The 72,089-nt window shown below is 38.0% G+C and overlaps 1 protein-coding gene across 1 annotated transcript; it reads left to right on the top strand.

Annotated features, from left to right (window-relative positions):
- Positions 1–23,346: 23,346 nt before the first annotated feature.
- LOC147166334 (BMP/retinoic acid-inducible neural-specific protein 3-like) lies at positions 23,347–63,540 on the top strand. The gene is made up of 8 exons (XM_086088985.1): positions 23,347–23,830; positions 25,290–25,606; positions 40,923–41,113; positions 43,349–43,533; positions 54,473–54,578; positions 54,971–55,207; positions 58,908–59,130; positions 60,987–63,540. The coding sequence occupies exons 2-8, from the start codon at positions 25,344–25,346 to the stop codon at positions 62,101–62,103; spliced, it is 2,322 nt and encodes a 773-aa protein (XP_085945111.1). The 5' UTR covers positions 23,347–23,830; positions 25,290–25,343; the 3' UTR covers positions 62,104–63,540.
- Positions 63,541–72,089: the final 8,549 nt, after the last annotated feature.

Below are 72,089 nucleotides of genomic sequence, written 5' to 3'. Positions count from 1 at the left end.
GTAGTTATGTTGTTGTGATAAAGTATCGGTGAACATTACCACCATAGACCCAATAGACCCTTGCGGAAGGAACAGTATATTTTGATTTATTCCAATGGAATACATTTAGAGAAAAATGCATTCAACTCGCGTACCTCCAGTGTCCACAATTGTGTTGTAAATTGAGCGCACCTTGCAGCTCACTACAGAATTAAGGGATAAATGCAGCAACTGTGCTCTCGCACCCCGACTTTAAGGCTTGTGACTATGCCTCTCTTTGTTTGGATGTTGGATTTAAAAGTCTCTGGAGAAGCAGCACAGTGGGAGAGTAAGAAGAGTTTTTATGTCACACCATAAGCTTCCACTCAAGACATTTTCTATTCCTTTAGATTTCTTGTTATTTGGTCTCGGGATGTACGTGGATTGCGCTTTGAAACGGCTCGCACGGCGTGCGGAGTTGGAATTGATGTGCAACAAATGAGCAATTGAAGCAGTTGCAGTGCATCACACTTTGACAAGCAATTACAGCTTGATGGAAAAAAACGAGACAAAATATAAATGGTTCTTTTTTAACTGCTTATAGCCAGTAACAGTTGCGGACGGTTTTGTGTGTAAAACAGTTTAAGCAAGGAGTCAGGTTTTAACATCCAATGTCATTTTCCCGTTCCAGCACAATTGTCATCGTTTATCTTGGATCTGCGGTGCACTCTGAGCGGTACTGAGCTGGAGAGTGAAGACGAGGGACATGCAAGAGGCCACGGCCACCCCATATAACCCTCCTGTCCTTCAGCAAATGGAGTTAACCCGTTGTGCTGACAAGCGTAGCAGCCCGATGTGGCCTTGCTGGAAATTGTGTGCCATGTATTTACTTGAGAGGATTAAGCAAAGTCCCGCAGATTGCAAAGTTTATTTTTGCTTTAATCCCTGCTTTTCAGCTAGACTGTTACTGTCCATCTGGTTAACGTGGGCGCAATCTATGTGGACAACACCATTTTCTTTTCCGTGTGTGTTTGCTGACAGTAAATTACAGATATGACCCTTTGTTGTCCCAGGGTAATAGTAATCATAATTGAAAAATGTGACCTCTTTTACTATTGCAGTTCTATTTTTGATGTTCAGATTCCCTTGTGTGTCTGCTTCCTTCTTTTTTGGGCGAAAATCTCTCTGACCCTCCACATCCTGGTCACCACCTCTACCAGCTTCTTTCCTCATGGGTCACTCTCAAACTATGCACTCTGAAACCGGCAGGCAATCAAATAGCTTCTTCCCTCTTGCCATTTACTCCCTAAACAGTTGACTCGTAATTCCATAATGGTGTTTTGCTAATTTTGTTAATTTTGTAACAAACAAACTTTATTAAACATATTAACTAGGGATAGACCGATAATCCAGGCCGATTATCTGCACTAATATTGGGCATTTTGACGAATATTTAAAAAAAAATCGTATGTTACGAATTCGTTTTTTAGATAGATAATGCATTGTTATTCTATTAGGTGCATAACTCAATACATTTGCATTGCTTCTCTCTTTTCCTGAAACTAAAGTAGTTATATTGGATATCCTTGCAGGTACGAGCATCGCAGAGCTTATTATGCAAAAACTCTCCATGGGAGCAACCTCGGATCATTATTAATGAGTCAATAGCTCTTCATTAAAACAGGCGCCCCAACTAGAAGCTGTTACTTGTGCATGATTTTTATTCGCCACAAGAAGGTAGCTAATATTTTAAACAAACAAATAGACCTCCGCTTGACTTGAATAAATTCAAGCAGATGTCTAAATCACAAAAATAGTCATAGGCACACAACATCCTGTTCAAAATAAAGCAATACCAAGCAAATGATTCCTTTCCCACTTTGAAGATTAAAATGATGAGGAAAATGTTTGACATTTGAGCATGCATGATGGATATTCACATGAATTACTCTGAGGGCAGCAGGATCTAGTTTAGGGCATCAGATAAAAAATAATTTGATCCATTTTATTGGAGTGTATCTAAACTGCAAATGTGGATCAGAGGTGAGCTGAGGCCATCTTTGTTTTGAAGCACTCAATGTGAACTTGAGGTCATTAGGTTGCATGCAATCACTATGGACAGCAAAATGATGTTGAAGCAGCACCGATCCCACGGATTCATGTCTGTCTCGTTTTGGGTGTGTGAGGGTTGGGGGGGGCCTTGTTGTGGTGGAGTGTCGGTGCTTTCCTCTGTTATCCGGCCTGCAGAAGAACATTTACATTTTCAAGAGTCCAGTCATTTCAGCCCATCCCTGCTCTCTTACGTACTGCCAGGTTTGATTGTGTTGACCCCGTATTACTACGCCTGACTACGTTTCTCAACCACATTTTGACTTCTGCAACAAAGTTTTTGACAGTTTCTAATTCTGATGAAGTGATTAACAAGTAAAAAAAAAAAAAAAAAAGCTTAATAAATTGCTTGTTTCACTTTTATTTTGAAGTTAACCCTCACGGTGTGTTGCATAGAAGTCTATGCAAACCGTTGTGGCGGCTAACATGACTAGCTAATATGTACAGTATACATTTGCAATGAGTTGGCCAAATGTGTGCAGAAGAGCTGCACGGCTATGACGGTTTTATTTTCGTGTCGCTGTGCCGCAGATTTGACAAGCCCAAAATATGACCTTACGCTAATCACAGCATACCGCAAGTCAGAGGTGGGCAATTGCTTTTTTTGAATGGGCCGTTCAATTCACTTGTGATAAATATAAATGTAATATATATTTATAGCTGCCATTGGGTATTCCCGGTATAAGCATGTTGTTGAAAAATGTTCCGTTAGTCTTTAAGTTCAGCCTTGAGGTAGTGCAACCCTGAACATAAGGCAAGCAGTATCAAACATGGATGGATGCGTACATGTTTATTATGTAGTGCATGAGTGTGCAGTGTTCGGACTGCTCCACTATTTGTTCTTCTTTTATGTCTTACCAAAGCTTTTTGGAAATAAAAGTATGCAAAAACATTTTTGAAATATGTCTGGTGATGTTATTAAAGAGATCTCCCTGCTAGATAAATACAGTCCTTCAACGGCTCTTTTCAAAGTCATCAGTTATTTTACAGGCTCGCCGAAGTCAATTAGTTTTTTTTTTCCCCAATTTGAATGGCTCAGGTGAAATGGACTGCAATCCTCACATTGTACGGCCGATATCTGCATGCGCAATCCCTTTTGCTCCTCTGTGGATGGGTTTGACTTCAACAATCTCCTTCAAATACTGATAAGAATGTGAGAAGGTCATCTGTATTGCAGCAGTTAACATTCGCTTGTGGTCACTGTTAGCATGCAGTTCATTTTTAGGTGGGACATAGTATATATAGTAGGCGAAATACGGACCATCATTTCTCAGTGTTTTCCAGCTTCCATAAAAATATAAATCTGCTCCATTTATCTAGAGCTGAGTTGACAACTTACCAGACTACGGACTAAACTCCAACGAGGTGACGCGCGTTTTAAATTCATTGTATAAATTATTCAGTCTCCTTCAGCAACTGAGTGATTATACATGTTGCAACGGTGTTTTGTTTATTTATTCACTGAACTTCTTTTAAATGTCAGTTATTATTCTTGAGGGCTGTTTGGAGCCACCAGGCACGTTTCACAAGCGCATGTTACGCATAAATATCTTTCTGTGTGTGTTTCGGTATGAACCAAGAGTCAAAATGTTCCACACCGTTACTTGTTACTTTAATCCTTAGACGGAAATATTCCAAAGACAGAAACGCTGCTCAGAATACAATGCCTCCTTTGCTTACACTGCATTTGTAGTTAAAATCGTTCATAAACCCCGCAGATATATTAATCTCAACATAGTGGCCAACCTCCCCAAGTCCCTTCTGCACACTTTGTTTTTTCCCCCTGTGGTGACTGTTATGCAGAATTCTGGTCTCACTTGTCTAAATTACTTTGTTCTGTATACTGCATTATAAAGAGGCAGACGAAAAACCCGAGATGTCCACACATCAATTTGCTGCACATTACCCATTACTCTAGAAATTTTATTGGGGTAGCGTATGCAGGATGTAATTCAGCAGGGATTGTACAAGGTCTTAACTATATACAGCAAATATTGACTGTATGTGGTTAGTTATTTTTTTCATTTATTTATTTTATTGTGCTACAAAAAGGGGACATATATACTGTATATATATGTATGTGTGTGTGTTTAATGTGTAATATATATATATATATATATATATATATGTGTGTAATGTGTAATATTCCGAGAAAAAAACTCACAAATTTGCCTCTTTATAAAGATTTGCAAGAAAAAAGCTCGGAAATTTGCGAGTTTATAAAGGGGCAAATTTGTGAATTCATAAAGTGGCAGATTTGTGAGAAAAAAACTCAGAAACTTACGAAAAATACATTACTAATGCACTACTCTGACGTTTGTGCCAATACTTTTCGGTCGGGTTTTCAAATAAGGAGATAGTAATTGCTTTAGCAGCGATTAACCATATCATGTTAAGCATTTGCACTTGCGTTGGGAACTGCCAGCGTCGCACTGCCAGCGACAAAGACGCCTCACTTTGCTAAAGTCCACACCCCGAGGATCAAGCATTTAAGTTAATTTGTTAAAATGTATACTTACTTGTACATTCATGTTTCCAGAATTATTATTTACACATTCATAAAAAAAAAAAAATTGGGGTACAAGTAGCTAAGTTGATGTGTCAAATCTGCTGCTCTCCGTCATTCACTTGCATTTACCTAAAGCATGCTAGCTTCTGATTGGTTAGCGTTCGTCAGGGGATGTTGTCGCTCTAGCTGCCGCGTACGATGAGTAAAGTTTAAATTAAGAAGAAATCCATCTCCATCCTGCTTTTTTTTTTTTTATAAAGAGTGTTCCATTCACCACCAACGAATCCTTATATGTTAGCTTCTGTTAGACAAAAGCCAGCACTTCGACCAGACTATACCTACGCTACGTGTATTTCTCAGAAGTTTTTTCTCGCAAATCTGCGACTATATAGTGGCAAAAAAAAATTATCTGACTATTACCCCCCCTCTAAAAAACTATATTTATACGTGGCCATAATATGCCGCCATTTTTTTGCGCCGTTATGGGAGTGAACACAACTTCCCAACCAATGGAAGCAGTTCCTCTCATTCCCTTTAAATTAATCTCAGGAGAGGCATATACAGACTTTAATATTGCAGCAGCTGAAGTCCATGCACGGGATCGATGCCCACAAAGTATGTTTAAAAGCAACTACAAGAAAATTTCCTCTTCGGGATGATATGGAGTTGACAAGGGCGGATCACTTAGCACACTGTGAAGCGAATGCAAAGTTGTCGTGGGGATTTTTGTGTTTGGTGATTTATCTGCTTCATTCACTGCCCAAATTGATAAGTGTCATTTGGAAGGTTGGAAATGAAGGGCTACCATCACATAAATCCCGATAAATCCCGATAAATCCCAATATTGGTTTCAACGCCAGTCTCAACTGGTAGTCACATTCCAAGTTCTCTTCAAAGCCATACTCTGCATTGGTCATATTTTTAACACACCTGTTTTGAAGAACTATATATTAATAATGACCAAAACAACAAATTATTTGCCTCCTATAAAGCAAACATTGTTTGAATGACAATATTTGCATATTGTGGAGTGGATATACAATGACTGCAATGCATATTCTTTTTTTTTTTTCCTATGTGCAAATAGTATTTATGCATGACTTGATGCAGTTCTGTGCACCATCAAACAGCTTTCTGAGGATCCAGCTTGGATGTAAAGATTTTTTAATGAGCTTCATTCAGTTACTAAATTTAGCAACATTTGATTGATGCATCGCACACGTTCTTCATCCACATGATTTTGTCAACCTGACTGAGTGAGTCAACTAACCTGCCATGCATGTCTTTTGAATGTGGGAGGAATCTGAAGTACCCGGAGAAAACCCATGCAGGCACGGGGAGAACATGCAAACTGCACCCAAGAAGGCCGAAGCCCGGACTCGATCTTACGTTCTCTGCACTGAGAGGCGAACTAGTCAACCACCGTGCCGCCCCAAAGGAAATATGAAAATGCAAAATTTCATATTCATCCCGTCAGCCCTTTTTCTTTTCGGATGTTTGTCCGAAAGGAAAAATGAATGAATAAAAAAAACAAAAAAACAAGCTAAAGCTGATTTATTAAATCTAAGGACCCCGTTCAGCTTGTTCCCGCAGATGGCCAGCGCCATTTCTGCCATGTAAAGTGAATAAGCGTTTGTTGCTGCAAGCCAGTGTCACCATTCTCGGAGCCATGCGCTTTAAAAGGTCATTTACTCCCTTTGGAATTCACCATTATCCGCCAGAAAACCTGCAAGCTTTTTGTCTGGGGGACAAAGAGGGTACGAATGAGATAGCTGTAGCCTTTCTTTGTTATTGATAACTTTCAGAGACAAACAGCAGATCATTACTCGCAGGTTGGGTGATACGCAGGAAGGGGTGGGCATGTAAAGGTTTTTAATATCTACACACTATTGTAGAATTGAATTGCTTTTGATGTGTAATACGGATTTGTACAATTGGGAGTAATGAAAGCAATACACGTGGAGAAAAGAAGGCTATTACCTCACAGACGTCCCTTTTAAAAGGTTTACCTCAGTAGCTTTTCTTCCATAATAAGCAATTTACAGCCACTCGTCGACAAAGGCTAAATTGCAGTAAAATGGGTCCAAAATACTCTAGATAATCACAAAGCAAACGGTGGCAACCTCTTGGACTTCACGGGGACCCGTTTTGTCGTTTTAATTAGCTATTTAACCCCCAGGCCATGAGATAATAGGCAAGTGTCGACATAACAAATGTTGTTTGTAACCGCATTCCTGCCCAAAGGTAAACAAAAGCAGTTAATCTTTAATGCTTCAAAGTCAAGTGGGAGGAAGTCTTGTTCATAAGGTAAACTTGTTTCACCCTTTAGTAAGCATCCCGTTGACACTAAAATAATCAAATGTAAGCAAACTATCACATGAAACTAAACTATTGTGACTTTAACAATGCAAATGATGAATAGCATTTTGGTGCTGTGGCTGGAAAAAAAAGAAAACTAAAATGATGAGGGCGAAATGGTTCAACAAATTGCAAGAAACGTGCAGCAGGCACCTGTGCTTCAGCATAAAAATCGTCAAGTCTAGTCCTTTTTGTGCCGGGGAAAGTCTAGTTTAGCGTGTTTGAACATCTCGCTATTTGGTGACAAAAAGTAGACTTGATTTTAGACTTTCAGACACCAGGTCTAAGTGTTGGCAGAGGTGTTGTAACACGATTTTGGTTTTGGCGCTCCGCAGGCGTGGGGAGGATATCATTGTTTTTCATTCATAAATATAACAACAGTGTGATTCATTGTAGAAATCAATTCATTTGAACAAATTATTAGCCTGATGATCTTAAAATTATTTTGATAGCCTTCCTAATGACAATGCATAACAACTGGGAGAGTGGGGAGGTCATAGATAGCTATCTAGATAGATAGATAGATAGATAGATAGATAGATAGATAGATAGATAGATAGATAGATAGATAGATAGATAGATAGATAGATAGATAGATAGATAGATAGATAGATAGATAGATAGATAGATAGATAGATAGATAGATAGATAGATAGATAGATAGATAGATGGATAGATCAGAGATGCAATTCATGTCACAATTACATCTTGCGGGTACAAACGCACTTTGCACCAATCTCATACACATACCCCATCGAGTCAATTCCTACTTCTGTCAAGCACTATGATTTGGGAATGAAGGGGAGCCACTTTGATTGGTCGGGAGTCAGCTGCGTTCCATCCCACGCCCTATTCTATCCGCGCTTATCGAGCAAAATACCAAAAGAAAGAAAACTCCACCTATGCGCACAGTTAGCACTTTGCGCTAGGCTTGCGCTGGGAATGAATACAGGGCCCCATCAAAGCGTGTTCATAATTCTTTCATCACCGCTAATCCGTTTGCTCCTTTGTCGTGCTGATTTAGTCCACGGCGGAATAAGGTCTCCAAATACAGAACTTTGATTCTTCCCCTCGCAGTCGCCAGCCAGCAAACATCTTAATATGTTGCACAAGAAAAATGAAATGTTTATCTACACCCTGTCAGTGTGAGAACGACGCCGTCATTACATATGCTGCTGCCAATGCTGCCAGGAGCTCGGCGACACAAGCCAAACGCCGGCGGTTTCCATGGAGGTAATCTGCAGTGGCAGAGCCAGGCGAGATTATGGATAGAAGATGAGACTGTGGGCTGGCCACAGGCATCCCCCTCAAGCTTTTGTCTGTCACGCTGTTTCACTCAAGTGTAGGGCATCACTTTGCGGGATGAAAGGATCTATGTGTCTGTAACGGAGCTTGCTGAGAGGATGAAATGGATTTGACTGAAGATGGCAAGGGTGAAACATTTAAAAATCTGCGCTAGACTTGGGTTGGAACGCAGATACGCCGAGAAAGATCTTTTGGCTGGAAACGTGCCTCCGGAGAGCCTCGAAAAAACAGCTGCAAGGAGACGCACGGGGCTCACGCTGTGCTTTCATTTTGCAGTTGAAAAAGTAGTGTGTATATCACAAACGTTCATGCTAGCTATAGCCCGAACTAAAGATGTTCACTCTATGGCCCGGGAGCCATTTGTGGCCCATCGTCCATTCTTAAATGGCCCACAGCAGGTACTAAAAATTATATTTGGTCTTAAAAATGTTTTTTTTATATGTATTAAGGATGTCAAAATTAGTGCATTAATTATGATTTAATTTAAAGTTCCTTTAACATCACACTTTTTTTTAATGCACAATTAATGACCACCCCTTACTTGGAAAGCCTGTACAAATTTTGCAGTAATTAGTTTAATAATAATGCATATATTTGTGAAGACTGGGGTCAAGTTGCAGAATTTCGCAAGTTACTTCATGCTAAAGATTAGTTGGCTTTTCATATGAAAAGAAAAATGCACTGAGCTGTCACCAGCATCTTACAAATGCAATTATGCCATCTAGAGGCAGAAAAATGATCTTTCCACAAATCAATACCACATTACATTACAGTACGTCTTTTCAATTTTAACTCAATTTTATGAATTATTATGAAATTACTGTATCAATAACTAAAAGATGTAGCCATATTTCTATTAGTTTAACATTTTTTCCACTTTTATGTTAACAAGAGTATGAAAACATTTTATTGTACATTTATAACAGATATAAAATTTGCGATTAATCGTGAGTTAACTATTGAAGCCGTGCGATTAATTACGGTTAAAAAATGTAATCGCCTATTTTATATCCTGTAGAGCTTTTTTAATTCTTCAAATATGCAAATTAACTATGTGACATACACCCGTGTATAATACGCACCCCCAAAATCACCCTTAAAACGCAAAAAAAATTGAAAAAAAAATCTTTACTATATGTAGCCCTATGGAGGAAAAAGGTTGGACACCCCTGGCGAGAGAGAGAGAGAGAGAGAGAGAGAGAGAGAGAGAGAGAGAGAGAGAGAGAGAGAGATCCTCATATTGGCTGACAGCGGAGGGGGTGCAAAAACCCATGCTCCATGTATTGCCATCATTTCATTGAAACATTGAAGAATAACTTTCATAAAACATTCATAAAACATTCAAGGACTCATGAAAGGTCTGTAATAAGATGTGCACAATATACAATAAAATGTATTTCTGTATTCAGTTCAAATGTGAGGTATAGCTGAAGGAAATGTGTGCTGAGACAAAAGACCACGTTTGTAGAAATATTTATTATTGAGGCCTGGTGTGGAGAATGTCAACCCACTGGAGGATTTCGTGTTTGGGGCCGGGTCCGATAGCTTCTTGCCGGTGGGGAGGAAGCGTGCGAGGTTAAAAGTGTATGTGCTCTTAGTAGGAATTTAGCGACAAGCTCAAGTAGCATTCCATTCACTAGGTTTTTAGGAATGTCTATTTCCTCCAACGCGTTTCTTTTAAAAAGTATATTTTAGAAAACCTGAAACGATTTGATGCAAAATATTGGAGAAAAAATTCTCCATCTTGTATTGCGCATGTCGTCTTTAAGGACACGGGGTTGAGAAGGTGCCTATCCCAGTTGACTTTGGATGGAAGGCAGGACAGAGAACGAGAAGAATGATTTACATATGTAATTCTAAATTATTTTGTCTATTGTCATGGCAAATGTTATTAATATAGTTTCATGTATTATTTGCATTATTTTATTATATTCGAATGTACGGGTTAGTTTGCAGCCATCTGGCTTCCTGCCTTGTTGATAGGCTGCATCGTAAGATGATGTATATCCGAGAGTGGCATACAGCAATTTATATATCTTCCGGTCTCCTGATAATTAGGGAAAATGGTTTGCTAATAACTAATTAAAATGATTATATTATCCAATTATTTGCAGTCTATTCAATTCAGTTATTCCTGTTTTTTTTTGTTACATATGTACACACACACATTTCAATAAGCTAGCATGCTATCTGTCTAACTGAAAACATGTTCCGGTTTTTGGGGTTGATCTCAATTCATTTCTAACACAAAAGTGATTTGAGTTAGCAGTATGGTAGCGGAAAGAAAACAAGCTTGTAAGTCAAAGTACCTCTGTGTAATGTTGTCCATCAACTTCTGCAGATAGAAAGATGCAAAATTCATGAATATAAACCAAAAATATACTGAATTAACTGAATTGTAATTACGTTCATCCATCAATACTGCAGGCACTCATTAGGGCTTTATGAGCCTATCTACATCTTACAGTGTAACTAAAAATTTGTATCTGTAAATAATTCAAATTGTAGAGTTATTGCTTGCACTGTTAGCTATTTTCCCTGCGTTGAGCATGAGTTTTACCCTCATTATTTACCGCCGTACACTGATATGGCAATAATTGCCTTGGAAAAATAAATAACAATGAATAATGAGTGTGTTTTCATCGTGAGAGTACACGGAAGTTCCATTTAGAAAACAACCACAAACTCATTGTCCGCCGGGGATTACGGAGTGCTTTTTGAATGCCTGCGGAATCGGCACCAAAAGGCAAAACCGCTTTCAAAAGCAACAAAAAATGAGGCATTACATGAGATTTGAAACTTGAGGAAGGCAAAGAGCTCGTTAAGATCATTCTTTCAAATGTTACGCCTCAAATGCGCCATGATGACATTCCCCAGTTAGTGTCGGGGTCAATTGCATCTCAGCATGACAGGAACAGGAATTTTGTATTTATATTTATTTATTTGCCCTGTGATTGGTTTACCAGAAATCTGCGGGGCTGTGATTAGGGCTGGCCTGGCCATCTGGCATAGTAGGCAAATTATGTATTTTGGGGTAGATGCCGTGCTATTTAATTATTATCTTACTCCATTGTTTGCCCCTTTGCCAACATTTTCACACCATAAGCAGGCAAGCAAATAGCTGAGAAGTCATTATTTATCATACAATCCACAGTCATAGTTTAATGCAATAAAATGCACACATATCCAGAACCTTGCTGGACACATTCGTAATACAAGCAGGAATAATCGCGTAAAAACGGCATTTAGAAATGTGAAGAATTAAGAGGTTTTTTTGTGTCATTATAATTTTTTAGGTATGATTTAAATGAATGCGCCATTAATTGCAGTATGCAAAACGCTGTTGGTTGTGATTAGCTGTTAGCTAGCAAATGCAGGAGGCAGGAGTACACTTTATGTAAATCAATAAAATGGGCATTCTCCACAAAAAAAATTCTTAGATATGATCCTGCTTTTTTTTTTTTCTTAGATATGATCCTGCTTGTATTATGAGTGTGTTGAGCAAGGTTATGGATATGTTTATTATCACAGTAAATCAAATAAAAAATTATATATATATATATGTATATTGTGTCAAATTATTATTATTATTATTTTTAATTAAATTTTGTATTACATTATTATATATTTATTGTATTATTATAACAGGTTCTATATTTCTTTCTATGAATTTATGAATCTGAAGGCAATGAAAAAATGGTTTCATAAAAAAAAAACTTTCAGTCACATTACACCGAGTTAGTTGGGCACTTTGCAGATTATTCACAGGCTGTAATTTTGTACAACACATGCTGCGCAAATGACTTATTTGACATTATGCAGAGGCTTTAACTGAATCCATGCCTTCCATTTTATTCTCCTTCCTTCACTTTCCAAGAGCCTTCAAAGACACACAAGTTGGCACATGGTTCTTAAGCCAAGCAGGGAGCCGCCGCTTGATAGAAACGCTGATGGAAACCGTGCGGCTTGTTGGCCGTTCGCCTGTTGTGCTCTGCTGGACGGTCATTTCCCGGCAATTTCACGTGTGGCATTTTGTCATCAAGCAAGGACGTCCTGTTACAGGAAGAGTAGATTATGCGCCTAATGTCAAGGAGGGATTTTCTCTCCCCTGCCTACTTATGGGATGCTGAAAGCTCAGAGACAGCCATTTATTCTCTCCCCCACGGTTTTTAGCCAAATAACACTTGAGATAATGACATTAAAGTTGGATGTAGAATGTCTCCATGCGAGCAAAGCTGGATTAAAAAATAAATTATGAGCCAAGGTAGAAGGTGATGTAAAGGATTCAAATGAAATAAAGTCACATTTTCAAGCATTACGAACAAATTGAGGCTGTGTACTCTTGAAATATTAATATTAAACCTTTGGAACGTATTTTGACTGTCCTCCACTGCGCATTCATATTTGTTACGAAGGCATTTAATGCCCATACATTTTGGTTATACATTCAGATGTGTTACTCTCATTTTGCCTGGTGTGTTATTATACAGCGAGTATTGAACAGTGTGGTGGACAATTAATTAAACGGCATGCTTCTTAAATGATGTAAACAAAATAACTATTACAAAAAAAAAAGGCTACCATAAACTACAGCTGTCAAAATTAACCGATTAATCGACAAATAATTGATTATCAAATTAATCGAACTATTTTAATAATCAAGTAAGTGTTTAGGGCCATTTTTTTTATTCAAAATTGTCCAAATCCGCTGATTTCAGACATTTGTGAACATCTGTTTTGACTTTGGAAAAACAATGACTGAATCGTAACATAGTAAAAAAAATAAATTTTTTAGCACAAAACGAATACAAAGTATGAAATAAACACCAATCACTGGTTAATAAATAGTAATTAGGGGGGAAATGCTTTTGTAATACACTTTAATGCAAAATTAAAATGAATCTTGTTCGTCGATTAATCGATTGTATAGTTGATAGATTAATCAATTCTAAAAACGTTCAATAGCGACATTAATTCATATTCAGAGTCACACGTGCATGAATGTAATATTGCAATGTTATTTCTACGTGTCACATCTATGGTACTGCGATTGGTTGACAACCAGTCCAGGGTGTATCCCACGTCATAGTACAGTTCATATTCTTCAAAAGTCACACGTGGTGAAGCTTTCTCTATGAGTGTGTGTGTGTTAGTGTTATACAAAAGATTGCCGTCTCCTGCCAAGTCGCCCAGCCAGTTGACTTAGTAGTCCACTCACACTGAAACAGCCCTCTTCTGTGGACAAGTCCTGCAGTCTCTTCTGTGATGGATGTGGAGCTAAAACATTTCTAAATACGGACATTGTATAAAAGGTCAATAAAAACAGAATGTGATGTTTTGCAAATACTTTTCAACGCATATTCAATTGAATACACTTCAAAGACAAGATGTTTAATATTCAAACTGATCAATTTGATTATTTCTTTGGGCATAGGGGTGTCAAAATTAGTGCGTTAAGTTTGACCTAATTTAAAGTTCCTTTAACGCAATTTAAAAAAATTAACACGCGATAAATGACCGTCCCTTACTTGGAAAGCCTGTACTGGGGGAATTCCAGATGTGCAGAATTTCACAAGTTACTTCATGTTTAAGATTAGATGGCTCTTAATATGAAAAGAAAAATGTACTGAGCTGTCACCAACGTCTTACAAATGCAATTATGCCATCTAGTGGCGGAAAAATTACCTCAACACAAATCAATATGACATGGCATGATTTTTTTACAGTACAATACATGTTCTTATTAATTGTAACTAAATTGTATGAATTATTATTAAATTACTATATCAATGACTAAAGCATGCAGCCATATTTCCATTAGTTAAACATTTGTTTCCCTTTTATGTTAACAAGAGTATGAAAACTTTATTGTACATTTTATTGTACATTTAGAACAGATATGAATAAATACATTTGTGATTAATTGTGAGTTAACTGTTGAAGTCATGTGATTAATTACAATTAAAAAATGTCATCGCCAGTCACCCCTAGTATATACACTCTCATTTTGATTGATGCCTACAAGAAGCTGATACAGCGGCCGGCATGTTTACCGCTACATCACCGTTTGTTGGGTCATGTGCGCTTACTTTACGCCAATGGCAATCAGGATGGTCCTGGATTTCCAAAAACATTTTAAAATGTGGACTCGTCAGACCACAGTGCACTTTTCAACTTTGCATAGAGAAGCTGACATCAAGTATTGATTTTTGTCTTTGTTGGTAACGTGCAGAGATTTCTCCAGATTCTCCGAATCTTTGAAAGCTATTATGGACTAGCTGACGAAATCATTGAATTCCTTCCAATTGTACATTTAAAAAGGTCAAAGGTTACTCATAAGCGGTTGTACAATTTGCTCACACTGTTGTTCAGAAAGTGGTGAACCTTGTCCCAGCCTTTCTTGTGAACAAGTAAACTTTTGGGGGGGGGATGCTCCTTTTATACCCAATCATGACACTCACCTGTTTCCAATTAACCCGATCACCTGTGGAATTTTCCAAACAGATGTTATTGGAGCATTCCTCAACTTTCCAACAATTTTTTGTTGTTGCTGTTTCAGCTTTTTTGGAAATGTGGTTCAGGCATCAAATGATACACTAAAGTAACGCGTACACATTTCGACTTCTTCCCAATCACGCTCATCAATATATAATTGTATTTGTGCTTGTACTCCTCCAGTGACGGAGATATTTTGTCAAGAAGAGTTAGTTCAGCCACAAACCGACGAAGAGGAGAGAGAAGACCTCAGGGCTGAGCAGTTTGAAGCCTCTTTAGGGAGAAGAGAATAATAGCAGCAGACAGCTACGAGTCTGAAAGGTACTGAAGGGTGTCAATAAAGTGTAAAATTGAATTAAAGTGTAATTAGGGAAATCATTACCTGACACTTATGCAGAGGGGGATTTTGTTAATTTACTGAACAATGCTTGAGTGAATGGACTGTATCTTTTTCTATGTCAAGGGTGGCTGAATGTATGGGATGGGATGAGGGTGAATTCATAATGTTCTTCTTAATAATACTATGCAGATCCGAGCCTTCGAGGTTTTTTTTTTTATAGGGTAAAAGACGACAAAGATTTCGCAGACAAAAGGATTTCTTTTGAGACGCAAAAGCAATAAATGTGGCGTTAATGCCGCTCTCTCAAATCCACTTTTTCATACATTTGCCTATAAGAAAAAATATTATGGCGTGATGGTTCAGAAGACAAAATCCCTCCTTGTTGCAAAGTTTTATCCAAATGTTGCTAAGTTCTTACTTTTGGCTTAAACATTCCAGACAACCATTAACCACAATGTTGTTCAGGGAGGCAATTTGTGAGTTGTCCACAAATGGATGTCTTTGTATTTATGCTTGACGTTAAGATTTAGAGAATCTACTCTCAAATATGTACGAACACACTCGCAAATACGTTCACACATTCTTGTAGGCCTAATGCTACAAATATAGCATATTTTCCCATAATGCCACGGGATATTACTTGTGCATTATACGTTCAAAAATGAAGTGAAGAAACATTGTTTATTCATAAATTTTATGATTTATTATGTCTGCAGTGCATGATTTAGGTTTGACATTTTTCCCATAATCCAACAGTGTATTGACTCGCGCATGCGTTACTGGCGTTATGTAAAAATATGCTTTGTTTTGATAGCATTTAACTTACAAGTCCGGTCAAACATATTTGTGAGCATGTTCGAGCGCATTTGTGAGTATGTTCGAATGTTCGAATGGCAATTCCGCGCGTCCGTATTTGGAAGATTTCAAATTTAAATTCAAATCCTTGAAACCAAGGCTGACTTTTTTTTTAACGACGGTAAAGCATGATGGCTAGAATGGTAACTGTCAACTGGGACAAAATCAGGGTTCGTTGCGTGAATTATTAATCCGCCTGATGAATTTTGTTTTCTTCTCCCATACCTAATTTCATTGGGATCCCCACACTAGCTGCTCCATTAGCAGCCGTATCCTCACATCCCAACATTACATGATTTAGTGTTTGTGAAGTGGAAAGGTTTTTCCCTCCACTATCCCAGTGATTATGACGGCAGTGTTGAGGTCCTGAAAAACGTCCCCCAAAACAGCATCTGGCCCCGGCTTATAGCCACAAAAAGCATGCAAGTATGCACCGCACACAAGTACACATGTATGCACACATGCATTTGCATTTGTACAGTATCATTACTCTTCTGTTATAACTGTAATCCTAAAACACTATATATATATATATATATATATATATCTGTAACACTGTGGTGTTTCCAATTTACACGACAAGTTCATTTTTGCTTTCCAAGGTCTTTCAAATCACCGTACACAACTCTGAACTTAAATTCTCCCGCTAAGCTGCCACTTTGACACCCCACGGGTGTAAATCCATTGGGGGCCGTAACAGAGGTAAAGTGAGGAGCAGCCTGAGGGATTGTTTGCTCTCCAATCTGCACCGTATGATACACTGTACGACATGCATACTGAATTTATGCATGTAAAAAATGCTACAGTGCAAAAGGCTTGGAGAATTGAAATCAAATATTGAAACATAAATATAGTTTTCCTTTTTCCCATATGACAAAATATGTATGCGAAATCATACATATGTTGATGTTTTACTGTATTATTCATACATTGTCAATGTTTACTACCCAGTTTTCATCCAGGCTTCCACAATCATCTCTGGCACTTCTCCAACGGTGTCTGCAGTATGATATTTATTTTGATAAAAATGGTACATTTCCTTTTTGTTCTAATGTATGGAAGTGGGGACCTCCATTGTTCAAGTCCTTTCAATGTATTTAAACTTTCAATGAAGGTAAAGTAATTTGAACGTATTGATTAAGTCATTCAAACATATTGGAGTCCTACGAATATTTTGGTAAAGTTGTTCGAACATTTTGGCAAAGTCGTTCAAATGTACTGCAAAGTCATTTGAATGTTACGATAGGGTTGTTTGAAGGTCTTGGTAAAGTTGTTCGAACGTATTGGTAGGACGAAGGATAAATGGAAAAAAAAAAGGTAAATATTTTCCCACAATGCCATGGGGTAGTAACTTTGTGCTTGTGCAATTGCGGCATTACAATGTGGCACTGTGGGGGGAAGTGCTATGTTTTTAGCATTTTTAGCATTTTAGCATTAGCATCCAAAAACTTTATCAACACGTTCGGATGACATAGCACAGTCAAAACCGTTTAGTCCACATTAGACTCGTCACGCTTCCGTACAATGACAATTTGAAAAAAAAATATATACAGGTATATTTATAATACACTTTACATCAAGCTAGGAACTGAGGTGCATTTAAAGGAAGCTAGACAATACAAAAGAAACAATGCAGTACCCACAAGGAAGAATTCTAATTAAAAGCTTTTCGAAAAAGACGTGTTGCTTATTAATTGGCAATAGTTGCAAAAGGAACATCGTATGTGCTGATTATCTGACTTCTTATACGTCTAGGAATTCATCAAGTAAACGTTTCCTAATTATAGTCAACGCTTTTAGCACTTAACCCTCCACAAATAAAAGCATCTTCAGGCTCAGAAGAGAAAAGGGTAGAGGCTAATTTAATCGCTTTGAAGGTTCATTCAAGTGGCTTACCCCAAAATTAAATTCAACCTCCCTGCATGGAGGAAATTTGCATGTCATTAACACGTTAGCTACGTGTCTTATCCCTAATGCAGTGGTGACTCATTACAAAGCAATTTGGCATCCAATACATGCAAACATAATTGCAATACAATTATTAGTCGTCCAATATTTGTCTAATTATTTTCTTCACTTTACTTAGACCCATTGTTGTTATTAGCCCCGCTGGATCGGTTCCATTCTTAGTCAAGTCATTTCTTAGAATCACGTTGAATGTACCATATTTTACTGACTTTCCATCCGTCCCCCCATTTTCTAGACGTCAACATTTTTTTTCTCCTGGCAATAAACTTAACAGTCTAAAAAAGAAGTGAAACATTTCCCTGTCTTGGAAGTGTATATTACATTCAAATGTGATACCTAATCATATCATTTACACACAAATGACGTGTGTGTGTGTGGGGGGGTGTGTGTGTGGGGGTGTGTGTGTGTGTCTCCTTACGCTCCACAGAATACACACTGCATGTCAAAATCATTCAGTGTGAAGGGGGACAACATGCAGTGAAAAGCCTCTTGGGACCGATATGCAGACACATCAGTAGACTGCAAAATTTAATTTCAATTTTCTATTGAGAGGTTTCAAATATATATCTATATGTTAATAGGTTTACAGTCCTGCTCACCATTATTGGCACCCATGAAGGTAAAGTACATAATGTGGAATATCTTCTGAAAAAATGAATCAAGTAAATCCTTTTATTTTTTACACCGAACTTGTGTTTTATCCTAAAGAAAAAATTATTAAAAACTATTTAAAACAATGAACAATGGTAGACAAAAAAACAATATATATATATATATATGGTATGCCGTTTAGAACCGTATATACACGTATATGGTATACCGTATATGATGGTATATACCGTATCAAATTTGAAATGAGTCGTTCCACTTTGAAATATGTTGAGATCTGTATTGAAGTCCTGACAAGGTCATTCAAATGTATGTAAAATATATATAGCAATAGCAAGAAAGGGTTTCAGCATGTATCCGGGTGTCGTGCATATTTATTTTCTTTTATTCTTTTCACAGTTGTCTAACGAAACAGCTGTTTCTGTCTGTGTTGACTGACAAGTGAGAATAGGCTGTACAAAATTTTCGCAGAACAGGAAAAATAATCAACACAATTTTTACAACTTAGACATATGACATTTCACACATTGCCATTACTTGTAACGTTTCCTATTCAGGTTTAATTTATTTAAACATTTTGACCAACGTTAATGTTCTCTCATGACCCCTATCACTGATGATGTCACCATTTAACCAAATTAGCGATACAAATAGAAGCATGAAGACTGACAGATATGATACAAATTTCCATTAATGTTTGTATGCTGGTACGTACTTTTATTAAAGGATCTACTCACACATCAATGAATGCTCATGCTCTTGATCAACAGTAAGTATACTGCAGCTTCGTTGGTCTCCTGTATTTTTAATCACCACGCAATGTCCATGTGTCAGACATCTATAAACAGATTCTTTTGTGTGTGTTTTCCCACAACTAATTGGTAGCATTTTTCATTTGAGATATACAGAGGCAGTTCATTTCCAGCATTCAATCCGCCCAAGTGCTTCTCGTCCAAACACAATAAAGGTCATCAGCGAGATAAACACATCTTGACAGTGTAAGGCGAGGACGGCAGTTCACAAAGAGGTGCCACCAACAAACAGTGCCGTGTCAAAGCGCGGAGAAAGGCTGACAGGTTTTCAAGCTAATTAAAACCCTTAGCTTCACTCACTTCCCTGATCACTCCTCACAGAGACCCATGAGTGGCATCAATGAGCACGCGCAGGCTTAAGTGAATGTTGACTTCCCCTAATGACTATCTGCCTCAGCGTTGAGGAGATGCAACTGCCAAAGTCCTCTCTGCCTCTCGTTGACTCGTCTCACATTGACGAGGTACCTCGGCCCCGGGATTTTCGGTCCAGCTGTTTGTCGAAGCTTGATCATTTCTGGCCATTATTATTTTGCGGTGTGTAATGATTATTCGGTCGTGTGAGGCCTTGGAGGCACACAGAGTTTGTCAATAGCCGGATGATAACGAGTGTGCTTCGACAACGTGTTCCTCTTTATTTGCAGCTGTGTCATTTTCTGACAGAAAACATTTTGTATTTTTGCTACTGTCGAGGTCAGACACTCGGATAAATTGGAACAATTTTCAAGTGTTTGTCTGCTGTAGTGAGTATTTGCTAAAGATGCCAGTTTCTGTCACAGACATTATATACCCACCTGTGAGTAGTAGGTTAGCTGATGCTAATAATGTTACCTTGTGATAGCTGGATGTACCAAGCTAGCTGTGGTACGTTGATGTAAGCTGGAGCTGCTAAGATTATCTGATCATCATATTTAGCAGATGCTCACTATTTGAACAGAAGTCAGGCTGCACCTTTAAGTTACACCTGCTTTGATGAAGCAAATGATGTTTAAATACTTTTTCCATGGACTGCGAAATTTCAGTGGTGCCAAGACAATGCAGAGACACAGCCTCTGATTGTGCATTTCCGGTGGGTTGAGCGCCAGATGCATGGATGCATATATATGTGTATATATACACACTATATATATATATATATATACACATTTTCGCCATGTAAAAAAATTACATTAAAACACCAAGAGGAAAACAATGAAGTTGGGCTCCTTTAGCGAGTGGCAACGTATGATGGCCGCCGCACAAGTTGCTTACTTGCAAATAGAACATGCGCAGACCACAAACCAAAGTTCTGTTCAAAAGAGGAACCCGATCGCGTTTATTTGACCAAATATTCCGGTTAGAAAATTGTTAAGCCAGGATTCTTATTCAGGTTTTTGCATGTGTTGACATGGCCTTTCAAAACCCGAATATTGCCAATATCCTGGTTTTAAAAAGGTGATTGGCTGCATGTAAACCTAGTCAAAGGAGCCACATGATTTGTGTATTGTTTTGAACCGAGTTAGTGAAAGTGGGTCAGTAGTGTAATTGTCCTTCACAAGTCCTTCTGGATGTGGAGGTGCAAAAGAAAAGACACCCAATCCCAAGACATGATGATGAAACTGTGACAAATCAACTCTTTCTCTCACTCCACTTTCTGCTCGTCGCTGTGCCGTGGGATTCCAGCTTCTCTTTGACTTTGGGAGTCAGTGAATCTCATGGCTCAGTGGTGTTCATTTCTATAATCCAATCTCTGTATAAAACCTTCCTTTGAACATCTACAGAAAGGCTGAAAGACGGCACAGCTCCCTCCCTTCCTTCCATCCATCGGCTCTCCGCTACTCTGATCCACACAGTGTCCAACGCGCAAGCACCGTAATAAAGCTGGGATGAAGCAGATCTAATTAACTTTACGTATGCTGAGAGTGATGATTATTGTTCACGAGAAGGGGGCAAAGATGATGACGAGATTGACTTCAAGGTTTTCTACGGGGCCCTCGTCATGATCATCATCAGGATCCCAACACTTGTCATTAAGACTGGCACTCCCCAAATAATCTAAAATGTATTTCGGATTCATTTAGCCTAATGATCTGATCCATTTGAGATGTACATTTTGTTGATTAAATCATTAGGATTGACTTGGACACAGACAATGTTTTCATTGCTGTTTGTTAGTTAGCGAGCATACAAAACTACTTTGCTGCTGGATAATTGTGTACAGTGCTTGTGTTTGTGTGTCTGTATGTGGGGTGGGTTGGGGTGCGGTGTTCGGAGGTTTATTGGGGCCAGCGATCCAGTGTGCCTTGGCAGAACCACGTGGGCTAGTTTTATGCACTCCCAGATACTATATTAGTGCCCTGGGGGCTTGTCTAGCTTGGGGACAAGATGGACTGAGCATGGGTGAGGTTATCCGCATGATTGTAGCCCAATACATTAATGACGACTGCATCTCTCTCTTTCTCTCTCTCTCTCTCTCTCTCTCTCTCTATATATATATATATAAATATATATATATATATATATAGTATGCCGTATATACGGTATATACGGTTATATACGGCATACCATATATATATATATATATATATATATATACATATATATATATATATATATATATATATGGTATGCCGTTTATAACTGTATATGCACGTGTATATATATATATATATATATACGGGTATATACGGTTATATATGGTATGCCGTATATAACCGTATATACACATATATATATATATGGTATGCCGTATATACGGTATATACGGTTATATACGGTATACCATATACGTCTATATATATATATATATATATATATATATATATATGTATATATATATATATATATATATATGGTATGCCGTATATAACCGTATATACATGTATATATATATATATATATATATATAAATATATATATATATATATATATATATGGTATGCCGTATATACAGTATATACGGTTATATACGGTATACCATATACGTCTATATATATATATATATCTGTATATATATATATATATATGGTATGCCGTATATAACTGTATATACATGTATATGATATACCGTATCAAATTGAAATGAATCGTTCCACTTTGAAATATGTTGAGATATGTATTGAAATCCTGACAAGGTCATTCAAATGTACGTAAAATGACAACAAACAGTCATTGCAAACAAAAAGTTGAATTGAGCCATTCTGTATGGAATCAAATCGTTAACCAAATTGAATTGCTCTACTTTCAAAGAGAACAATTTTTGGAAATTGTTTCCCGAATCGGAAACCGTACCAAATCATTTTTGGTGGAGAGCTGCACACCCATATACATCGACACACAAATACAAATGTTTGCTATGGATTTAAATTAAAGTACATTTTCCTGAAATTTTCACGAGTAACCTGTGAGAGTCTGTTCCAAAAATAGTTTACCAGTGATTTGGCATTGTGATTTTCTAGAAATGTTGTATAAATAAGTGATCATTTGAAAATGTAAACAGTAGAAAAGATTTATCGACAAAAAGGGTTGAATATTTTGTATTAATGTTACCTTATCGTGAGAAATCATGATCTGTGTTTTCACATTAATAAATGTCATTAATTATTAATAATAAGTAGCAGTAGATTTTTTTGTGTCAATCAATCGTGTATATTCAAACTGGTAGCCCTTTGCACTATTCAGCAGCAAAGGAGAATTATCTGTTTCAAAAAGGCTGGTGATCCCCTGTAAAGATGGACACTTTCTATATGCAATGGAAAAGTGCAAAAGCAAGGGGTTTGATAGAAATGAGTGTTGATTTATTGAGTTAAGTGCTTATTGAACATCATAACTACTCCTAGAAAATAAGACTTGACTCCAGCATAAGCTCCTGCTCTTTGACCACCGCCTACTTGCGAACACCTCCCACTCGCACTCCTGCCATTACACGTTGCAGCCAACCGGGAGTTCTCTCGCTGCTGGAATAAATTAAAAAAAATGAGGCTGTGTGTGCGTTTGCGTTAAAGACAGGAGGGAGGGAGGGAGGGAGGGAGAAAGCGCCGGTGATGCTTTCCACACAGGCAGTCAGTCAGTACGCGGTCAGGTCAGCGTACCGTTTGCGCCTCAAGGTGTTTTGGAGAGCTTCCTTGTAACTTCCTCTTGAATTTTTTTTTTACCAAAAGTGCGATTTGATTTCGACCTGGAATGTGTGAGCTTTGCGCACTCTTGGATCATCCGCGCCTCGTTCCGTGGGATTGAATCCACGATGGCTCGATTTCTCGCCACATCATTTCAACTGGATTAAAAAAAAAAGAACAAAAAAAAAAAAAAGAAGGAGGAACGAGGGGAGAAAGACCAGAAATGCAACGACAAGGTCGGGCAGCCTTCTCATGAACTCTTTCAAAGACGCGTTTGTTGAAATGTTGAAGATCCAACAGCGCTAAAAAAAAAAGAAGTACTTTTCGAATGCGTCCAAGCATCTACAACTTCGCTCGCCCGTCACATGATTTTATGGAGAACAATTTGGTCAAGTTACGCACCGGAGAGCTTCCCGATAAGGTAACATAAATTCCTTTAAGTCAATAAATGGCAAATGTGTAGCATCAAATCTGATTTTGGTGGAGTGCATTACATTACTGTTTGATTTTAACGAGGAAAAAAAATAAATAAAAAATCACAAACAATTCCTTTATTTTGTTTCATAGAACAAAACGTGTTACATACCACTTGGCTATTATTTATTTATCTATTTATTTATTTATTTTGCTGGACTATTGACTCAATAGCACCCAAGGAGAGCTTAGTGAAGTAAATCAATGCAGTCCAAACATCTACTGTATATTTTGGTCCATGGTGGGTATTCAAATGTGCCACTCTTAAGTCCAAAACTCTTACCTTTGTACTCATATGCAAAATACAGTAAATTGAACATATTTGTCTACTGCTGTAGTAGCTACTCATTCCTGAGGTTAAGAATAGTAAAATGGTGGGTGGAAAGGAGCAGTCGAAATTAATCATTAATCAACGAGTAATCAATTATCAAATTAATCTACGACTATTATTATAATCGAGTAATCGTTTGGACAGTAATTTTTCACTGATTCCTGTGGTCCTTTATGAAAGCAGACTGATTATCTTTTGTGTTTAATCAAAATAAGACACTTGCAAAGAACGTTTTTTCTTTGAAAAACAATGACGAACTGGTAACTGAACTATCATTTGTTAATCAGCAGTAATTAGGGGGAAATGCTTTTGTAATACTTAATGCAAATAAACTGTGATTATTGATTAACTGATTTAATATTCAATAGAATAAACAATTCTAAACATATTCAATAGTGACTGTCTCAAACGTGTCACTCTGAAGTCTCAACTCATACACAATGCTGTACATGGAGTAAAATCCGACATACAAAAACAAAGACAGTTAAAACAAATTACGAACATTAAAAACTACAATGTCAAATCACATGCTTCGTCAAAAGCCATAGAATAAAACTGTGTGTAAAAATTCTAATTTTTATGTGTGCCATGCTCCATGTGTCTGCGAAAATACCAAAACACAGTCTTACCCGCCCCTGCGCAGATATCTCAACTCAATGCACAGTATTTAATTTCACACAAACTTAAGGAAAAATGGTATGTTGGCATATATAGGTCTTGGGGAAATGTTATGTATCAAAAATATATGAGTGGTATTGGTACCTGTTATCGGTATGGGTGACTGGTATCGGTCTGAAAAAAGTGGTATCGAAAATTCTTTCTAAATACTGTAGCACTCATTCCTTAGGTCAGTATGAGTAAAATGAGGGATCTCAAATTTAAAATATCCACACATGCAGCATACAGTAAATTTAAGATATTATAACAGGTCTAAATATTGTAGTACTGAGTCAGTAATAGTTAAATAAAAAAGAAAAAAAGAAAAAGCATCTCAATCATGTTTTCCCCACACTCTTACCAAATCTTTTATTTGTCTCCGTTCTCCAACGGTGCTCTCGTGCGTGATTTCCTCCAGGACTCATCGGAAGCGCAAGGAGAATGAGGAGTCACCGGGGACGGTGGAAGCAGCATGAGCGGCCCCTGCATCTCTCTTAGACTGACGGCCCTCATGTTTCCATGGAAGTGGATAACACTAAGCCTGCTCGTGAGCTGCATGTCGGTGGGGGCCCAGGCTGCTGCTGCTGCTGAGCCCGCGCTGGCCGGCTTCGCTGGCTCCGCCGGGCCCCTGGGCTGGCTGCTGACAGCCAAGGGTCCTTTCCACCACTCACAGGACTTTATTGATTTCACAGAGCGATACCAGCAAGGATTCACCACCAAGTATAAAATTTACAGGTAAGACTTCATGACACCTAAATGGGAATACGTTTCTTCTATGTGGTAAACAGCAAAGTACTTAATTGTGAGAATACTGAAAGATTGTACTTTGCAAATGAGATGCATATATATCATCATGAAATGGATTACTTAATCACATAAATGTGTATTAAATAGGGGTGTCAAAATGAATCTATTAAATTTGAGTTAATTTTGAATTCCTTAAACACTACTCATTGTTTTAACGTGTGATTAATGACCGCCCTTATAAAGCCTATATTTGGGAATTCCATTTGCAGCTCAGCAGACATGTCCATGTCAAGATTTAACAGCAACAAATGTAATAATAATAAGAATAATATTGATAATAAATGTAACAATAAATAATGTATTCGCGGAGACTGGGGTCAAGTTGTATTTTGCAATTTTAAAAATGTGCAGAACATCATGTTAAAGATTAGATAGATCTTAATTTGAAAATAAAAATGCACTGTGCTGTCACCAACAAATCTTACATGTCTTACAAATGCAGTTATGCAATCTCGTGGCAGAAAAAATGACCTCACCACAAATCAATATCTCGCTCGTTTTTTACAGCACAGTACACCTTTTTATTTTTAACTCACTTTTATGAATTATCATGAAATGACTGTATCAATGAGTAAAAGATACAGCCATATTTTTATTCATAATTTTTTTCCACTTTTATATTAACACGAGTATGGAAACTTACAAACAAATATTTTATTGTACATTTTATTGTACATTTAGAACAGCTATAACATTTGCACTTAATCGTGAGTTTAATGCGATTATTATTATTCTATTATTTTTTTCAATAGAATAATGATATGCATGTAACTATATCATAAATTGCAGTGCTCCCTCGCTATAACGTGGTTCACTTTTCGCGGCCTCACTGTTTGTTTGCTGTTTTGCATGCTTTTTATTTTTTTACAGTAATGTACCTATTTTATCAAATTTATGAAGGTTTGAATATTGAGAATGGTTACACAAGAGAGAAATGTGAGAAAATGTAAATGCCTCGATGAGAAAAGTGTAGAAACTGTGTGGTGAGGGGTTTTAGAGCCTTAAAACATTTATACTAAATATAAAATATGCAACTATTTTGCGGATTTCATTTGTTGCGGGTATTTTTTTTTTAACCTACCCCAGCGAAAAACGAGGGAACACTGTACTTAATCACATACAGTAAATGTGAATCAAATTAATAAAATACGCATTCATCTTCAACAAGAGCTTTCAGTATTATTCCACAACATTCAAGTTTTTCTTAGGAGTTACAGCACTTATTGTGTGTGGGAAACCAAGGTTCAAATCCTGGTTTGAGCAGATTTTAGTCCAATTCATTATCATATACCATAATAATCATTGTCCAATTATAATAATGCATCAGATTTATGTGGCACTTTTCTTGACACTCAAAGACACTTTACAATGGATACATTATTCATGCACTCACACATTCACAATCTGGTGGTGGTATACTATATATGTAGCTAAAAGCTGATGGAAGCGTGGCTGCCAGTGTGCGCCTACGGCCCCTCCCACCACCACTGAACATTCGCACCATTCACACAACATGTGAGTGGCAATTATTTAACATCCATTACATTCGATGCCATTTCACATTATTAAATGAAATATATCTATATTTTTTTATTTTACTTTTTTGTAAACAAATGAAAGCTAAGCGTGTTTTTATTTTGTGTAAATGTGCCCATCCATCTCCTTCATTTCAGAATCATACTGTTTAAGGCTGCAGACTGCATATCAGTAAAAAGTGAAGATAGCACAGACGCGTTTGAGCAAAGCAGATATCTGACTGAGCCAGCTGATGTGTGACAGATTACCGAATGTCTTCAGAGGTGTGTGCTATGAAGCACAGTGGGTGAGTGCATATAGAAGCCACGGGCTATTGTTGGAAAGCTACTTTCTGATATTTCTTCAGGATGCGAGGGTAAAATCAGGGCTAAAAATCAGCGTTTCCAAACCCCCCCCCCCCCCCCCCCTTTAATGAATGCACACTACGATACACATGATTGGCTCTGCACAGTGTGAGTCACGTTTGAAAGTCAAATTCTTAGAAATAACATTCCATCTGAAAATGGTCACATGGAGCTGGGTGGTAACAATGCTCACCTTCTTCATCTTTAGGAAGCAAATGCAGGTGTTGCTTGTTCTGCTATTTCGCTCTTGAGTTGAATTCTGGGCAGAATACAAATATCGTTGAATTGAACTGGCTCGCATTGAGACGGCAAGCACACGTAGTTGAGACAAATACCGTATATGTGTGTATATAAGTGTCTTCCTTTCAAGGTGTAAGCATTTCTAAGATTGAGTAGTGACTGTGAAAGTGGATGATTTCTGGAAATAGCAACACTGTCAAAGCATCCAATACGTATGCGTTAGTTGAGGAGCTGGTAGAACGAGCTTTGACTGATGCTGGCATTTAGTCAGTGACAGAGGTGACAATATAGAGAATGAAACACTGTCACATGGCAGAGGTGCCCAAAACGAACACACAGATTTTTTTTCAATGTAAAAATACATGTAGTATTATCTAGTTATGAACATTCAACTTGTGAACGTTTCGCAGATACAAACAAAGGCTGACTGATGCCCATAAATGCCGTATTTCGCTCTTGAGTTAATATTTTTAAGTGGGCGCCACATCATACATTATGGTACCGTACTGTACTGTAGTTCCCCTCTCTGCCACAACCCCGCCGAGCAGCACCGCGCCATCTGCGCAATTCAACTACCTCACTGTCCTGTGATGCACGGCACAGGAGCCAAGTCGCAGACACTCTTCTTACACCAAATATTATAAAAAAAAATAAAAAATAAAAAAATAATATTATTAAAACATAACAATAATAAAATATATTTTTGTATTTAATGTATGCACTTTGTAGTCAGTATGTACTGTATATAATGTGTTTAATTTTTTTTTTCAACATTTTTATTATTAATTTTTTTTTTTTATCATAAAATTTAACTTCACATTTAATGTGATTCGGCTTACATACAAATTCGACTTACAAACCACCTCTCGGAAGCCATTGTGTTCAAAAGTTGAGCACTACCTGTAATGTGTTGTTTTTCTCAAAACAACATACATTTAAAGGTTAAAAACAGCTTTGTCCTTGTATTGGCAAATCCGCAGTGGTTTATTTCCATGAGACAGGACCGACTGCCTAAAACCTGCTGGTACAGTATGTCTTCATCCTTGGGGTATTTAATGCATGTATGTCAACTCAGAAATAATGCATGATTATGACAGAACAAACCAATGGACAGATGGAGATCATTAGCCTCAAACAAAGCCAGGTCAATTAACTGAGGTTTCAAAGCAAACATGGTGAAGCAGCATTTAGCTGTTATGCCGCATGCAAATGGAATACATTGCCAACAGAAGTGAAGTCAGCCCCAACTATAAATGCTTTTAGGATTTTAGGTGTTTTGCTTTAGGTTTTGTGAAGCACATTGACTTGACGATACAAATAAAGTTTACTAAATAACATTGTTAACTCTTGCTAACCTAGTTGCGTTTATCACCATTAGGCGCTATTTTTGTTCCATTTAAGTCCTTAACCCCCTTTCCTTGACTCCCTTGTCAAATGATGTCAGACTAATTTCCTTTTTTGGCTGATAAGTACTCTATGGAGATCAGTTGGGCCGATGCCGTCACTGTGGCGTGGAAGTCAGGGATGAGATGAAAGGCTGAGGGAGATGGCTGCAACTTGCGGGCAGAAAAAAAATCTTATCCCCCCCTGCTGGCAGGTCATTTCCAACCACCAGAACAATTTGCAGAAAAGTTGTGCCAGCAGTTTGAGCTCATATGAATGGAACACATTTCCGATTCAGTCTGTTCTGAAATTGCATCGATCATCGATCCATGCAAAGTAAAATACGACATCCAACGGTTGGCCCAAAGAGAAAATAATTATGAAAAATGTGGACATTTTAAACATGCAAGAGAGTCATATAAAATAACTTCCTTTTGGCACGGTGTCATTTGCTGCTTAGGTACATTAATGGCCTCCTTAAAAAGTGAGTGGCGAACAGCAGTTATGAAAGAACTTGTAGGAAGCAATTTCACCGCAATGCACGCAGAAAATGTCAGGCAATTAACGGCAGCCCTTCACCGACTATTCTTCCTTCAAACACTGACAGAATGAGTTTGACATGATTTATTTATTTTTTTTGCATCAGAGGTGGGAATTGGCGGAAAGATGAGCAAAATGCATGTTTGCAATGTGGTATTGAGAACGAGTTTCTGGCTCATATAGTGTACTTTCCTGAGAATCAGCGTATTAGTCAAAATGTCAGCTCCTCCTTTATCCTCGTCATGGACCATAACTTAGATATCACGCCTCATCTGACATGTTTTATCCTCTCATTTCTCTTGTTTCTTCACAGTGTTTTAAAGCTATGCTCCCTTGTAATTATTCCACAAGTACTAGAGATGCCTGACTTATTGCACTTTAAGACAATTCAGAATCCTTTTAATTTACTGTTTTTTTTATGACCATACGGCGCATATTAAAAGGCACAGTCTTAGTTACGGGTGCTATTTCTGTATTTAACACACACATAAGGCGCACCGCACTATTAGGCGCAGGCACGGTTAAACATATGCTAGCTCAAAACATATGGTAGCATGCTTTCACGCTAAAATATACACTAGCATGCATGCTAGCCTGTATGCTAACATATGTTTTTAAAAAGGCAGCGGAGCAAAACTGAGTTCGGTTGTACTTTATTGAAATATTTAACAATGGTTGTACTTGAAGTATTTAACAACATACTTATGTTACTATTGATCAATCCTCATCCATCATGTGATGAATAAGGAGCTGAGTCAACAGGCGAAGCTCTTGATTTACCGTTCCTACCCTCACCTACAGTCACGACCTGTGGGTCGGAGAGGTGTTCCGGGCATGTCCCACCGGTGGGAGGCCCCGGGGACGACCCAGGACACGCTGGAGAGACTATGTCTCTCAGCTGGCCCGGGAATGCCTTGGAATCCTGCCGCAGGAGCTGGTTGAAGTGGCTGGGGAGAGGGAAGTGTGGGCTTCCCTCCTAAAGCTGTTGCCCCCGTGTCCCGACCCCAAATAAGTGGTAGTAAATGGATGGATGATGTTCCACAATTAATCAATGGAAGTGAATTGAATCAAATCAGAAAAAATCTAAATTGAATCAAACTGAACTCTTGTGAATCGAAATTGAATCGGTTGAGGAAATTAGAATGAGTCGGGTTTCCATCCACCCATTTTTATTCAAACTTTCAAGAAATGTGAAAATAAAACTGAATGGAAAGATAGAACTAAAAATGTTTAAAAAGGGCCCAAAATTCGCTAAAAAAGTTTACGCTTGGAGGGGGTGGATTTTGAAGCGTATCGAAAAAAAGGAAAATGCTAATTTTGGCTATGGAAACAGGTTTTGCGAATGAACGCTGACAAGACCGGCTACACGTTGCACGTTTTGACCGGATATTACGTCACACGTACGTTTGTAGTCACAAAGCACTGGCGGACGATAAAGTAAGGTATGCTTGAGGGGACGACGAATCAGAAATCTTTTTGGGATTAATTAAAGAAGTGAATATTAATGCACACGTCGTCATTGCACAGCTTCCTGTTCTTTGTCTTTTAAAATACTGGTGGATCACATCTCTATGGTCCGTTTTCAATATTCGCAAAAAAAGAACAGATGGAAACGGGCATAAGTCACATGACCGTTTTGCGCATTTTCAGTAAATTTTCTTAAAAAATTCCAAACACTTGGATGGAAACCCGCACTAATGATAACTAGCCCTCTCAAATATGCTCCGTCACATCCGCGAATCTTGCGACGATAAGCAGTATAGGAAATATGTGGACCAATTAAGTTATTTGTAAGCTTTGCACATAAATGCCCGTATGGCTTGCCCAACGGGTCAGTCAACCTTTTGTCCTCCAGTCATATGTTGACCGTGTCTCGAGGAAAACAAGTCCTTCCCCTGACTCCCAGCAGCAATGGCAATGACGAGGACGTCAGCCAGCATCGAGCTCATAACTTGTGACAGGTGTGTGATGGAGGAATGACCCGAGCCAGAGATTCATGAAAGTACCCAACCCCTAACCCCCCCGCCCCCGCGCCCGTGCCCATCCCCTACTATAAAGCATTACGTCTGTGTGTGAAATGAACATTTTGAAGCAACTGCGAAATAATTGGTGAAATATGTGTAAATATTCTGGTACGGCTGTTTTACATATTTATATATTCATATTTTCTTGACACTAGATTAAACAGCCTAGATAATAATTTTGTGATTTATTTGTACACAGCTACGCAACGTTACTGTTATTGCAATTTATATTTTAAGTTTGAGCTTTAAATCGCTACGGCGTACCCCTAGAGAGAGCAGCTGTATCGTAAAGAGCAACATTATTGTTGTTGATTGCCCCTCCGGCTTCTGCTGTTTGTGTTTTGTGAGGTTTGTGGATGTTTGCACATTATGTATTAACACAAGTTCACGCTCCATTATGTATCATACAACTGGCTGCATTTCTTGTTTGTGCGTGAACACACATCACTTGTCAAAGGTGCGATGACAAATTGCAATACAAAAGGGATCAGTAGGTTGGCTGTCAGCACGCCGACGCGGACTTGTGTTGTTTTCTATTGTCGGAGGTGCAGTGGCATTCATGGAAGCAACAAATCAATACGGCAATTTCCTTGTTTAATAAAACTCTCATCCTGCAGTTTGGTGCTATCGTCACGCTATGTGGGACTTAACTGTAATATGGCTAAATTGGCTTGTTATATCTGCAAATAGATCAAACAAGGTCAAGACAGCTTTTATCTCTATTGTATCGTATTTGTTAGTGTATTGAAAACAACATGAATGCCACAATACATCTAATTCCACTCGTGCTTTTCAGTTGTTAAACTTGATATATTCATTTGAATTAATCCCCAAAAAATTCTTGGATCAATATATTCACTTGAATTATTAACGTCATCCAAAGATAAATTTTGGATTAAGTTAATTAAAATGAATCTATTAAGTTAAGTAATTAATTAAACTTAATATATTCAATTTGGATTAATTTAATTCAATTGTGTGTTACCAATTGAAGCAATTTTATTAAATTAAATAGAGTGAATAGAGGCACAGTTTAAAGTAAGATTTTAACATTAATTGCCATACAAGTAGTTTTGAGAAAATTACTTTCAAAATTACTTAATTATAATTATTAATTACTTTCTCAAAAGGTAAAAATACTCCATAAATGTAAGTAGTTACCAGGGAAGGTAATTATCGCCGTTTCACTGGCCAGTTACAGAGTAGAACAGCACAATCATATATTTCGTTTACTAAGTATTTAATGGACTTTCAACCACAACTGGTAGACATACTATAGGTTTTAGCTTTTTGCTTTTTTTACCCCAATGTCGTATAAAAAAAAACAAAAAAAACAGATTACAGATAAGTGGTTCAAAATGTGCTTCCAATTATTTTCTACAAAATATTCCCCATTGCAGTTAAGTAAAGTGCTTTAAACTCTTTCTTCCATGAGATCCAAGTTACTCACGTTGTCTTCGTTGGTGACCCCTGGAATAATCAAACAGACATAGAAACAGTGTACACAAATATGAAGCATTTGTTATGTCCCTGTGGGATAAGCCACCAATCAAAAGCTGGTGCTTTGAGTCCGACTCACAATGGTCAACGGCGGCATGTCCTCCACCTGAGACGCCGCTGCCAGTTTTTGGGGCAGAAAAATCAAGCTTTGTTTTGTCTGCATGCCGCTGGCTTTCGCTCCATTCACTGCTCCAGTTAAAGGCTGCTTCACCTGTAGATTTAATTGGGCTTGCCATTCCTATTGTTTATTGTTTCCTCACTTCTCACAACTCACTACTTGAGTTGGATTGTTGTGCGTACGTCTGTGCAACATTCTTACAATGAAATTTGACTCTACCTCAGCCAATCATCACTTATTCGGTTGTAGGCCTATCGTGTCCCATCGCAAAGAAGAACCGTTAAAAAAAAAAACACACACACACACACAGCTCGTCTGATAAAAACAGCTTCAGTGGTCTAATTAAAGTAATTCAGTCCAGGTTTTGGGCAATAACGGTAATGGCGTTGTCACGATTCACAAAGTAATGAATTAGATTACTGGGGAAAAAAGTTTGTATCACCATGTATTTATAACACCTTTAAAACTTATAAGTATAGGGAATGTTTAACTGTTGTAAATTCAAATATGATTATTATAAGCACCTCACACATTTCTTTCTTTCTTTCTTTTTTTTTTTAAGTGTTTTTGTTTTAGTTCTTAACTGTAATAGTAATTCGGCATGTTTTGCAGGGGTTACATTCCAAAAACTGCCACCCACAAAAAGCGAAAATCCATAAATACCGGCTCGCCTCCCAAACTGAAAAAGGGGTTAAAGCCCGAAATGATCAATACAAGCGCTTCAAAAACATTCTAGACACACACTAAAATAAATAGATGTACTCAAACTAATTTTAAAATCAGTATACTTACCAGTGGAGATGCAAAACTTCAGTGCAGGTTATTTAAGGTTTAACATATTTTCGCATCTTGTGCATGCAATGAAATGATACCAAACGGATGCTTATCAACAGTGTTGCCACAATGACCTTGAAAAAATAACTTAGTTACTTTATGAATGTTCAAAATTTCTTTGTGACAAGAAAAACTCTTTCTGACGAGGGGTGTGCCCAAAAATGGATTCTCATAAGAATCACGATTCTCATTTAGTACGATTCAGAATCGATTTTATATGTCCCAAAATCGATTTTATCTAAATTATAGTTATACGGTCTTGCCTTTGTCTGTGTGTGCCTTTATTTGGAGCGCTGTTCATGTAGTACCCGGTTTGGCCACTGATGGGGCAGTGTGGTTTCATGCGGTCGTTGTAGCCACATTAGAGAGTAGAAGGAAAAAGTCACGATCAAGTCATTCCAATAAAAGTATTTTTTTTAGCGTGGAGCCGTTCTTTTGAGTGATAAAAGTGCCGTGAGTAGCGCGCTAACTAGCATTAGCGAGTCAGACTGGAGTAGATCATTACAATTCCTTGCACATCTATAGATTGAAGCAAAAATCATTGTCAATCAAATCATTTTGAATCAAAAAGCATCCCTAATCGAAAATGTATTCTGAATCGAATCACAGACCAAAAAATCGGAATCGAATCGTGAGACATTCAAAGAAACCCCTATTAGTGTCCATCAAAACTGTTGTGAACATCTTTGCGACTGTTTGTAACCTTGAACGAACCCTGACAAAAATCAACGGTGAGATACGAACTTTAGCATTTGCCGCATTTGAAGCTGGCTCGCCCGTTGGCCTGGACTTTCGGGCAGCAGGACCAACTATGGAAATCAGTCTTGTGACTGTAATAGTGCATTTAAATGTTTTTTTTTTCTGCTATTGAATAAATCAAATTATCAATCAGTCAATCAACCCTCATCTTATAAGTCAAATACCACTATATTCTCCAAAAGCATTCTCGAATGATCAACTGCTACCGTGCACAATTCTGTTGACCTACTCAATACGAATTACGGTATTTTTTCCTTGTAAATGACCATCATGGAATAAGGTTACAGGAAAGGATATATTATTGCCAATGGTAAAAGACCTATTATGTTTGCTTTCTTTCCGTGTGACATTTAAATAGTCCAATGATTAGACGTATTGGGAATACAATGTGTAGGTCACCAAACATTAGCATGTTTGAGAAGAAGGCTGTTTCCAAGTTGAGAATTGAATAGCTTGTGTTAACCTTGGATATTCATGTTTTCCCTTTTGGGATCGTCCTTTGGGAAACAGGCAGGGTTTGGTTAGCTTGAGACTGTGAATGTGAATTATCTCGCCTGTTTCGAAGCAGTTGGCCCCGTTATTGACTGGAGAAATGTGAGGTGTGATCAGTCAGACGTCCTTGGCGAGTTGAGTGGGATTCAGTGGGATCGTATATGGCGAGACATGCTGTTTGGCAGTTGCAGTTTTATGTTGCGGTTTTACTGTATGTGATCGTTAAGTGCGGTCATTTCCTCCTACACGTCTTTTATTTACGGAATGACATGCCTTTTGTTTTCAAATGATCATAAAATCAGATTGTAACTGAGAAGAAGAACAACAAGAAGAGATTTAAGAATTCCAACATACTTTTATTCAACTGTGGCGATTGTTTGTGTTGCCGTAATGGTAGTCACTTGACTTATGTTCCGAATTATGTAGATTAATTACGAGCGGCAGGATTCTTGAGGATAATACCGATAGTGACCGCTGGGGGGTGCTGTTTTCACTTGTAACTTCCGAGTAGTGTTTCCCACCGTGTCTCTTCTAAGGGTTGGATCAGAACCCAGATAAGACTGGTCTGGACACTTGATAAGCATTCATAGAACACAGGTTCGGGCTAAAACGGCTTTCAGATATCAGCAGGTGTTTAGGTATGTGTTTCATGTGGGTTGCAAACGAGAAATGTATTCCCTTGGCTGGAGTGGACTTCAAAGTGTTTTTGTTCTCTTGCACTTGTCTCTGGTTGTTTGAGAAAACACAGGACCGATCCACATGGGTGAACGCAGACACATTTCCAAGAGGGAAATGTTTCAAAAGGGAATCAACAAAAAAAATCATGAGGGTGACGGGGCAATAATTGCTACACAACAATCCATGTTTTTTTCAACTAGTGGTGGGAATCTTTGACTGTCTCACGATTCGATTCCGATTTTTGTGTCTGCAATTCGATTCACAATTGATTTTCGATTCAGAACGATTTTTGATTCAAAATATTTGATTGACAATGATTTCGGCTTCAATGCATGGATGTGCAAAGAATCGTCATGATCTGCTCCGGTCTGACTTGCTAACGCTAATTAGCGTGCTACTCGCGGCACTTTTCTCACTCAAAAGAGCGGCTATTCATACAAAACACTTCAGGAAAGTATACAGAGAAGCATGTTAACATTACTCACCGGCATATGCTCAACAACTTTTATTGGCGTAACTTGATCGTGACTTATTCCTTCAACTCTATCGTGGCTACAACTTAACAGTGTACAACGCGTGGAACCACACTGCCCCTAAGTGGCCAAATTATGTACAACATGAACAGCGCTCCCAATAAAGGCACACACAAACAGGGGCAAGACGATTTTGAGACATTTAAAATTGATTCTGAATCTAACTAAATGAGAATCGCCATTCTTATGCGAATTGGTTTTTTGGGACACCCCTAATTTCAACCTATTATGACTCCTCACAACACCAAAAAATCCAAACATATCCTTCCCTAGAAAACACTTTTTTCAGTTTTCTTAGCCAAGCCATCAAAATGCTCATCAAAGTGAGCAGAAGCTCCTCGGTTGCTCCGATGGTTCTTGCGGGTTACCCAACTTGGCAGAACCTGATAGAAAGTTGATCAGTGTTTTTCTCGGTGCCATATTTGGGTCCAAACATGACTAAATCAAAAGAAAAAAACTCTATGAATCCCTGAAAAAACGTCTCAATATAATCTTTTGTGACACCTGTCCTGGAACTTTTCTGACACACCACATACAGTATGTTATCAAACTAAAAAGATGAATTTGTTGGCAATTTATGTTTTTTTTTCCCGTTAGAATCAAGCTGTCTGAGGTCAGATTAGAGTGTCTGGCCGACTCCAGCTCTCTCCTATCTTGTACGGGTGTAAAAGTGTTGCTAGATAAATTTGTTCCGACTCTCTGATGACTGCAAGCGCTGGGATGCAAATAAAAAGCTTATGGGCTTTTTATTAACCGGGGGTCATCATTTCACACTATCCAAGTCCTGACTTTTTACTCCTGGGGGTCTTTCCGCAACGATTAATGACATTGAGGCTGATCCAAACAATAATGTATGTATGTCACCGCAAATGTCGTCGTTCATGTGGCACTTACATCATAGAAACGCAGGATGGACAATCATTGGAGGTGCATTTTTGTTGTGGCTTGTTTGAGCTCAAAGACTGGAAATGAAAACAGATTTTAACAGAAATATTAGACCACCTGTCATGGAAATAAAAGATCATCGAGCACCATGACGTGCTGTTAATGAGGACACTTACAACCCAACAGAATTTACATACTCTATATACACATAAATTTGACATGATTTACTTGGTCTTGTTGAAATATGGTATTTTTACTTATCTTCCCTAAAATGTACATTTAAATAATAATAATAATGAAAATTTTGTTGTAAAGGTTATAGATAGGGCTGTCACTATGAAATATTTTTAGATTAAATTATTCTATCGATTATTCCATTGAATAATCGATGGAATAATCAGAAACAATTTGTTTTATTACAAAACCAGTGAATAAATATTGTTGTTTATTTGGCATTGTTTAGTAAAAAAAAACAACAACAACAACTAAACAACAATTAAGCAATATCACAGAAGAGGGATTAAAGATTAAAGAGGGGTTCTTGCCAACCTTCCCTAAACTTATTCAGTTTGGTCATTGTTTTCCAAAATAAAAGTTTTCAAATGTTTTTGGGGTTAAACACAAGGATGACAAAAATAAAATAAGAAATATTGTTGAGAGGCTGAAATCAGAGGATTTGGAGCTAAACAACAATGAATTGATTGTTGAAATATTTGTTGATTAATTTGATAGTCAATTAGTAGTTAATTAATTAATTAATTAATTAATTAGTGGCAGCTCTAGTTATCGGTCTCGTCAGTGATGGAAAAAAGCTTACAAATGATTTTATGTTAAATCTTTTAACAGCTTGGCATTTGAAAAGGGGTGTGTAGACTTTTTATATCCACTGTATCTGCTGGTCGGGCACAATTTATTTCCGCTTGCGTTAACCAAGGTTGATTGACTTCAGTGGACTCTGCTGAGTGCTCTTCTGTGCATTGTTATGGTTGGCGTACTTTTACCGCATCAGCCATTGCTGAGGTTGTTTCCCCAATTTGCAATGTTCAGCACAGGCCAGGTTACGACCACAGGCTGCCTCATTGTTGTGATAGATCTGAGACACCTGAGCTCTGTTGGACACGTAACGGGTTTCCACCCTCTACTCTGATCACAGCCCTGTAGCCGACTCCTCCTGATGCACAATGCTGCAGATCCTTCGAGAAAAAAAAAGGTAGAAGTGAATAGCGGCCCTCGTTAAAGCCGTAGTCGGGGTGGGAATGCATGTTTGTGATTGGCCATTTTAGCTACTCAGGATCTTGTCGAGAAAACAGTCAGTGTTTCTTCTTGGAGGTGTGATTTGTGTGAAATGAAGGTTGAGGTCTTTAACTCAAATTTGTGGGTGCAGGCTCGGTTCTAGTCGCACTCACAAGTGTCAAAGAGTGAGGGGCATATCTCGCTCAAATGCATCCATTTCCATGAGGCCCCTCAGAGAACACACAAATATATATAATGGTGAGTCGTTATAGGGAGGGCCAGACATGAAACCGCGTTTAATGAGCTGTTTTCTGTTTCGTGTATTTCCCAGAGGGTCATTGTTATTGGTGGGAAATTGATTGGCAGCAGGCCGACACCCTTGGGGCCTGAATGATATTCCGGGCAGTCGAAAATTACTTTCAGCAAGGGTAGCTTTGTTTCACTGCTTGCTGCTGCAATATCTGTGACTGCAGTTGGAGATGGAGTTTGTTGCCTCTCAAGGATTTTGCATAGAAAGATGTATCTGAGTGCTAATTTAGTCATTTAACATGGATTTTTGTCATATATATGTGTTTGAGAATTGGAAATGCAATGTTTGTGTTTGGGAGCTAATTACATTTTGATATTAATGATTTTAAAGGTAAAAAGTTAGTAAAGATTACACAAATCAAATCCTTGTCTTATCCTTCCCTGTTCTGGTTCAAATCAGATTATATATTTTTAAATATTTTATAATAATACTATAATTGTATTTACATAATTCAAAGTAATTAATTGTAATTAATAAATGCAATAATATTTTTTTCTAAATGCATTTTTTTCCGGTTTTCGGCCAAGCATTTCTCATTTTCAGTTTCAGCCAAAAACTTTCATTTCGGTGCATCCCTAATCAAGACCTCTAAGTTAGTAAAGATTACACAAATAAAATCCTTGTCTTATCCTTCCATGTCCTGGTTCAAATCGTACCTTACCAATAGAAGTTTTCCAGTACAGGTACAAGTAATGTCCTCCTCAGCGCCCCTCTCTTACGGAGTACCCCAAGGGTCGATTCTCTGCACTTTGCTTTTTTCACTCTTTTACCATTTGGGTCCATCCTGAGACACAATGTCTCAGTGCATTGTCATGCTGAAGACTAGGGCTGGGTATTGATTCTAATTTCCTCAATTTATTCTATTTTCGATTCACAAGAGTTCAGTTCGATTCTATTTTGATTTTTTCTGACACCAGAATGGACGAGATGAAAATGTTTTCATAATTCTAACAGAATATTTGTAAATACAAATTTAAAAGATTCTGAATTGTCATGAAGTGCAATAAGTCAGGTCTTTCATAAATGTAAGAAAAAACGTTAAAATACCCCACAAATTATTTTCTTGTTAATTTATGGGGAAAAAAAGTGATATCAATATAATCGATTCATGTTTTTATGAATCGATATCACGCTCGAAAAGGAAAATCGATTCGATTGTGATTATTCGATTTTTGTAAACCCAGCCCTACTTGAAGACTGCCAAATCGACATACAGTATGTCTTTCTGAACAGTCCAAAGTACTACCGAATAATTGGATCATCATCAATCAATGACTTTGAACTAATATAGTTATCGGAGTTAAATGAAAGGGAAAAAAATGCATTTAACTTTTATATATACAGCCCAATATGCTGAGTACCTATGAAACTGGAAGGTGTCTCATTTTCTTTGATAGGGTATAATATCGAATATGTAGTATAAGTAGTATTCATCTCTGTATCAAGCATTTGGTTCTGCACTGGGTAGATAAAGACAGCTTGGCATGCTCCGAGGCCAGGCTGAATATCAAATGCTTTCAGACGAAGCCTGAACCGAAAGAGGTGCTCACAGCAGCAAGGAGCTGTCCAAGAAATGAAGAAAAAAAAAGTAAAAAAATCACATGGTAACTGCAGATGAGAAAAGATTGGGCAATTATTATGAATAATCCCCTGCAGTGAAAGCTCATGTTTGTCACAGTGGTGCAAAGAAATTGCCACAGCCAGAAGTAACAAAATAGGATGACACGTGCATGTGCACACACTTTCATCTTGATGTGAAAAGCAAGATGACCTTGAATAGTTTCCCACTGATGATGTATTATTTACGTCTTCGCCTCCTGTTTGTGACATTTCAGGGAGTTCGGACGATGGAAGGTGAACAGCCTGGCCTTGGAAAGGCAAGTGAGCAACGGCTTGCCCTTTCCGCTGGACCCCGAGTTCCTGCAGACCATTCGGCTTCTTGGAAGGCGGCCCAGTCTTCGCGCCATCACTGACAACATTATTAGGAAATACGGAACACACTTCCTGCTCTCTGCCACGCTGGGAGGTAAATAAAGTTCATAGGATCAGCTTGTCTTGTAGGATTCCGTATTGTCCTACTTTGATTTTGCGAGCTGAATGTTGTGCTCTGAGCATGCTGTCCAGCAATCTGTCACTTTTGGGGAGGTGGAGTGCGGGCAAGAACACACACAAGGAAGTACGGAATAACAATAAGGTGTTTATTTAAAAAAAAAGAGAAACAAAGGTACAAGGTAGCAAGAATAATCAATAGCCCTTTCAAAACCCGAGGCAGTGTAAACACCTGAATTAAAAACCTATGGGTTACCACTTTTTTTAACCGGAATATTGCATATAAACGACTATTGGGGTACCACTATTGAATGGAACATTTTTCTCTTTTTGTAAGGAATCTTGGTCTTTTGAGTCCAGGAACTACTTGTATGCGTGGCGGCCATCTTACGTTGCCATTCGCTGAGCCTAACTTCTTTTTTATTCTGAGTCTAACTTGAATACATTAATTTCTTCATGCCGTTTTCACGTATTTTTCTGTCTCTACGGTAAAATGCAACAGTGTATGTATGCACACTTATATATACGTACGTGTATATATGTCTATGAAACCCACCGGAAATACACAATCAGAGGTAAACAAACTTGACGACGCAGCCAGTAGGGCTGCTCGATTATGAAGAAATTAATCACGACTATTTTGGTCATAATTGAATTCACGATTGGATGATTATTTATTTTTGGGTACAAAACAAGAAAATGTTTAAAAGTAAAAAATAGACAAATACATTTATTTCAAGTTTCTTTTGGACGAAACAAAATGTATTAAATTAGTTATTTGAAAAGTTTAAAACAATTTTAATAACTCAAAATTAGTATTAATAATATATATATTTTTTTTTACGATTACACAGATTTTGTAATTGTGGAGTGTAATAATTGAAATTGTAATTGAATTTTGATTCATTGCATAGCCCTACCAGCCAGTATTAATTTTGACAAGAAATTGTAATTTAATTTAATTTAATTTAATACTTATAGTCTGACTTAAATTAATTAGGTTTTATTCATAATTTAGTCATCTGATTATATTTTAGTTTTAATCCAATTTTAGTCGACGAAATTAACAATTTAGTCGATATTTTCCTTCCGCATACATTTCACACTTTTGGAGCTGGAAAGAAACCGACTACTTCATTAGTGTGGTGAGTGACATGAAGATTGACCGTAGAAAGTTTTTATTGACCGGAGAAAGTTAATATGACGTCTTACCTGCGTAATGACATTGTACACGCGTTGCGGTTTCAATCAGGATGTTAGAGGTAAACAAGAACAAAAAAATGTAAATAGGAAATGGTGGAGTGTTCACTTCAAATTGTTAGATTGCATCTCCAGAAGCGCACAGCAATATCGCACACTTGATTAATTAAACCTCCTACATGCTCGATCGGCCAGACATGGCTGGCAATTATTTGTTGTGTTCTTTTAATCATCCTAAAGGTCACACACGCAGTCCACGCTCTTGTTTTGAAGTCACCCTCTTGATTACTCCTGAATTCCATCAAGTCAGGCAGTGGAAGCTCCACGTGCTACTTCGGACCCGCCAGATATTTTGTTTACTTAAATAGAGTCCTAATTGCCTTTTTTTTTTTTAAGTAAGGGACATAACATTCATTATTCATTCATACTGTCATTTTTGGAAAAAAAAAAATTAAATAGTGAAAATTCTGAATAAATGTATTAATATATTACGAAGATTTGATTTTTTTTTTTTTAAGAGACTCACATGACAAGTGTCATCATCTCTCTAGTGCACTTTTTTAGCTGCAGGCTCTCTTGAAATGAGCACCGCATCACCCATTAAACCTCATTTTGTCTGAAGGATTTTTCGATTGCTGACTCCTACGGCATGTCAGTGCGCTGACAGCTTTATATTTGCACTTAAAAAAATAATGTCCCATTAGGGCTCTTAGGTTGTGTTAGCGCAGGGATGATGTGAAAGGTGGCATGAGCTGAAGCCACACAATCATTTAATAAATTGTAAAAAAAAAAAAAAAAAAAAAAATACTGACTTGCACAAATATAGTGTTGTTGTAGCCCTAAATTCTCATAAGATCGCACTGCAATCGTTGTTGATCTTCTCAGGCAAATTAAACATTATTTGCATGAGTGGTGTTTTAATTTGTAAATTACTCTCTTGTTGTTTTGAACATTTTACTTGTCGTTGAATTGACTAATGCGATTTTAATGTATCTGTCTTTCCAATTTCTAGGAGAAGAGTCTTTAATGATCTTTGTGGACAAGCGCAAGTTGAGTCGATCAAGTGAGTTGAGTGACGCTAATGGTACAGCTGTGACTCTGGAGGCTCTGCACCAGCTGGCCGCCTCCTACTTCATTGACAGGGAGAGCACCCTGCACAAGCTGCACCACATACAGATCGCCTCCACTGTCATTAAGGTATCATTTTGTTGGTTTGTTTTGATCAGGGAGGGGCTATTTAAATGCTGGATTTGGTCGTCAGTGCTACTGAGCGGGGCACATAAGGACCGCTGTTTAAAATGCCGTTTTAAATATGGACAAAATACATGCAAAACAGGCAATCATTATAATCACTCTCTTAAAAAAAAGAAAAGAAAAGAAGACCATTCAAGGATGGCACAAAACTGATGAACAAGAAAACAACATTAAATGCATTAAAAACATTTTGTGTATTTTTCACAAAAATCAACTCCGTCATAATGTTAATATTATTGAGGTACTGTTTTCTCGTTAACTGCCAGTTTTTGGTGGAAAACGTCGAGTGAAAATATATCAGCGTTTCTGGAAGAATTGTTGGGGTTTGTAAAAAAGGAATATATATATATATATATATATATATATATATATATATATATATATATATATATATATATATATTATAAATGGGAATTGCCTAATACCTGGCGATTCGATTTGTATCACGATTCATAGGTCACGATTCGATTCAATACTGATTAATCCCGATACGAATCTATAAATTGATTATTGCAATTTATTTATTTTTTACTCTAATTTAGAAAATACTAATCAGTAAACGTCTACATGTACACTGTAATATTTGTATGAAAATGTATTCTTATATATTTTTATTTTTATTTGTTTTTATTATTATTATTTTTATTATCATTGTATGGATCACAGAATGAAATTATGTTGCAGCTCCAAGTTTGTTTTGGTAAGAAAAATAAATAATATATTGAACAGTAAAGGGGGAAAAAAACTACACTATACAATTATGCAGTAGAAATGGCAGGAAGGCACACAACAATTTGAACTGTAACAGCAAGTCAGGATTGTTTGAATGGAGCAGCAACATGCGCGTGTGTGTGTGTTGTTGGAAGAAGCTGTCTCCTCATCTTCTTGTCCTGATGGACCGGTAGCGCCTTTCAGAGGGCAGCAGGCCAAAGAGTCGCTGGGCAGGGCGGTCGTTGTCACCTGTGATAGCCTCGGCTCTCACTGAGGCAACAGAACGTGAAGATCTTCTTCAGGGAGGGGAGGCGGCAGCCGATGATCCTTTGCGTTGTCTTGACCGCTCTCTGTAGCCGCTGTCGTTCTGCCTCAGTGCAGTGGACCAACCGCACCGTGATGCGGTATGTCAAAAAGCTCTCGACGGTCGAGCGGAAGAAGGTCACGGGCAGCTTTTGGCAGATGTTGTTTTTCTTGGGCAGCCTCAGGGCGCGCAGACGCCGCCGCGCCGTCTTGGTGACAGCCGAGGTGTTTCCGGATCAAGAGAGGTCAGCAGAGATCGTGACGCACAAGAAGCTCTATAGGTGGAAAGGTCTTGAATTTGGGCATGGCATACTCGGGGTTCGGCAACCGTGATTTTGCATTTTCACATATATCTGTTAATATATACTGTATATTGTTTTCATTTTACCCTCACATTTTTGTTGGAAAACATATATTGAATGTTTTTCAGCGGTTTTTGAAGAATTTTTGGGGCGGTCTTCACCGGCCAACCTGGTCTCTATAACCTGTCCTTGACTTTACAGTTTAAACCAGGGGTCAGCAACCTTTATGTCAAAAGAGCCGTTTTAGGCCAAATAAATAACAACAAAATCTGTCTGGAGATACAAAACCTTTGAACATTGTGATAAATGAAACACGTATGGACGTATTGTGGCAATTTTTTTACATTATTTTCTGCCTCCTTTTTTTTTTGCTATTAATTTTCTGATATTTTTGGCAATTTTGTGGACATTTTATGGTAATTTTCAACATTTCTTCTTTTGTTTTCAGATATTTTATGGTTACTTATTAAATGTCTTCTTTTATGCCTTCTTTAAAATAAACTTTTGGATCTTTGTTGATGTTTTATGGTCACTTTTTGGACATTTTTAGGTATTAAAAAAAAAACTTTCATCTCTTCACTGACAACTTACAAATTTGTACTCTGACTTTTTTTAAATATTTAATCAAGCTTTTTTTAAATAATATTTTATCTAAAATATTAAAATAAATATGTAAAAAAATATATAATTTTTTTTTATAATTACTTTTTTAAATTATTACTTTAATTACTATATTACTTTAAACATATGTATATATATATATATATATATATATATATATATATATATATATATATAATACTACTTTTTCTTTTTTCTTTTTGATCCACAGAGAGCCAAAGGAGAGGGAGTCGCAGGTTGCAGGCCCCTGTTTTAATTTATTAACATCGGCAATACAAAAAAAAAATTCAGTTATTCGTGTTTTTTCCCTATTCGCGATGGGCCTCGGTTCTTATCGCAATTGCTTGAGCTGATGAAACTATTGCTTATGTTCGGCGTACTTTCACAGTCTTCTATATATGGTTGTTGAAAACCATCATGCTGCTTTGGTCTTCTATAACAAACGAGAAGTGGAAATATTTTCCCAGCTCAGCTAACAGCAGATGATGCGACGTATCATTGGAGTTGACATCCACCAAAGCAGAGAGGCCAACCTAGAAAGAGAGAAGCGAGCGGTCGTACTGTTTGCTCATCTCTCGTGTCTGTATTCTTCGGCTTGGAAGGCAAACAGCCAACTTTGCATATCCAGATATGCTTGTGTATGTAAATATCACTGTGCATCTTTTACCGCTTAATACCTTCAGGGTGTGTTCATTCATCACTCTGTCAGTTCTTATCACGCAGAATGAATTAAATTGGCTGAGTTCGCCCTTTGCACAGCATACTGAATTTTCATTGTGCTTCCTCACACTTGCTTAATGTGTTTTTACTCTCTTCTTGTAAACAATATAACATCACACATGGTGGTAACTTTTATGAGAGTATCAAAATGTTAGATTTCTTAGAAAATACTACATGATTTAACGTTCTGTATCATTAAAGTGAAATGATTTTCAGATATCTTTCATCCATCCATCCATTTTCTTTGTTGAATTTCCTCAGTGGTGGGTCACTTCACTGGTGACTCTGGAATTGCTGTTCTTTTTGACAGGTCCAGCCATGCATTCTTAAGCATAGAAAATTCCATATGATTACCTGGGATTTGTCTCGAGAGCTGTCCAATTGCTTCTTTATACTTTTGATGCTAGCTGGAGTTCAATAATTCACCTTTGAAAACTTTCATTGCAATGGGGCTGTGTGCTGTCAGTTTTGTTGCGCCGTGGCAAGTTTCGAAATGTAATTAAAAATTAAATCAGAAGCATAAGATATGGCCAGAGAGGGATGGTTTTTCAAAAGATGAGCAGATAAGATGAAAAGATGATAGCCTGTGCCAGCTGATTTTGTGCAAGAGGCGGGTGGGTACACCAGCTAAATCGCAGGCAATCACAGCCATATTCAAACCTGAGGACAATTTAAAGCAGCAGTCTGCAACCTGTGGTTCTGGAGCCACATGTGGCTCTTTAGCCCCTGTGGATCTCTGGGGGAATTTTTTTTTTTAATTAATATTTTATTTTACATATTTATTTGTATTTTTTTAGATGAAATATTCTTCAAATTAATTAATGCTTTAGATAAATAAATGAATAATTAAATATTTTTTTTAAATGTCAGTTTAAATTTTCTGGTTGTCAGAAAAAGATGGGAAAAAGTTTTTTTTTTTTTTTTAATCTAAAAATGTCCAAAAAGCGACCAGTTATGTCAGGGGGAGAGGAAAAGCAGAAAATTACCAAAAACTGTGAAAAATTTAATAAAAAAGGCAGACATTAAAATGCCAAAAAAGACAGAAAATGTATTAGTAATTAAAAAAAAACAGAAAAGAAAACATTCAAAAAGTAACTAAAATGTCCAAAGACAAAAGAAGAAATCCCGAAAACTACCATAAATGTCCCCAAAATTGCCAAAACTGTCAGAAAATTGCTAGCAAAGATGGCACATAAAATATCCAAAAAATAGCCATTAAAGTCCAAAAAAAGAAGAAGAGGCATAAAATAACCATAACATGTCTATAAAAGTAAAAAAAAAAAATGGCAGAAATTTGACATAGTCTAAAAATGTACTATTTCCTTCATAACAATCTTTAAATGTTTTGCGGCTGTTATCTATTTGGCCTAGAATGGCTCTTTGACACGAAAGGTTGCTGACCCCTGATTTTGAGTCTCCAATTCACCTACTTTGCATGTTGTTGGAGTGTGGGCAGAAATCAGAGTACCAGCAGGAAAATGATTTGAACCCACATCCTCAGAAATGTGATTCGGATGTGCTAAACGCTGGTCCACCGTGCATGAATCGGAAGTTCAAATTCTGTCATTTCCTTTGAGAGCCTCTTTCATTTGTCAAATTGTTTGTACTTGGAGTTATGGCGTCCTATGAAACTGATTTGACGAGAGGAGATGAGGACAAATGCGCCCTATTTAGCAGGCCTTTAGCCCACGATGGAATTACATCAGGTACGCCGCCGGAAAAGCTGCATCAATCAATGCTCATTCCTTTGATTTGCGGCCCAGCCCTCCACTGTATTGAAGATTCATTAAAGGGAAGATGGGAGGGGGGTTTCATTGATGGGGAGGGGAAGTGATAAGAAATGTCTGACCCAATTTGCTGTGCGTGCCTTGAGTATTCAGTCAGTCAAGCAGTATTGCACTTCATTTGTCAGAGAAAGGAACACAAGTTGGACTGAACTTCACAAATGAAATCATGGATGGCGAGGAATGGGTGCAGCTCGAGCTCCGACTCGCACCCAAAACCTGCATTTGCTATTCATGTATTGTACTTTTTCCCAAATTATGTTTCATAAATAAAAAAATCCAATTTGATCAAATTGCTAAATGGAGTGTACTTATGTTGTGCTTTATCTACACCATACAGTGCCCAAAGTGCTTTAAAAACTAATTTGTTCACATAATGAACCAAAGTGTTCACTGGCACATTGAAGCAGCAGAATCATTTTAGGGAAGATTCTCCTTTGTAGTTTAAAATAGCTTACTTCAATATCCAGGATGTCACCGTACCCTGGAATTCAGTTTTTTTTTTTTTTTTGCTCTGGTCCAATCCAATAAATCCTATAATGTCATACCAGCAAATTAGTTAACCTGTCTTTTTTTTTTTACGCCCTTAGACATGCATTTTTTTATTTATTTTTTTTTATTATTATTTTACTTATTTGGACTATTCTAGCACATTTTGGGATTATCTCATGTTTTTATTTGTTATAGTGGGCGCCAGGATAGTATGGCTGTAACGTGATGTAAACTTATATGTAACATTTTTTAACATGAACATCATGCAAATCAACTTGAGATTGTGATTGGTTAGGTTAGATGTTGACATCATCCATTTTATACGTTTTTATTGGTTAAGACACGCAAATATGTCATGTTCACTGCAATCATGTATGGATCTTAAGGGGTTAATTAACTTTTCCAGCTAATGATCATACCAAAGCTGAGGTACAATTTACTTTGCCCATTTCCATGAAAAATGGAGTCGATGGCAATTACCATCGCTGCATTACCGTCGCTGGCGTACCTCGTTACGGTTTCCATTGACGTCATGTCACATCTACGCCGCTCATAGAGTTAAGAGATTGAAATGTTTTGGGATAGTTTTTTTATGTGCGATACAGAATGATAAATGACTGGATTGGACAACAGGTTTGTTTTATGTCAAAAATGTGCCGAGAATCTCAAATATATTCTGGTCTCTATGCTTACAAAATACTTTGAACATTTTGCTTCAAATAAGCATTTAATGATAATAATAATGATAATAATAATAACACTTTATTTGGAATGCATTTTATATTTCAGCAATCTCAAAGTGCTACAAAGTGCTTAATTAATATTTATAATTATTAGCCAATGTGCGTGACTTTTATTTTATATTATGCAATAATACTGTACTGTATATGAAGATTTGATATCCTAGTTGAAAGAGAATGAATTAGTATGATGTATTAACCACGTGATGCATTTCCCTGTTTACATAAAAGACTTCCATTTACCCCCCCTGTGGCTTTCAGTAGTCCCCACCCCCTTTGCAGAATGCCCAATAATCTCATTCTGATGCTACCCACCCCACTTTATTTGTGTGTGTATTTGAAAAGCTTATCTCTCCCTGCTTGACATTAGCGCGTAAGCCAGTGCTCTTAAAATTCTAAAAGACTGTCTAAACAGGCCGAATTGTATCCAAGATGCAAATGTGGATTTGCGCATCTCGTATGCCTCAGTGATTAGGCAAATGACAGCTCTTCAAGGTGTAGAAATGAGGCAATTTGGAACTAAGCAACGCTTTTCATGAACTATTAAAGCCTCTCTACTTTTTCTCCCAGTAAGCAAAATGTACTGGGCTTTAAAGTTAATAGTGCACACGTCTCACTACACCAGCGCTGTAAGTGACATTTTATGCTGTTTTTGTGGAATTATTCATGAGCGTTTTGTGGCACGGCTAAATGTTCATCAGTAAAATACACTTGTGTAACTGCTTTTATAATAATAACTAGGCTAATTCTTTCATTTTTAAATAATGGATGTGCCTCTGAGCAATGCGTCTCAATGGACCGTGTTAACAGTTTAAATACTGCGGGGGCAATGCCAAGGACTTACACCAGTGACTCACAGGCTACTCTTCATCTAAGTATGGTGCAATATTGAGTACTATTGGACTTTCTTATCTGCTATGTGTTTTTTTTTGTTTTATACATTATACAGCACAGCTTTTCTTGGGCAAAAGTTTGGACAGTCGACTATTTTATTATTTATACATTAGCAACAAAAATGCTTTGGATAGATAGATACCTAGATGGATAAATAGCTAGCTGGCTAGCTAGCTAGCTGGCTAGCTAGATGGCTAGCTAGATAGATAGATAGATAGATAGATAGATAGATAGATAGATAGATAGATAGATAGATAGATAGATAGATAGATAGAAAGGGGAAGTTAACCTCCAATTTTTTTTCACAATAATAATATAGTGGAATATGAGTTATGAAGCAAAATCCCGCCGTTTTTATCCATCTCAGGGGGGCGGCCATTTTGCCACTTGCTGTCGGCTGAAGATTACATCAATGTTGCTCAGGTCTCAGGTAACAACCAATTCCAGCGCAGCATCAGAAAACAGGTGAGCTGTGATTGGTCGTTGCCTGAACCCTGAGCAATTGTGATGTCATCTTCAGTCGACAGCAAGTGGCATAATGGCCGCCTTCTGATATTGATAAAAACGGCTGGATTTTGGTTCAGAACTCTTATTTCACAAATTTTATATTAATCAGAATGTCGTGTTTTGACTAGTGAGGTCACATATAACATATTATTGTCAAGAAATGTTTAAAGTTGACTTCCACTTCAAACTACGGGACATGTCAACACTTTTCACTCCGAAATTAATCTACACAGAAGATTTGAATGAAATCGGCACTTTTTCACGTTTTTCTCTCTCAAGTCCTCCCACTCGTGCAGGCTCGTGCATTCATGTTTTACGATTTATTGCGTCCGTGAGCTGCACTTTGAAGCCAAATGCAGTTATACTCTAGCAGCGGGAGGTTGAGCGCACAACAGTAATTGGATATTATGTGGCAGTGGAGGGCTTTTCATCTGCCTAGGCGGGCACGCACACACACAGCGTCAATGCAAACCCAAATTTCAAAACTTGAAAACTGCAGTCCATAAAGCTACATTGCCACGTATAGATTGTCCCAAGTAAGTCAATTTTTTTTGTTTTTATTGTATACTGACAATATTTGGGTTTCAGAACAAAAGATGATTATGAGATCAATGTTGTAATTCCAGCTTTTATTTGATGGTATTTACGTCTCAATGTGTTAAACGTTTGAGATTGATTGCTTAAACGTGAGATAGTGCTTGTTTTTGGTTTTGGGTTTCGGCAGTTGATGATGAGCCTGTCGAAGACAAACAGTCAGTGACATCACAATCAACTGTCCGAAGAAGACTTTTAGAGAAGAAATATACAGGTGATGCAAACCACTTAAAATGATTACAATATTCATAAATAATTCCGTATGAATGGGGAAGAATGCATTTTAAATGAAGCTATTCCATTGAACAACCACGGTGTTGCTGAAGGTCCCATCGCAATACAGCAATGTCTTTGAAGACACAATTCATCATGTGTACCTTTGTTCTGGCTTACATCATGACATAGACCCTCGTGAGGATAAGCCGTTCAGGAAATGGATGGATGGATGGATGGATGGATGGATGGATGGATGGATGGATGGATGGATGGATGGATGGATGGATGGATGGATGGATGGACGGACACACACTGGCATCGCAAATGGCAAATTCTCAAACAACCTTTAGGCGTAATTAAATATGCCATTAAATGCAGCTGTGGGCTATTTTGTCAGCACAATTATCTTGTACTCAATTAAAGCAGGTTGATATTCACTCTGCCGTTGCATACGTTCCATTTTATATAATGTGTACATTAAATGCCATTCAGAGGGAAAAAAAAAACACATCAAGACATTCAGTTATAAAATATAGCTGACAATGCGTTATGACGCTAGTGTTTTTTTTAATGGAGTTCTTATTTATTGTTACTCAAATAATTACTTGGAATTCTTTACTTGAGCCACATTTTGTGCAATGTGACAGCTATATATGCATGATGTCCACTTAATACTATAATACAAGCCTAAATCTGCAAAAGCTAATTAGCGACAGGACTGTTTGGGCTCCTTGAGCGTACAGTTTGGAGAAATATGCGGATACTGTAACATCCGTTTTTGTGAAGATACTTGTATTCCAATTAATATGCTCCACACACTCTATAACAATAAGTTGTGGTTCACTGGCAAACTTCGCCAACTGGGCTAAAGAAGTGCGAACAGAGATTTATAAAAGCTGACCAGAAACCAGCTGACAAAGAAATCATCAAAAGCAGATACGCAGATAAGCTGAGGAAACAGTTTTTCCGCTAACGACTCTGTGTTCGTGTGGCAAGCAATCGCCAACTGCAGTGGAACGGAACAATAACATAGCTGATGACCTGCAGTAAATCATTTCCACTGCAAGGTTTGAAAAGCAGATTTTCACACCGACCACCCACTCATGCTAACAACCGATGACCTCCATCACACCGCCGACGGCCCGCCATCACACCTCTTACCGCCTCTCTTGCGACCGAATCTGCTCTCACTATTCAAGAGCAGGGTGCGAGTCGGCTCTGGATTTGTAAGGCTGCCGACCTGGGTGGCATCTCATCCTCCTAACTAAAAGCCTTAAATTATCAGCTGGCTCCAGTGCTCACTCAAGCTTTTCAAAAGATCTCTGGGACTGTGTGAAGTCCCATCCTACTCTGCCATCCTGCCCAGTTGCCAAGAAACCGGAAGTTTTTGGGACCGTATAACTCAAGACCTGACATCTGTTGTCATCAATTCTTTTGAACACCTGGTGTTGAATGACCTGAAGGGCATCACAGGATTGCTGCTTGGCCGCCCGAAGTTTGCCTACAGGTTGGTAGGTTGATGCCCAATGACTGAATACAAGACATGAATGCTAATGGGAGATTAAGCCATTAGGGCTCTGAGGTCTGCGATAGCTGAGCCAAACCCAAACATGGTGAAGCAGCATTTACCTGTTGTGCTGCACACAAATGGAATAAGCTGCCAACAGAAGTCAAGTCAGCCGCTCATGCTTATGGTTGGACCATTTTAAGGCCTTTTTTTGTATCTTTAAAAAAAAAATCGATATTGTTCTTGTACTGTATGTTCTTTCAATATGTCATAAATTGTCCCTAACTACTTATCATTTGCTGTCCAGGTTAGCACTGACTTTTCCACTAGTAGGCTATGCCAATGTAAGCAAAACCAACAAGCTATGTATGCAAATTAAGTGGTGCGGATCGTTTTATCCTGGATAAACAAATCACTTAATCCAAATCAAATATCAGGTCACAGCAGTCCAATAAAACGGATAATGTTATGCGTCTAAATTAATCAGGTTCATCATCGTGCTGGGGAATTGCTTATTTCTCTGGCGTCAAATAAAAGTGGAGACTGAATTTGTTTTTGCGGATTTATCCAAGCATACAAACACAACCAATATCTTCAGTTGAAATGTGGCTGCGTTGCCTCCGGCAAGTGAGTGACAAAGGAAGATGATCACCTTCTTTTAAGTCTTTGTACGCAAGCTGTCTTCCCACACTGTTTATCTCTACCTGTGTTGTTGGACTAAACAAAATGTCAACGCAACACTTTCTTCTTTTGTTCCCATTTTTTGAGCTGAACTTCAAAATCTAAAATCTTTTCTTTTTAAGCAAAAAAGGCCCATTTCCCTCAACTGTTGTGTTGAAATCTCTTTTGTCGGATCTGAATTCCTGGCCGGGCTGGATTGGATTGAAGAACAGCCCATGAATCCATTAACAATATGGAGAGCACACTGAACCAATACTCATGAGTGGTAGAGCTATGTGGTAGTTAAGGGTGGTCAAGAATCTGGTCAAAAAAAAGTCAAAATGCCAGGGCCAATTATTTGTCCCAGTCCATTCCCGTTACTGGAAGCTGAAAACATTCCGATTCTTGCATGACTCGCTTACTTGCAGTTTGGGATATTTTGGTTCTGCTTCTTTGATAGTGTGTTCAATTTCCAATATCCAGTGACTTTGTATGCCCATCGAATAATAGTCAAGATAGCCGACAATGTGGTCTTTGAGTGGCAGCAGTACAAGTCACCTCCAAAGTTGATTTGCAGCGCACGCTCATAAAAAAATAACATTACCCTTGATATGATTTGCAAAAGGGTCGACTAAGTGAATGCATTAACTCTTCAAGAATGATAGTTTAAGATTGCGATTGAGTTTTGCAATCTCATTTATGGCATTTTACCTTGAGGGCTCTCGTCGCCCCCCCCCCCCCCCCCCCCTTATTATAGTGTGTATTATATTTTTGGTATGTTCCTTTTCTATTTGATCTAATTGTTATGCATCTCTGTTTTCCGCTGTTTAGGTGACTGAAACAAGGACAGGCCCTCTTGGATGCAGTAACTATGACAACCTCGACTCTGTCAGTTCCGTTTTGGTTCAGAGCCCTGAAAACAAGATTCATTTGCAAGGTTGGCCATTCATAATTGAACTCACACGATTTCTGATGGAATTGTCACATTGCCGCTTTTCTGGCAAACTCATAACTGCTGCACAAGAGTGTCAGAATCTAGCTTCAGTCACATTTTTTATTTTTTTTTTACCATCCTTATTTGGAGGTCTTTGAAGTGTAAATCCGGCAGTAATGACTGAGAACAAAAGCGGCAGAAATGCAAAGCAAAAATAAAACGTTCAATCAGCATATTGCATGCTAATGCAAAAGAACATGTTAAGTATGTCAGAACACAAGAGAATATGAGTGCTTTGCAGACGGACCGTTCAAATTCAACCGAACCGTATTTCAGCAACGTTTGCTATATTGCGTCGTTATGGTTGTGACATGATGTCGTCTTCCCTGACTCAGGCCTTCATGCGATCCTGCCAGAATATCTGCGGGACAAGTTTGTGCAGGCAGCGCTCAGCTACATCGGATGTAATGAGGAGGGCCAATTTGTGTGCCGGAACAATGACTGCTGGTGTCAGTGTACCGCGGACTACCCACAGTGTAATTGCCCCGCCTTAGATTTGAGGTCTATGGAAGCCAATTTGCTGCAAATTCAAGAGTCTTGGAATACGGCCAACCGAGACTTTGAGGAGTCAGGTCAGTGTTTTCACTTTCTCGTTCTGTGTATGGGACCTTTTGCTGAACAAATGGCTAATCTTGTCATGCTTTTTTTTTTTTGGAATGGTTGGTTGTTTTGTTTAAAATAACACTGGGGGTGGGGGGACAACCTATCGAATTTATTTAGAATATTAAATTTAAGGTCATAATTCCCATCACATTAAATCAGTAATTATGAAATACTTAAATATGTTGGGTAGAGTTTACCTAACATTTCTGGTTCTACAACCCATCACTAATCATAATTGGGTAAAATACCGGTACTCACAATTTCTTAGTACACTACTACTCAAAATTACAATGTAGGACGTAACGTGTTATGAACGACAACAAATGATCACATTAATAAAGGAGGGAATGAAATTATTTTATCATAAACAAATTAGTTGAAAGAGCCTTCATGTGAGAAACTCTACGTACTCACGTGTGTAAATAAAAATATGTACTAAATACATAAGTACGTATTAAAATACTTACAAACTACAGTATTTCACGTACGTAAAAATAAAGTCAACATCTTAAAAATACAAGCAGGGACAAATCGAAGTAAAAAGCAGCGTGTATAATTGTGAATAAGTAAGAGTCGTTGTACTTTTTAGACATGGTTTGTGCCAATTGCAGTATACAAAATGAAGATCACTCTGATTGGCTGTTTAGCTAGAAAATGCAAATCATTCCTCCTCTGGGCTGAAGACTTCCGCTGGCCGATGACGTCGCGCTACGGACGCATGCGCATATTGCGGTGCAGTTCAATGGCAGTTGGGTATATTTGACTACATTTTTCTTTGTATGTTTTATTCAGTTTTTATCGGTAACACATTTGACTGTTGCATAATAGATAGTATAAGTTTAATTAATTTTGATAATTCCTTTGCTGTCTAAAGTAATCAGGTAAAATCTTAGATGATTTTTGTGCATTATATATATTTACCTTTCTCCAAAATCGATCTTTACAGTGAACTGCATCATGCATTGCACCGATCTTGTGTGGCAATTAGCGCTGTTGTTAGTGAATTAGAAGGCTATTTATCAATGAGGGTCATTTGCATAGAGGTGGGCAATTTCTCTGCCAAATATATATGTAAATCATATCATTTAAATATGCGCAAATACCAGCGGTCCAACAAGACGAAATGCTGTTTGCTCTCACAAAAGACACAAAAAACTTTTAGTGTATTCGACCCTGGATGTTTATCAAATTTTTTTTAAAATAATTTTCTAGATTTACAAACAAACAAAAAAGCCAATATCTCGTATAATCTTTTGGCTGAATTGCCAGATTGTGTGTATTTGCATGTGTGTGTGTTTTCTTAAATTGAGGTTAGATGTCAAACAGTTTTTGAGGTCTCTTGGTCCCTTTCAAACACTATTTTGATGAGAGTTTCTACTTACCAAATTCAGTCTTGGGCACAAAGGAAAATGTGTATTTTCTTCCATTTTCAGTATAACCCTGGCACATGTGCAGCAGTTGTTACTGGCGCAAGTAAAAAGTCAAATAAAATGTGAGGAAACGACATGGCACAGCGGTCCCTGGCTGGATTTAAATCCCGTCAAGCACGGTGCTTAGACCACTGAGGCAAGCCCTCGTGAGACATTTCTTGAATGAAAATAGAAGGGACATGTCTAATCGCACTGTGTATATTCCTTTTGTCAACAAATCCCTTTAAAGAAACTAAAACAGCAATATTTCTAGCATTCATTGAACTATTTGAAGATTTTAGGGTTCATTGAACACATACAGGAAGTACGTTGTACAAAGCGAGGCAAAAGCACTGTGATTGAGACTCACGAGTTCCAAAGTCACTTTTGAATTGGGGCCAGTTACAAATCTCGTCCGGTGTTGTCGTTAGTAGTCAGCAACTGTTTGAAACAATGTCATCACCCACAGGAATTAAGTGGAATAGCAATGACCCAAATGCACTGTGGGAAGTCAAGCTTTATAGCTCTCAGTCGGTCGGTGTTGGTGAACGCTCCAATTGTTAGATGTCACGAAAAAAAACTACCTTGAGATAGATTTCATGATTCAGACGATTTTTTCCTGTGGAAGAGATTAATTAAATTTCCATTATGTACTACAAATGTGAGTAAATTAGCGGTATACCATCGTTCACTGTGCATGTCAATGTTACGAATGTATTTTCACAACTATCTGTCCCAGGACAGAATCAAATTTCTAATTTGGGCCTTGAGAAGAAAAGTTTAAGAAATAGTCGTCTAACAAATGCAATAATAATAATAATAATAGCCATTTTTAGGGGGGGGGATATATCTGACTTACCTGAAGTTTTCCTGGAAATTCAACAATATTCCCAATGCTCACTAAATAATTATTATCTCAGCTCCTGAAGCAGATAGAAACATAATTCCCAAAACATTTCAGAGCTTACACCTGTGGCGTTCACAGAAACCTAAGTTTATGAACCTTCAATATATATATTTTTTTAATTCAGCAAACAACTGTGTCGCATGTGCGGGTATACCCTTAACCCCGGAGCGCAGTTGTAATAACCTCGGGGGACCGAGTGGTGATTATTCATTGTCTGTTCCGTTACAAAGCCGTCAACATTTTTACCATCCTCACTGTCTAAAAACATATTTCTTAGCAATATGTCACCGTGGACTCGTTACACTGTTTCAAATTCCTCCCGCGCCGTCGTTAGTTGTGTAATTTATTTCATAACTCCCGCAAATCTGCGTAAGCCATAAATGCTCGAATAAAATTTCAGGACATTCTTACGAGGCCCACGTCACCCTCTCGTAAATATTCTGATGCATTTCACCGACTAAGAGACCAGGAATTTGTTAAAACAAAACAAAATGACGTATCCGCTCTCCCGGCTCTAATGGTAGAAGCGCGGTCATGCGTTAAACATGCATGTTTTCTGATGAATGCAGCCTAAATGAAACAGTCCGATAATGGTTCAGGTCCGACTTGGAGGAAAGGAGTTATTTTGTTGACCATTGGAAGTTTTGAATCTGATTGAATGGCCGTGGTATACAGTACGGCGTCCCTCAAGGATCAATTCATGGACCCCTATTGTTCATCTTGTATATGCTAGGCTTGGTTCAAATTCTTCCGAAATTTTCCTTTGCTTTTAAAGGAAAGCTGTCTTACCCTTTTGTGTATGTTGACTCCACAGGTATATTTAACTCAAACATTCACTTGGGAAGACATTTTATTACATTATTAATCAATGTATTCCTCTTTAAGATAGTTTCACTGATGGCCTTCAAAGCTGTCATCTCATCATCTGGCTTTCAGATCAGTGAGAATAAATAAACTGTTATTGACTAACACGTGGTAATCTGTTTATGTTAAATTATGCTTTCATTTGGATAGTCTGTAAGTTCCTATCCCTCATGCTCCATGTCAAACCTATTTTCTCTCCAAAAAGAAATAAGCTCTGGAAAAGCTTTTGGCTGTTCATAAAAGAAGAAGAGGAAAAAAAAATACCCCAAGCCCTTATTTAGCTCTGCCGTTTTTCATTATCATATGCATCAAACAATTTCACTTCCAGTTAGCCTGGGAGCTGCCCGTGTGGCCCGCGTGAAGGGATTCTCTCATTTAGTCTGATTAAATTAGCCAAATATAGTTAGAGCAAAGCGGAGAAGGCTTGAGTGTGAAAAAAAAAAAAAAAAGAATAAAACGAACGGTCACATTTATCTGCCTGCCTTCCAGACGAGTTCCAGAACTTTGTTCGAAGGCTTCCCACATTTTACGCTTTGAACACATCCGCCATCGAGTACTTGTGGAAAACGGAACCGGCAATTCATCAGCGCTACAAACAGCTGGAGCTCATCACACAGCAGCTTGTGAGCAAATCCAGACGCATCACCAACAAGCTCTTCACCCTCAGCAAGAGGTGCCACACCAAGCCCAAAATCATCATGCTGAGGGAGAGGTGAGAAAGCAGTTTGAGTATTCCTGCTGACCTTGCATTTGACACGTGCGTCTGTGCCAGTCTACGAGGAAATAAGCGCAAATTCTCAAGCCTGCAGCCACATCGCATATCCTTTCAAGCAGTGTGAAAATGGCACAGCTCATTTATTTTCTTCTGCCTGCTCTGCGCGCAGCACTTTTGTGATGGCCTGAACTCGGCATTATGCTAATCCGACGCACAATGTATAAGCCCTTTGAAATTCAAGGTGCAACTGATGTTGATGATGACTATACTCGTGTACTCAAAGTATTACATGTCATTGCTTTTGCTTAAAAAAATTAACGAATTAATGACGCAAAGGATGTTCTGGATTGTTTCTTATTTTTATTCTGAGTGACAAACCAAATAATCATTCACTGTGATTTTTAGCAGGTACAGTTGCCTTTTTTTTTCCCACTCACATCATTTCCTTTAAAATGTCACCAACAAAAATGTGATGTTTTTAGTGCTTGTTAAAATATATTTGACTAACCTTGCAGTAATGCAGGCTCTTAATGTTCATGATCTAAATTAAAGGCGATTTACAAAAGCAAAAATGTCAGCCGTAGTGCTGTCACTATCAACAATTTTTAGAATCGATTAATCTATCGATTATTCAATCGATGAATCGGCTAATCTGGTTAAATTCAATTCCAGTTCAATTCAAAATTGTATTTCATTCTTTAGAAGAAAAAAATATATGATAGGGGACAGAATTGACTGCACATAGTAAAACGTAGTAATTGTCTTTAATTTATAAAATAACAGCACACAATTCATATGAATTTCATTATTTTACTTTATTTCAAAAACAAATTTTTTTAATTAATTTATTATTTATAAATTTTATAAAATAAATAAATAATTATTATTAAAAAAATTAAAGTAATATTCATACTCATAATTGCTTTCCATGAATTGAAATGATAGTAGTGATCGATGTGAAGAGAGCCGTTCGTGGCAATGACGAGAAAGCAGCATGAGGACTCAGCTTTTCCTTTACCCGTCGTTCAAACTGCGTCTCCATGACACTTGAGATGTCCCGCTGACGTGGTGTGCATCCGCATGGCGGAACAGCTCCCTCTCACCTGCTGTGCGCAACAGCTTCCGCTGCAATGAGATGCGCATGACAGACAGATGGCTTTCGGAGGAAACGTCAAAACTTTTACTGCGCTGACAACATAATTGGATTAATTCGATTTTGTTTTCTAACAAATCTAAAACACATTACATTTTCATCAATTCAATTTGCTTGCTTATTCATTTGTTTTGTTGACACTAGAGTTAAAGCTATTTGCGCTGTTCAGAGTTACAGTAATTAGACAATGTTTTTTTCCAGACTATTCCTCAATCGATTTTCTATACCACCTATTATGGTCACAGGTAATCTGGAGCCCGTCCCATCTGATTTTAGTCAAGAGAGTGGGAAGTTGATTCTTGCGTATCGGTTACAGTCGATGCACGAGATCTGATTGATTTTCCATCTTGTCACAGTTGCAACCGCAACAAATAGCTTGATGGTTTTCATATTGGTTACATCTTCTTTTTTTTTTGGAGGAGGTGTTGAAAACTATTTGCTGGTATGACTGATTTATTGGATTGGTAACACCCACAGTGGTCAAAACATCCCTAATTAAAATTAAACTGAACTATTTAACTTACCACCAGAGGGTGCTAGAACTACATGAATGGAATGCAGCCTCACCTTTTTATTAGATGCGCTACTTTTAATATTGTGACATGACGATGACGATATTGTTGTCGTTACATTCCTATAGATAAAATTGCCTTTCTGAAAACAGAAGCACCTCTCTGACATACCTGTGTCTCTGTTCCAGACCCGTGACCTACTGGTTGAACTACATCCTCTCCATCATGTACTGCAGCAAAAACAATCACATTGGCTCATACTTGGAGGAGACGCGCAGTTGCTCGTGCCCCTACGAGCGCCGACCCTGCCAGAGTGTGATTCCCTGCACGGTGGGCGAGGGCACCTCCTGCGGCTCCTGTTCCTACGAGAACCGTTCCCGCTGTGCCACGTGCAACCCGGGTTACATGCTCAGTCAGGGCACATGTCGCAACGAAGTTCCGGACTCCATCGACCATTACATCGGCTTCGAGGCGGACCTGCAGGACTTGGAGTTACGCTTCCTTCTGCAAAAACGTGACGAGCGCATCAGCATCCACGGGATCTTCGTCAGCAACGATGTCAGGCTAAATAACTGGTTTGACCCGTCATGGCGGAAGAGGATGCTGCTGACTCTGAAAAGTAACAAATACAAGTCAAACCATGTTCACATGCTGTTGGGGATTTCTCTTCAGATTTGCCTTACAAAGAACATCACAGTGGACCCCATGCTGTCCGTCTACATAAATCCGTTTGGGGGAAGTCACTCGGAGAGTTGGATCATGCCGACTGACCAAAACAACTACCCTGACTGGGAGAGGACTAAATTAGCGCTTCCTCATGACTGTTATAACTGGACTTTAACTTTGGGCAACAAGTGGAAAACCTTTTTTGAGACCGTCCACTTTTACTTACGGAGTCGGATCAGGGGCCCTTCAAGCACCGGAAATGGAACGGTGTATTATGAACCGTTGGAGTACTTGGAACCAGGGCAAAATCTTGGCTACATGAAAATAAACAACATACAGGTGTATGGCTACAGTATGCACTTTGACCCGGATGCGATCCAGGACTTGATTTTGCAGCTGGACTACCCGTACACTCAGGGATCACAAGACTCCGCCCTGCTTCAGCTGCTTGAGATCCGGGATCGGGTAAACAGGCTTTCCCCGCCCGGAGCGCAGCCTTTGGACCTCTTCTCTTGTTTGCTGCGGCATCGGCTCAAACTGTCCACAACGGACGTCGCCAGGATCCAGGCCGCACTGCAGACGTTCAGCGCCAAGCAGCCCAACTCCATGGAATACGAGACAACCAAATTATGTAGCTAAGAGGTGGGCAGGGGGCCAAACTGCGCAGATGGGAACCTGTTATCACGCACACTCCTGATGATGGTTAAGAGCATTTCTGGATGTTTGAGGGACGTTCTCAATGTCATCATCAATCTCAAGAGTGCACTTTGAGCCTTCATAGAAATGTACAACATTAGAATATCAGCGTTCACTCTTTTTTTTTTTTTTTTTTAAATAGGCCGGGACTTATACATAGTTACAATATAATCAAACTGTGTGATCCCTATTCAGTTTTCAACACAAGTGCACACATTTCAATAACTCAAAAAGCCTTTTGTTAAAGTTACACACCACTGAAAATTCATCGTTGTTTATTCAATTAGGCAGTCTGTATTAACATTAAAAGTACAAACATCAAATGATTGCATGAAAAAAATTATAAACTGGTTAAGTATCAAAATGATCTTTACTAGTTTTGAGCAGTACACGTAATCACTGTGACGTAACGTTCTGTAACATGGGACCGTTTCTTGTTTGCTACAAAAATTCTGTATGGCTTCATCAAGTATTGCCATAATTTGGATAGCACTCCGAACCGTCAGGTTTCATGTTCTTACTGTGAGTAAGAAAAAAGAAAAGAAAAGAAATTTACAGCAGCAGTGCTGGCGAATGAAGCCAGCCTGCAAGCCTCCAAAAAGGGATCTATGAAAAGCTCGACCTCCAAAAACAGTCATCGATCCGCAACAAAAATGATGTATTTATGTACGGGAGGGATGCCAATGTTGCCTCTCACCATCTTGCAGCGGCTATAAAATCCCAAAATCATGGGGCGATCGTTTTAATGTTTTCGGAATATGAAGAGGGCATGCACATTTGAATGACAATGCTGAGTTTTGTACGTGAAGTAACGTTAATGTTTGTTCTTTAGATCGAATATGAAGAGGTATCGCTTAAGACATCAAATTAAAACTGATATTTTCTAAGTATGATTTGATTACCGTACGCATTTATACACACTGCCTAATCGAACGAAGGAGAAGGAATTTTCATGGTGTGATACTTTAAGGTTCAAACAATGTAACGCTCTCACAAATATTTTTGCACCAGCATATATTATATTTTTGTTGTTGTGTTTTGCAGCCTGTACTTTGCGGTTAAGACAAAAGTTTATTGCCGATATACGCTGACCTTTTATTTGAACTTGAGACTTGATTGGCAGCTCCCTGTTTTCAGACTTTCCTGTGATTTTTTTTTTTAAATGGGGGAAACTCTTACACATATTTGTATGAACAGAATATATTCGAGAAATAACATGTATTCCACTAGGGTTGTTGAAAGTACACCATGATCACAATACGTTACATGTGTGTTTATTTTTATAATATTGTTGTTTGTTGGGGAAAATGCTGCGTATAAAATTGTATGATAAAATTTGTTAATACATTAAATAAAAAAACTTTTTACGTGTGATCTGTATTCTGTAGATAATGTGTCTTGTGGGGACACTAATAGTCTTTCAGAATATTCATTTTGCAAATTGTATATGACATATTTGGAGTTTATAGAACATCTGTTCTTTCATTAACTGACTGGGGAGTGTGCAGTAATGATTAACCTCTGGAATTTACATTTGCTAATGTCTTCCAGCTTTAGGAAACTATCACTGGGAATACCAAAACCATGTCCTGTATTCAGATAATTATTCTAAAAGGTAATTGCAGTTATTTTTGTTCCAGCCATGGTGGACAATGCAGCATTTGAAGAAGCGCTTATGCATATTTTTGGCGACCTAACTGAATAATGCCATCTAATTATTTCCCTGTAACATAAGGCTCAAAGATAAAGTAGAAAAATATCCACACAAATCTCATAATGTCAGCTCCTCAGAGACCACATCTCCTCAAACCGTAGCCAGCAAAAGGTGTCCCAATACAATGCAATATCTGACTTTTAGAAGAATTTAGATGAAATTAGTCATGAAATGTCAGCAGCTAAATAGGACAGAAACAACCTACACGCCAAAGGCCTTCCTGTTGTACCTGAGCAGAATATTTTGACAACAAAAGCACATAATATCCCTTAACCAGAGGGAGTAAGTGAATCTAATTTATCAGCAATAAAAAAACAACCAAAAAAAAAAAGAAATTAATGGACTAGGAGCATCAGCGCACATAAAGAACTAATTTCATCTGAAAGTTCCATTAACATGGGGGAATGCGTAATTGCAAAGAGGCTCTATAAAAATAGTGATTTGGCCGGCCAATTGCAAATGCATCCCTCATTCAACTCTGCCAACTTCTGCTCGGGCGTGTCATGCAAAGTGAACTTTTTTTCTTTTACCTTAATCATCATATTCATCAAGTTAGACCTGATAATGTACCACATAAAATTCCTGTTGGGCCATTCTATTTGCACAGTAGGTGTGTCCACATTTTGCTACCTGAAACAGGACGTGGTGTGGAAAATGGATGGATTTTGGTATACATATGTAATATTTATGTATATTTTTTCTGTGAATTTTTTGTTTTTTTATTCTTTGGACACCTCATTCACTAATAAATGCATACAAATGTTCTTACTCTGCACACAAATTCAGCATATGTGCAAAATTACCCCATTTTCTTCTTACCACCATTTGTATGTTAGGCTTGTGCCTGCAATCTGCATAAACCACCAAGGTTATCCGTTTGATGTGCACTTCTTTCATTTATCAACGAGGGTGCATTTGGAAATTCAATCTAATGCCCTCATGCTATTCTGAGGCAGAGCGGGCTCCTTTTTTTTTCTTCAAATAAACATTTTGTTGTCAAATATGTTCCCACATCAGTTCAAATATTTTTGTTTGCCTAAAATTGTTGTGTTTGCTCACAAAGAATTCTGGAAAACTGCAAAATGGTGTATCCGATGATGACGTACATTCCTGGAAATAAACATTTGAAAGGTCTCTAATCTCTTTTCAGTCCACAACCGTTTTCAAGGACTTGTTTTGTACTCACTGTTAAAATATCTTGGAGGGGAATAATTACCATGAATCGGAAATACTGCTTTTGATAGAATACGCATTTTATGTTGCAACAACCATTGTGGGAAATGCTAACGCATTCCACAACTTCTTTTTAAAGTAGCTTCTCTGCATCAGTTTTGTTTGCCCCTTGTGACATACATTAGTTATACAGCACATTTAGCATTTATGTTTCCAAGCAGGAAACAAAATACGGTATCCGGTGTAGTCATCTTGAGTACAGGTAAGTTTCTCACTCTCACTCTGTCTCTGCCTTCCCGCCTGTTATTTCCACTTGGATATATGTCCTGACTTGCGGGCGCTTGCTCATTATTCCTATCTTGAAATCTGCCATGCTTAATGAGTGGAGGGACTCCGGCTGCAAAGTTTGAGTGTTTGGATTAATGCGGGCGCTGCAGCAGGGAAGTTTGGGGATTCAGTTCATTACTGTGGATTTATGAAATTTCAAGGCTGTGAGATGGCCGGGCTAATGATGTTCCCTTGTAAACACCAGAGACTGCCAGCCATAGCACCTGAGTATGTTCCTCCAAATAGCAAGGATGTCAGCACTGACAAGTCTACTCTCTCAGTGACAACAGCTGTTCTTTTCTTTTTTTTCTTTTCACTACAGGAAAGAAATATCATATATTCCTGCTGATAGTAAAGTAACCGATTTTAAGAGCACAGTGGTGTAGGCAGCTTAATGAAATTTATTAGGCTGTATTGTGTTAATTTGATCCTCTTACAAAGTATCATTGTCTCTGTGTGAATATGTTCAACAAAAGAAAGCATGTGTACAATACAATGAAATGGAAAAATTGACTGCCCCACCACACCCCATTAAGGCCCGGTTTCGCATAGCAGTTTTATAAAATATAAATTTAAGAAATAAAAGCTGCTGCTTATATAAAAAAAAAGAAAAACGTTTATCTATTTTCTTATTTTTATTGTTAAATAAAACGTTCAAGTCTTTTGGATTAAAATGGAAAAAAAAGAAATAAAAGAATTGCTCCACAAAATTATAAAGTTGCTCCTCAAATGGAAAAATGTATTTGCAAAACTGCTTTGCAAAGAAAAAGAACAAACAAAGCCTTGTATTAATTTGATGTTTTGACCGGTTTCTCCATCGTTCACTTTTTTGAAGGACAAATCATTTCACTCATTGTTACTTTGGTGACATTAATTTTGCAAATCACAATGGTGATAATCATAATAACATGGGAAAAAAAATGAAAATCCTGGTTATTTCTTTTGTGCTTCTTTTCACCGTTTGATCTTCACATGACTTGCTTACAACAGGTCATGTTGGGCATGTAGCTTCTCTGCGTTAATAAGAGGCTTCCAACTGATTTAGTAAATTAATTTAGTCAACTTTATCAGTGTGATGCAACACCGGTCACACTCAACTTAAATCAGCAATAGATTAATTGTGTTTTCAGATACTGCCTACCATCACCGCACTAATAAAACCGTAAACACTGCAAATACACGTGAAAATAATTCAAATGGTTGAACTGCATGAAACGAGATGATTTTGACTCTCTTTAGGTTCTACACATATATACATGAATTTGATGAAACAGATATAACTTGTGTTGGGGGAAAAAAACACATTCATTTTGGTGACGATTGATAATTGGTCATTGATTTTGCTAATGAAAACCTGGCATTCCAGGTTCAAAAATGTACAGTTTGCTTCAAAATGCATTGATGATATTAAAAATGAATTTCATTTTCCTGAGCAAAACACAGAGATTGGTGATTAGCGTGAAATCGTTTAATATTGTTGAAATGAAACAAATTATCTTTTGGTTTGAAAAGAAGAAATTTCATTATATACCTGGATTCCTAATGAATACGCCTCCTCATCACTTTTTCTACCCTCTTTTCTCCCTTCGCCTATTGCTCTTGCTTTTTGTGCCGAGGAACCTGACAGCCAGCGACCGGACTCTCTGGTTGCCTGAGTGATTAAATAGAGCTTGTGGGTGACAGTCTAGCTATCCCTGATAGAGGCGGAGAAGTATAGTTGGGGCTCTGTTTAGTGAGGTAGAGAGGACAAAAGACAGACGGTGAGAAAATAGAGAAGATCCAGATATAGACATGATAGGGATGAGAACAAATCCACACTATGCCGAGGAAACGTGAATTTAGTTGGGGATAGTTTAGATGGTGGAAAAGATCATATGCCGAGAAAGAGACCGTAAATGCAAAGACGACACGCACGCTATAAGGTGCAGATGAAGACAACGTCACCGGCAGTAAAGAAATGGATGATGGCGAATGCCAGGCAGAAGAAAATTGAAACATGAAGTGAGCACATCAAGGACGGCGCAACGGAGGACTGGAGGTGGGAGAGGAGTTTCTGGTGCGATAACACGATAATGATAAGGGCTCAGCAAAACTAATGATCTCATACAATTGAGGATGGGCCATTTGAGACAAAAGAGCCTGTGCACTGCCTAAAATGTCTGAAGTCCTAATATATATATATATATATATATATATATATATATATATATATATATATATATATATATATATATATATATATATATATATATATATATATATTAGGGGCACACAACCTTTGTTAATTTTATCAACAACTCAATCAATAAGAGTACAGGCCATACATTGAAGTGCTTGTAGCTTCTTACCGCCATTGTAAACACGCCCGAAGCTCATAACATTGCAGTATAATATATGCCAACCTCAAAGCAAAATGTAAATTATATGTGACATATAATCTTAGCCTCGCCGTCACCATTATATTTCTTTTTTTATTTTCTCATATTACCCGTAATAGGCAAAGACGCATGAGACAATCTCAAAATCCTCGAGCTTTATGCATTAGTCATTAATTGCTGACGTTTCGTCAGAGATCCTGGAAGGAGATCATAAATGATAGAAAATTGAAACTTCTGATAGTCTGATTGTTTATCAAGACAGGGCTGAAAATGAAGCAATTCATTTTTGTTGTTGATCTTCCATATTTCATCAAGGCCATTGCTGCTGAAAATGCCGGGCGCTGCACTTCAGCATTTGACCAAGAATATTTGAGTTGATGTCTTCCGCAATTAGAATATGTTTTAAAATGAATCACAGCTTATATGGGATTTTTTTTTTTTAAACACATTTACAATACTAGTAAAAGTAAATCTCCCAAATGAACTGGAAACGTGTTAACAGAATGCATTTGTACATGGAGGCAAAAAATTACAGGAACCCTACAGCATCCGTGAGACTCGTCCTGCGACAGCCGTGAATGATGACACTCACAGCAGCATATTTCTTCCAGACATTATAAGGGTGATGATGAATGAAAGAGGACACGGGATATGGAACATTTTCACAGTATAGATGCTTGAAATGGATAGCGCTTAGGGCCAGAGAGGAAACAAGAGGGTCTATTCTTCTATATGTTGAAGATAAAGAGACGTTCACCTCTCACTAACCTCAGGTGTCAAAGGCACATGAAGAAGTGAGGCCTTTTCCCAAAGGACAGGCCTTATGATTATGATGAAACGCTTTTAGTGTGCCACTACTTCTCCAATATGGCAGCCACTAAAATATATAGTAAGGATATATAGAGGTCATAACCTAAAGTAGATATCGTTACATACCTTGGCATATTTAAACTGCAATAATCGAAACCATCTTAAGACACATATTAATGTACTGGCCCAAATGTGACGGTATATTTTTAATTAAATGTCCAGATGAGTTCTGTTTACCTTGACATTTTGAGCTATTGTGGTTCACTTGCAACTACTTTCAGCAGGATTCCCATTATGACGCAACTGTCACATTGAAAGGGTTTTGAAAGATTGGTTGGAAACTGAACTTGTGCTGTCGACATGAAAGGGTTAACCCTAACCCATTGTTTGTCGGAACTACAAAAAACTGATCTCAGTCAGTCGCTGGCGGGACTCCCGTTTTGCTCTGAATTTTAGTAGCAAAAATGTTTTGTCCATTTTTAGTCCATGGGGATTTTTGACATGTTAATAATGTTCCTATGGTGAACTAAAGGAGCTGAATGTTTTGAATTTCAAATGGGATTTGTGTGAATTTGTTACGTTGAATACAGGGAGTCCTCGAGTTACGTCGTACGCGACCTACGTCGTTTCGACTTTACGGCGCCTGTGCCTCTTCCGTATCACCATCTTTTTCGTTAATTTCCCACAGTAATCACGCCTTTTTAAAGTTATTTAAAGTTGTGTTGTTGTTACCTCCAGCAACGGACGTCTATGAGCAGGTTGGCTTGCCATCAGGCGCGTCACATTTCCGTGTTTAAGTTTGAATTCGCTCCGCTCTGCCGTCCGTCAGCAATGAATGTCCCTGCGGAAACATTAAATATAGGTTGTGGCTCTTCCGGGTCGCGTAAATATATATTTTTTAATTACTGTACAAAATATTTTGATGTAAATATCAACTTTAACGGGGAAATCCGACTTAAGTGGAAATTTTATTCGCCAGTGTAGGAACAGAACTCCGCCGTAACTTGAGGACTAAATCCCAGTGGGAACGAATGGGTAATTTTGGGTTGAAAATTCTTTATTCGGGGAAAATTAATTTTATAGAATGAGAAAAATAATAGCCTTAAAATTGTGAATTTTTGGAATTTGTTGATATTAGAATTGTGTGAATTGGAAGAATTGTGTGGAAGTAGCTGCATGTCAAATGAATGGGCATCATTTAAATGTTCTTAGTTATATTTTGTATTACTTTTTTATTAATCAAGTCGTTTTGCTGGTGAATGACAAATGACGAGAAAATTTGAAACACTGACGGACTATAAGCATGTTTTTGTTGGTCACCGTAATCACAATATTTTGTGAACAGTTACTTCCAGTTTGGGTCAAGCATACTGGATGGTGCAAGAGAGCGTCATGAAGAAATCGCTGGACAGAGCGACGAAAGCGTAATATCAAGCGATTGAATTTTATTTGACTGTATTAATTATCTTTGTTTTCTCTGTGACCACTTTACAAGGCACGCGTGGTATGTTATATTTTGTTTACTCATTGAATGTTTGAATCAAAGAAATGATTGTTAATACTGACTGTAAATACTATGGACTATTTTTGCTTTAGTTTTCATGGTGTTCCATAAAACACGAGTAATAAAATGACTGTAGACATCAGTACGAGGCGTGTTTCTTTACCAGAGTAGATCTACTGTGTGTGCCGTAAATGCGCGCGACGTAGTAAGTAGTACGTTTTCGACGATGATTGACTGTCGCTGATGCGACACTGTCAAAGAAGAAGAAGACCCGATGGTCTTAAAATAGTGGTGACCAACTGCAATTTAGACCGATTTGTAATTTGTAATTTGTGATTGTAATAACGACGATGGAGTGGATGACGGACGGGTGCCTGGCCACTGGCAAATGACGGACCGGCAATATTTAGTCACGGGCCCAAATCTGTAAAACTGTATTGTTACTGCACTGGAGTTCACTTGTCTGACATTGCTGAACTGGTGGCCGTGGTTTTACCAACACACCAATTACAACTCCAAGCCCTCCTAGTTGCTTGATAATCATGGCTGAAATTACAATTTACCTCATAGCTCAGATGGCCCACTTCCACAACCACAATGTCAAAATAAAAGAAAGCAAGGATGACCCCATGTAGCAGTATTAACAATTTATGTGAGATTGCTTTTCATTTATTGGTTCATTAAAATGCCAGTAAAGCAAATGAAGGAAGCAAATCTAAGATTAATTTCCATGGGGACCGAAGACAATCTCACGCCACACCAGAAATCAATCACTCATTTTGTGAGGCCGGTCGGTGGAAGACGGAACAGAAAGGTCTAGGGATTGTTCGGTACCAGAGGAAGGAAGATTTAGATTTAGGATATTGATAAACATTCACCGACAACATGCAAGACATGTTAACAACATCTAAATGTAGAATTTACCACAATGCTCTGCTATTAGTGGTACTAGCCCCATTTAGCATTTGACTATATATATATATATATATATATATATATATATATATATGAATGTGATTACTCTAATTATAACTTACAAAATCTTAATAAATCTTTTTACACATAAAAATTAAACACTTCATTTTATCAGCGTGTAAGAGTTTGAGTACTATCTGTTGTAGATTTCTCTTCAGATTCTCTTCAGTTATTGAACTGAAAACAAGTAGCCACTAGCAGAGTTACCCCCGGTTGCCGTGGTAACAAAAGCCCTCATAAAACAAGTCGGGTGAACACAGAACTGCCCCCCTACGGACGTGGGGGGAAACTAAAATGAATTCCGTTGCTCTGTACTTGCAACATGGGCGATGATAGTAAAATTAGATTCCCATTTTCCTTTCCAAGTGATTTCAAGTGGAGTTTTGCAAGTGGATATACGTGCGATAACGCTTTGCCTTACCTTGCCTTTTCAATCTCGAGGTTCTGGCAAAGCAGCATGAAGATGGAGCACATTTGTATACATAAGAGTAGAGTTGTTATATTGAGCAAATTGGTGGTGAGTAAATGATGACAAGGCTTACAGTAACATGCTGCCGTGGAAGCATTGATGGCAATCATGCAGGACGGCAGCAGCAGGAGAGGCTTACAGCTACACTCAGCATAGGATGGGGGAGAACGGAGGAGGCAACTAAAGGGGAAATGACAGATTTGAATATATTCTGGGTATTCGACAAGCCAACTATATGAATGTTAGGTTAATTGAAGACCCTTCCATTGCTTGTAGGTGGTCGTCAGTTCAAGATGCCACTCACTCGCAGTGGGCTGCGATAGGTTCAAGGCACCCTGCGCACAATAATTAGTTTAGAAAAATGAAGGATGCAAAATCGACAATTCATTGCATTTACTGTTTTCCCGTTTTTTATAGTTCTGCCATAACCTTTTGGCCATCCCGTCCTACCCACAATCGATCATTGTCCTCGTTGCATTGCGTATGGATGTATTCATCCTGCTATTCTCCACAACTCAAGCATATTTTCAATAGCGGCTTCATGCATTCATGCATATGTTAGATGACAACCCATATATT

Source organism: Leptonotus elevatus, chromosome 11 (genome assembly GCF_054856555.1).
Source record: "Leptonotus elevatus isolate MCC_2025b chromosome 11, RoL_Lele_1.0, whole genome shotgun sequence".
Lineage (NCBI taxonomy): Eukaryota > Metazoa > Chordata > Actinopteri > Syngnathiformes > Syngnathidae > Leptonotus > Leptonotus elevatus.
Note: the sequence above shows the minus strand (reverse complement) of the source record. Positions and strands in the feature narration are given on the sequence as shown.

Excerpts from the sequence above, each read along its gene's own strand:
- LOC147166334 (XM_086088985.1), top strand. The coding sequence starts at position 25,344 with ATGAGCGGCCCCTGCATCTCTCTTAGACTGACGGCCCTCATGTTTCCA. Across the intron at positions 25,607-40,922 it reads ACCAAGTATAAAATTTACAG|GGAGTTCGGACGATGGAAGG; the intron begins GTAAGACTTCAT and ends GTGACATTTCAG. Across the intron at positions 59,131-60,986 it reads ATCATCATGCTGAGGGAGAG|ACCCGTGACCTACTGGTTGA; the intron begins GTGAGAAAGCAG and ends TCTCTGTTCCAG.